The sequence below is a fragment of the Falco biarmicus genome, chromosome 1 (genome assembly GCF_023638135.1).
Source record: "Falco biarmicus isolate bFalBia1 chromosome 1, bFalBia1.pri, whole genome shotgun sequence".
Classification (NCBI taxonomy): domain Eukaryota; kingdom Metazoa; phylum Chordata; class Aves; order Falconiformes; family Falconidae; genus Falco; species Falco biarmicus.
Genome location: NC_079288.1, coordinates 4,726,457 through 4,798,545, shown reverse-complemented (window position 1 = coordinate 4,798,545; position 72,089 = coordinate 4,726,457). Strand labels below are relative to the sequence as shown.

The 72,089-nt window shown below is 41.4% G+C and overlaps 1 protein-coding gene across 2 annotated transcripts; it reads right to left on the bottom strand.

Moving 5' to 3' along the window:
* Positions 1–66,144: 66,144 nt before the first annotated feature.
* COPRS (coordinator of PRMT5 and differentiation stimulator) lies at positions 66,145–71,497 on the bottom strand. 2 transcript variants are annotated; one of them, XM_056334319.1, is made up of 4 exons: positions 71,176–71,497; positions 70,287–70,374; positions 69,453–69,707; positions 66,145–67,446 (listed from the first exon to the last, which is right to left on the bottom strand). In XM_056334319.1, exons 1-4 carry the CDS (start codon positions 71,206–71,208, stop codon positions 67,277–67,279), a joined length of 546 nt encoding a protein of 181 aa, XP_056190294.1. In that variant the 5' UTR covers positions 71,209–71,497; the 3' UTR covers positions 66,145–67,276. The 2 variants fall into 2 exon arrangements, with proteins under 2 accessions (XP_056190294.1, XP_056190303.1); XM_056334328.1 differs by lacking the exon at positions 71,176–71,497 and adding an exon at positions 70,775–71,103.
* Positions 71,498–72,089: the final 592 nt, after the last annotated feature.

The following is a 72,089-nucleotide window of genomic DNA, read 5'->3' as shown; positions in this document are numbered from 1 at the left end:
TCCTTGGCAGGAGCGAATGCTTGCCTTGCCTTGCGTCTGGCCACGTGGGGAGTCTTGGTCAACACTGGGAGGCAGAAAGGAGCTGGGGTAGGAAATAGGTGGAATTCCTGAGCCTGTTGGAAAGGCTGGTGGCAACAATCCCACAGACTGCGTGGAAACAGGCATGTTGCTTTGTTTACCTCAAGCTTTATTTTTTAAAGCACCATGACAGCTCTGAGACTCGTTCTGTCTCAGACTAATCTATTTTCCCCTCAACACCTTGCAACAAGCCGTCTGCCAGCTTCCTGTCCAGACCAGGGGTCAGAATCTCCCGCAGGGATGTACCCGGCTGCTGAGCACTGGATGAGCCATACGGGAGCAGCAGGAGCAGCACAATCTGACCCTCTGGTGTCACCTCTCAGTATTCAGCAGCTCCCCAGATCTCAGGCTCAGTACTCGGCAGATTCCAAAACTCAACGTACAGAAGTCCCACCTCCTCTGCAAGCAAGGTTTTGAGGAAACGAAAGCAGCTGAAATTAAATTCTGCCTCGTTTGCTGGCACTTCACTTTTGTGCAGGTTTGAAACAGGAATCTCCTATTTCTGCATTACACTGAACAAAATAAACTGTGAGGCAGAACAACGAAAATCCTATTAGGCAACAAGGATTCATAAGCCTCGTGTTACGCTGGATTTATCTCATGAGCATTTTACCAACATTTCTAACACTAGACAGTAAAAAAGTCGTGAGTCAGGCTTCTTAAAATCACGAATCGGGAGTTTTTCAACATCTCAGTCATGTTTTCAAGCTCCTTCAAAAACCACAAAGACAAGAAACTTGCTTTTTTTTTTATGTGAAAGCTGAGTCTCAAGCAACATCTTAACTCTAGGTGCTGGGACTTTCCAAATAATACTAATTAACACAGCACTCATGATAAGATCCTGAGAACTGATCCTATAACTTCTGTAGGATAAACAATAATAATATTAATCATTACTATAATTATAACTAGATGTGGGGCTTCAGATATTAAAAAAAAAATAAATCACTCATAAATGGGAATCCTTTTCCCAAGTTTTGCTTAATCCCAGTTTGTTTTCTGTTTATATGGTAAACTTGCTTGGGCTGAATCTTTCCCTGCTGTTTATACAGCATCTGGCATACAGGGATAGCGAACCTGTTGGGAACTTCTGAACATTGACATAAACCAAAAAAATATCAGCGTGCAGGGAATTTTATTCTGGATCTCAAAATATGGGTGGAAGTTCCCTGTTGAGAACTATCAAGGAGTTATTGTGCACATTCAGGTTTTTTTATTAAAGCAACTTTTTTTTTCTGGAGGTTTTGGATTTATCAGAACACAGCCAAGAAAAGATTCTTTCACTGCAAACAAACAGATCAAACAAAACAAATCTCTGCCACTTGGGATTTTACAGCCAACAAGCCAGAAAAATGTGCTTGAAGCAAAATAATTTTCTAGGTGTTTACAGCTCTTCTTGCACAGCTGCCCCCCATTTCATGCAAAAAAGTTTAAAAAATACAATCTAACTTGTGACAGGGACCTGTAAATATTAGCACACCACCAATTAATACCCATAATGTGATAACTGAGCTTTGCTGGCATAGTGCTGGCATAGGTGGAACGCTAATTATGTCATTAGAGGAGGAATGGGTAAGTAGATTTGAGCTGCAGGACGCTGGCAAAGGCTGGGAGGAGGCGCAGCGCCTGACATGGCCATGGCAAGCAGGCGCCGGAGGTCGAGTCTGTGCTCAGAAGAGTGCCAGAGCTGCCCTGCTTTTGCCAAGGCACGTGTTGGCCCTCCTAGACGCACCTCCCTGCCAGACAGAAACGACACGACAAACACAGCTTCTTTCCCCTTCCCGTTTGGCTGGGCAGAACTGATCCTTTACCGTTTCTATGATGTGGCACCATGAACTGTCCATGGAGCACACACAGTTAACCGCTCAAGTTAATAGTTTAACCTGAAAAATCCTAACATTTCTCAGCAATGGATGCAATGCAGACACAGCAGGGTTTGCTAATTAGGTCATTCTTTACTGGACTTAAATTTGAGTGGTGTTTTGGGTTCTCTTAAAACTGCAGCTTAATGAAGCAATTAATAATTAGTATACTTTCATCACTTAGAAAGATCATTATTTCATTTACAGGATTAACAAAATCTAAATTTATGTCCAATATTTTTCTTTAACAGCCACATAATCTCAAAGCAGTGAAGCTCACAGACCAGCTTCCTGCTCAAATTCAAATTTATATACCAGTATAAAAGGTAAAAAAATCGAGCTGGCAGCTCACGCCATCAACATCCTCTCTGCTACCACAGCCCAAAAGGAATCAAGCCCAAGAGAGATCAGAGTAGGAAGGAAAAGAATTCAGTACCATTTAGGGGACAGAAAAGCCTATAAATGAAGTAAGGAGCATGCCAGGTCCTCAGCAGGACTGGTACCAGGGCCGCTACCGATGACATCCAGCGAGAGTCCCTGCTCTGGCTCCTCTCAAAGCCTGGATTTCATCTGGGAGAATTCAGAGCATTTCCATCCCTCTCCAATATACATCTGTGTTTATTATTTTTTTGCCTGCATGACTGACAATGAGCAACCCTGTTCACATATTTTCTAAAAGGGAGCACAGTTTGTTTATCTGTCAGCTATAGGTGCCAGTACTTAATATGTCTGGGACGACAAGAAAATAAATGGACTTACTATGCCATATTTAGATCCCCTTCCCATCCCTCACCAGTCCCCCAATGTGTTTGTCTCCTTTTTGCTCTCACGGGGGACTTGCAGCACACACTGTGCCCTCTCCTGTATTCACTTTGATGGTCAGAGGGCATTTTTTAAAGTATGGGATATTTTTTCAAGGACTTGACTATTTATCATCCCAAAGGAAAAAGTTCTCTGTGATTTCTTGAGGATTGGCCCTTCGTCAACGACTGAAACAGCTTTCACAGACAGACCAGATTCTGCCACTTCAACCACTTCCTCACACAGAAGCAACGGAAGAATTTCATCAGATTTAAGGCCTGAAGCGATTTTTCTTCCTGGCATAGGAACCAGCCTGAAGGGAGGTGAAGGTCCCTGAGGTGTACTTACGGAACAGCTCAGACTTTTTTCTGAGCATTCAATTCTTAGACCTGTAGCCTAAAGCCTGACAGGAGTGCATTTTTCCTCAAATGATTTTTTTTTTACACATAAAATACGAAGAACTCTAAAAATTAAAATTCCAAGTCAGAAAGCGTCATGTCAAAAAACTGGCCCTGGCTGCAGGTTTGCACTGCATGCTCCCCACGCATTGGGGCTCCTCTGCTTTGGTGTTTTATAGGGACTGGCCTGAGCCGAGGAGTGCAGGACCTGCCCCAGTCCTCCCAACAGCCTGTGGCAGCGAGGGATGCCTGGAGCACAGTCAGAAATGCCTGCTGCATAGATATTCAGCTAAAGGAGAATTAAATGTGTCAAATACTCTATTTTCCCATCCTTAAGGAAGTGTTCTAAAGGTCTGTCAGTCACATCCCTCTAGATTAAACTCATGTTTAGATGTCCACTCTTCCTTTGTACTAACATAAGCAGTAAGTCTAGTGTCAACCTACAGGCTAACACCAATGTGAACATGATAAAGGAAAAATGCTCTGAATCAGTTTTTGAAAGTTACTTACAAGACCCAGGGTCCAGGGGGGAAGGAAATTCAGCAAGCAAAGTTAATGAAAACATTCCCAAACTACCAGCTTAATTAGCTTCAGCACAATATTTAATGTGGTTGAACAGCATGGGACAGTTTGGGAAACTCAGCATCAGCTGCAGCAGGCATGCAGTGCCTCAGTGAGAAATGGATGAAATCTCTTTCTGGTACACAGCAAACTTGCTGGGAAATGTTTTGTTTGCTGGGAAACAGTATCTGGCTGCAGGATGAATCTGCTGCCCAGTTTTGGGCAGTGGAGAGGACGGAGGACAGCATACATCCTTAGCTGGCCATCACACAGGGCTGCAGAGTCCTTTCTTTTAATGTCCCAGCATGACAAGCAAAGTGGGGCACTGGAGAGAGCCTAAGCAAGTCCCCCACCTTGAAAGGGCTTGCAGCCTAGTAGGAGGAGATTAGGACATCTTTTAAACAGAAGGCGATCAAACCTGGGACTCCCAAATTAGATCTGAGCCTCTTACCCAGTTAGTCAGAGCACAGAGCAAGAGCCAGCATTTCATCTGCCTCAGGCACCTTTGCAAATCTTGCTTCCCTTGCCCTAAGTGCAGCAGCCCAAAAGTGAAACATCTTGTTTGGTGTGGAGCAGTAAATGGAATGTCTTGCTGGACACAAAAGGAATTACGGGTGGGGTTTTTTTCCTTTCACTTTTTGGTTGTCGAGGCAGAAAGTCATGCATGTATACAGAGCATTAGTGAAATATGCAAATTATTAAAAAAACCTGTAGCATTGAGACCAATAAACTGGCACTATTTTCTACAAACCCCCCCCCCCCCCTTGCAAACAGTATCAAGAGATCTTTAAATGATAAAAACCCTGGCTTTGTAAAGGTAAGAATGTAATGCCAACCAAGAGTCCAGCCCCAAATTGCCCCCATCTATGCAGTTTCCTAAGGAGACTTAAGAGGATCAGATTAAAAAGATCTCTGCAAGACCAAAACTTTTATCTTATAAACTGGCGCCATTTCCTGAAGACATCCAGAAATGCTAAGCTCAAGCAATTTGTCTTCTCTACAGTCATTTGAAAAATATGTAAAAAGAGCCATTATATTAAAATCAAGATTAAAATGGCTGAAAACTTATGCAGCAAGCATCTTCTGGTGGGGGGAGGGAAGCTATTGAGCAGAAACAGTAAATCCCTGCTAAAGTAAATCCACAGCGACATTTATGCTTTTGCACCATCTGAGGATTCTGGCCACATAGTTGTTTCAAAGGAGGTCAAGGAACAAGTCTGAGAAGCTATGTACCAGTTTCCTAATAAGACTGCCTTGTCTCACATTTCTGCTGATTTCTTTCATACCTTCAAAGTTGTTACAGCAGCTCATAAAGAGAAAATAAAGATTAGACACAAGCCTTTGCCCTTGAGACCATCCCTGACCTCTGGTTTGCCATTTACATTTATTACAAAAGAGCCTGAAATGTTTTCAAGTCACAGAAAAGCATCTGATGGTTACAGAGGGTTTTGCACCAATAATGCTCTGTTCACCGGGTTTCCTCAGACAGAACTTTGCAAGGATATTGAAACTCCCTCAGTCACAGGCAATAAACACAACTATGCCAAAGTTGGGAGGAGGGGAAGGAGGGGGATGATTCCTTGCACACCACTGTTTTCTTATCCATCTGGAATTAGGAAAGCATGCCTGGAAAGAAAGAGCCAACAGCTTTGGATAAGTCAGCCCAATTCCTCGGCTATGACATACTCATTGTATGCACGCGGAAGAGAGAATGCAAGTAACTAATTCGTCTGTATTCAACCATTATTTAAAATAGAATAAATTAAAAGAGTCACCATGGCAGTAGCAAAAGCCTTCTTTAAAGGATCTGCTAGCCCGCCTGATCTGGGCTGCGTTCCCCTCCTGCAAGAAGTGAAGCAGTCCTGAGTTCAAAATCAGATTTAGGAGAACTTCAGAGTGTTCACATCTGGTAAAATCTGACCCCAGATCAACACTTCCCTGCAGGCTTGTGCCGTTGAAATCAATAGGAATTACGCTGGAGACATGAGTGTGGTTAGCTGGGAGTCACAGCAATGACAGGGCAAGAGTGAGCTGCCATGACGGGTGGGCTCCTGAAAAGGAGCATCCTTCCCTGCTTCCCGCCTTTCTAGCTTCAGTTTTCTTCATTAAACTAGCTATATTTTGTCCTTGCAGAGAGCTATAGCTTTCTTTCTGTCTGCCACTCACAAACTGCCCATTGCTACCACATGCTGCACTACAGCCTAGAGGAGAAAGCCAAACTGTTTCTCAAGAGCGTTCATATATTCGTTTCAATTCAATTTAAATGTGAGCTTCATTATGACCTTGTTAGCACCCCCTCTCCTGTTTACTTTCCATTAACATTCAGTCTGTCAAACTTTATTAGCACAAATGACCATAGAAATTGTGAGCTGCTTGAATTCTCGCAGTTTGAAACATATTTAGTGGGTGAAATTCAATCTGTCCAGTAGGCCAGGGGAGCTCTCTGCCATGCCCCAGCCTTCTGCTGACTTGCAAATTTTAGAAGTGTTCACAAGCAAAATGTGATGACAAGAATAAGTCTCTCTGAGTTAGGGAAAACAGAAATGACACACGTGACTCCCAGGCAGCCAGCCACAGGTACGCTCATTCGGGATTGTCACAGGCTGGAGAAAACGTAAAAGGGAAGGAGCTGAATTTTTCTCCCCACAGATTAAAAAAAAATAATAAAAAACTTAAAAATTAGGACAAAAAAAGACCTCAAACATAAAGATATTCTACAAAGAGATAAGGGGGGGGGAGTCAAAAAAACTATATGATTCGTAGAGCTCTGCAAACCACACAAGTATTTTGTATGCAGCCCACACTGTCACCGCTGTCTCAAGAGAAGATGACTTCTTTACTGAACTCACCCTTCCCTTTAGTCTCAGCTAGATTTCTTGTCCCCAGAAGAATATTATAACATATGGTTGGCTTTTTCACATAATACCTAGTTCACAATCTCACACAAAAACTTCCACAATATATGTCATTTTGACATGGATTTAAACATGATAAACAGTGTAATACAATCTCCAGCTGTTTGAACAATTCTGGTCATAAACTGCCTCACTGCACTGTCATCATGCTCGTTTCTGCATCGAGCCTTTGTTCTCTTTTATTCCCTACATTGTTTCCCTTCCACTCTGAGATGTTTTGAAATAAAAACGTATAAATGCAACACTAAAACCAACATTCCCTTGGGTCTTTTTATCTCTATGCAAATAAGAACCTTGATTTTAATTTTTATTAAAGTCAGAGATAGAAAAAAGTGGCTTTTTTTTTTTTTTAATCTGGTCAGGACATTCTGCAACGTTATGCGTAACTTTTCAACAAATGCTCGTACAAAGCATTTTGAGAGTGAGAGAAAGTATATGAAAAAAAATGCAGGAAAGTAAACCACTCCAAATTTTTAGTTCAAAATATCCAGGTCAATATTTAGTTAACTTTTATTAAAAAAAAAATATGTATCAAAAAGCTTGCAAACAAAACATTTTGTCTGTTTATTATTTGTATTGTCACAGAAAAAATACTTAGCTTTCAATCAATTGCAGTGATTTATTTTTTCATTTTTTGTAGCGTAGCCTATAAGATCAGAGAAAAACCTTCAATTTTTCTGTGTCGTTCTAGTAAAATAAATTTAACATCTAACAGTGAAGCAGATGTCGATTAGAAGAGGTTAATACGCACTGGCATGTTATTTTCTAAGCCCCATTTCTGGAGGTTCCCTGCGCTTGTCAGTTATGAAATACTATCTGCCTCTGCTCTAACGACAGACAGTCCTGGCAGAAAATGCCTCTGCTCTGAATGCTCTTGTGATACTTGAAAATTCTGGACAATATGTGTTTTCTTACTATTCTTCTATGATAGCCCAGGATACGCTGAAACACTGAAAGATGAAAGGAAACAAAACAGCAGATGATTCCCATAAAGGCAAGCCCGTATCTCAGTCTACAACCGCCTGCAGTTGCAGGGGGTTTATTACAAACCCTTTCCCATAGAGTTACCAGTTTCTTCAGTGCTCCAGCCTGGCTGCAGAATTAATTTAAATCCCTCCCTGCCAATCCAGGTGTGGAAGAATATATTTTAATATCATAAGAAACACAGAGAAAAGGGAAAGGAGTATTTCACTTCATTAGTGTGCTTGAAAAAGGAAAGATCTAAGATAAAAGATGAAGGGAAATTTAGGGGTAGGCTAAGGAAAGAGTTCCCGAGGGAAACCATAGAAGCCCCATCAACTGCGATGTTTAATTTTAAACTCAATAAAGCACGAGAAAATACATGGCACAAAACAACCCTGCATCAGCAGAAGTATCAGCCACACAAAGTGTCTTTTTTCACTCCTGGTTCCTGTTGTCTCCTCTCACTCATGCCCGAGTGTCCTGGGAGCATCTGCTCCCACCCAGCACCCCTGTCACTCCTCAAGAAGCTGGGGCGCAGCTCCAGTTAATTTAATTGGTTTTGCTTCATGTTAAATTCCTATCTATAAATGCATATGGACACATTATTACGGGCTTATTTGAGCTGAGTAACAACTTAACTCTGGCTTAGCTTGTAACTTTACACTTTGCTCTGAATAAGGACTTCTCAGGGAAGAAGGAACTGAGGCGTCCTGCTAGTTCTTGCCCTTTTCATCTCCCTCTGGCCATAAGACATCATCTCGGGGACCGCCAGCAGGTGCCAGGGACGAGGCTTTCAGACTTCACGCTGCTGTAAGTCACCAGAGACTCAGTGGCAGCCCCTGACAGCAGGCCAGCAGTGAAGAAACAACGGACAGGTGCCCGTGCAGAGAACTCCCTTTCACTGTGCAAACCTGGGATAGTTCTGGTTTGCAAATACAATGGGGTTATTCCTAGTGTAAGAGAAAGAATTACCAAAATCAAATAGATTAAAAACCATGTTGGCTCATGCCAGGAAAGCCATTTATAACTAAATACTGTTGACAGGGAAAAAGATAAAAATCACATGTCAAAGCTGGGGAGAGGAGGATTTGATTAAAGATGGCCTAACTGATTCAGCAGCAATTAAGGTTGCTCTTCAAGTGGTGCATTTCATTCCTGCCAGGAAGGAGGCAGCGGGTCTGACTCTCTCCTCACTTGCACCGGCCTTATGCTGGTGAAAGCCACCACCTCTGCTCAGGCAGCTGCTGCCTAAACTCAGCGCAGAGCAGAGCAGAATCCAGCCCCCAAAGGCCTGTGGCAATTGTACAGGATCAGATAAGATACCTCAGGAATGCGGCACTGAGTGGAGCACTTCGGTAATGCTTTAATTTCCATCCTTGGCTTACTCAGTCCCAGCTTTCATTAAGAGACTACACAGTGGTTAGAGAAAAAGTTTTTACATGAATTAGTTTAAAGGGCAGGAATTACGTTCGCATTTTAATGGTGTGGAAATGAATAATCCGAACAGGGAGCAACAAATGTGGGAAGGGCTGCTCCATGCTTTCTGTTTACCTAATTAAATTAACACTCGATTTGCTTTCTCAACTACCTCTTCAGTTAGCTGGCAGCAATCAGGTAGACACTGAGACTCCAGGCCTGCAGAGCGCAGAGATGCCCTCTGATGCAGTCCTGGGGTAGCAGCTGGGAGCCCCAGTTGAACTCAGACCTGGCTGTGCTGGATTTTGCCCCACCACACAATGTCATAAGTGACTGAAGGGTCTGGTCCAACACAGTGGGTGATGCAGCTGCAGGAGAAGCAGGTAGCACCCTCTCATGTGGGAGGCAAAGCAGAGTCATCTGCCCACCTTCACACTGTAGCTCCATCGACAGCCCCCTCCCTAGTACAGCATCCAGACCAGATTTTAGTGAAATGCATCAGAGGACCAGAACGAATCACACCACTTTCCAGGATAACCTGTATCATACTGATTAGTCTAGAAGTGCTTTACAACTAGTTATCAATTCCAAATGCACCCGTTAGGGAGTTAATATTTTTATTTCCCTTTTATCAAAATACAAGTTGAGGTCCAATGCATTAAGATGTTGCAGTGATCAATGGCAGTCTCAGAAACAGAAGCTGGGGTCCTGCTCCAGCAGGTGTTTGTTCATCAGATAAGTATGTGTTTGCATGTTTGGTTTATACATGCATAAACTAAGGGAGACAACACACTTGCCTGAAGTTTCACAAGTCACTGCAAAAGCCTGGAAAGGACCCCAAGAATTCTCTTTAAAAACAAGAAAGCTTTGCTTCATTGTACACATAAGTCATGTGCAGCACCCATCCAAAAGCTGCGTCCAAGACGGAGGCTCATTATGGTTCAGTCAAGAAGAATCCCACAAAGAGGCCATGATTACATGTCGCTCTGGCAAAACAACATGCTGCTGCTAACAGAGACCAGGCACATACGGATGACGGGTTTCCTGAAGTAGCTGGCAAGAATGAGCAACCAAAGGGAGGGAAAGATCTCGGACATGGGGCAGTGGAAGCTCCATCCTTGTGCTAACAGAGGCAGCCACATTCTCCTTGTAGTTTGCCCTCCATGGCCAGCAGTGCATCAAGCCCTCCAGTAGCCCCAGGAAGCCAACTGGGCTCCAGGGTCAGTGGCAGGGCTCTTCCAGTCACTGCACAGAGTTAGATTGCAGTTGCTATCTTCTCATCTACTTCTGACATGCAGCAATGAGCCCGTTTGAAACATCCAACCCTTGTGTTTCTATAGTGGAAGGTCCTGGGTGGAGCTGGTCTATTACTTCCTTCTTTTTGTTGCTGTTAAAGCTCTCTGGACTTCTGAAATCACACCACATACACTCAGGACACAAGGCCATAGACAGCTGTTGTATCTTATTTGTGCCTTATTTCCAGTCAGGCTCCTGACTGAAACCTCAAAACCACAATATCTGCCACTTGGAAATACACAACAGTGACCAACACGGCAGAGTTCCTTGTTTAAGACCAATAAAATATGAAATTGGATGTATGCCTCCCCCCCAGAGTTGATTTTCTCCAACATTTCCTAGACAAAAGCCTACCTACTGACTTCAGCTGGAATTGTATACATGTATGGTTGCAAAGTCTGAATTATAGTTCCTGGAAATGAGAAATAAAAACGTGTCTCCAGCATCAGAAATACAATTTTGTGGTTGTGCAGGTAACCAACCTGCATGTGCACATGCCTGGTCTATATGAGAAAGTGGACAAACCAGCCTCCCCTCACACCCACATAGCAGTTTCTCTTTAGAAAGGAAAATGGTGCCATCACATCTGGAGAAGGGGGTTGGTTGGTTGTTTTTTTAGTATAACTTGATTTTGGTTGCACTACAACTCTTAGCCTTTGAGGAGAAACGATCACAAAGAGCCTGCAAAAAAACTCAAGCATGACTGCCTGTTCCCCAGGGAGCTCTCTATCACATGAACTGAATCTACTCAGACAAATTAAGGGAACAGCAACTCTTGCGCTTGGCTAGCTCTCCCAAAAGAGCATCCCACCCTACAGCAACACCACAAAGGATGGAAGTGTGGGTGCACATGTAACAGTGCCATCTGGTGATGGCTGCCCAAGCCAGGCATGTGGTTTGCATATGTGTACTTACATGACATATTCAGCACACATGTACTGTAATAGCTTGTATTCAACCAGCATTTCAACTTTTTCCTAGCTGTGCAATGGTCTTAAGGTTGGCCACTGGCAAAGACATCATGTAATTCTACCACCAATTTTTTGTTGTTGACAGATGCTTCACACTAAAATAAAAGTGCCAGATTGACTTGTCTCAGGGGTGCTGATTCCCTTTATACATCAGTATTCCTTTGGGGATGAGGCCTCACTGGCTGAACGTCAGCCTCATGATTAGAAGAAGCAATTTTCAACCAGCACAGAGACACACCCACTACCTGAGAAAGACCCAGGGACACAAGAGGAAAGAAGCAGGTACAGCTTCACTTACTTACTAAAGTTGCTCTCTGTAAAGTGATGAACATGAGCTCTAAAACTACAGGCTATAACGGAAACAAAGAGACTTGAGAACAGCAGAGTGATCTGGAATAGATAAAGGGAATTTTGTGTTTACAAAGGGCAAGGACAGGAACAGCAACTACGTGAGCTGGGAAGATGTTCTAGGATGGCACAGAATATGTAACTGATGGTCATTAATCTCTGCAAGAGAAGGAGCTCTTTTTTTGTACCATCCGTTTCTAATTACTGCCCCACTCAGCTCTAGGCCTACATTGTGCAATTCAAACTCAGCTCCAAACCACCCAAAGTGCTAAAGGTTTTGGAAGGCACAGGAATGGGAGTACCGGGCATAAATTGCAGGGTTTATGGTATTTACACAAGAGCACCCAATTAGTTCATGCATGACTGCCAAAACAATACACACAAGCACCCCATCAGGTCACGCATGAGTGCCAAATTACTTCACCCATGCGCACCAAATTAGCTTATGCAGGAATACTCTACTAGTTCACGTATGAGCACCCAGTAAATTAATGCATGAGTGCCCAGTTAGTATACACGAGTACCTAATCAGTCTGTGCACGAGCAGCCAATTAATTTATTCAGAAGTGCACAATTAATTCATGCATGAGCATACAATTAGTTTATGCATGGGTGCCCAGACTGGTACATGCATGAGCACCCAATTAATTTGTACGTGAGTGCCTAATTGGTATATGCTTGAATGCCCTATTAGGTCATGCTTGAGCACTCCAATGCTTCATGCATGAGCACCCAAATAACTTACACTTGAGGGATGTATTTTATGCATGAGGACCCAATCAGTACACGCATGAATGCCCAAGGAATTTATGCTCAAGGACCCAAATAGTCCACGCATGAGCCCCAGTTAGTTTGTACATAAGCACCCTGTTAATTTACCCCCGAGGGCTGTGTTGGCCATGCATACAGGTTTTCAGTAGCTGAAGCTGCACTGCTGCCTCTGCCAGGTGCTGGTCACAGCCAGTGCACAGCCAGCTGTGAAATGGGTGGAAACAACCAAAATGCTCCAAAGCATCAGCCCATCAGAAGAGGCCCCAGTACCCCAGCTCAAACATATTTGAGAAAGAACAGCAGCTGCAAGCAGTGGAGACACTCAGAGGGAGAGATGGCTGAAGAGATGTGGGGCTGGAGATGCGCTCTTGGAAGGAGATACTCCATGTGCAAGGTGCTTCTTACTCCAAGGGACTGGCTTCAGAAAATTCATCAGTATTTTTAACTACTGTACTTCTGCATGTCTCTTGCAGAAGTCTCAGAAACATCACATCTGGAACCAGGAATAGAGCTGTCTAGAAGCACCGATAGAGCTCAGCTGCTTGTGATTCTGCAGCATGCCCACAAGAACTCAAAACCAGAGAGTAATGGGTCGTAGTCTTCTCGAGAGAAAAGTCTCACTAACAAAATGTATTGGCTTAAGGAGGATAAAGGATGAAGCTTTACAGCCTGTGCTACACAGGAGCTCAGATAAGATGATATAATGACACAGTGGCCATAAAGTCTATGATCTTATCATTCTGACTTATCATTCATACTTCGGTCTTTTAATCACTGGTAAGTCCAACTTGCACAACTTGCCTTGTTCAGGCACAGAGAAAACAAGGTGGTATGTATTATGCCTCACTCATGCCAATAAAAATGTACTACAGGAATGAACATATTTATTAACTCTCAGCAGCGATGCCAATGGTTTTGGCTCAAATACAGTTTCCTGGCTTTGGACACAGGGTCACAAATTTCTAAGACTGTTGAATCTTGCCCTGGAGTAAGGAAAGTTCTAAAATCTGAGCTGGAGCTGGCTGCCACAGGGGACAGAAAGCAAAGTCTAGGTGCCCTTGAAAGAGTATGATCATTTTTTCAGCATTCAAACAGAAGAATTTAAACATTTGCAAGAACAGGGGAAAGGCTGGCTTCAAGATGTTTTGGATCATCTCTTTATGCTTACATGCAGTTAGATGCAAAGAAAGGGCCCAGCGAGAGCACTCTGCCTGGGAGACCCTGCTGCTCCTGAAAGGGGAGGCTATTCCTGAAAGCACGCAGCAGTGTGTCAGGACAAGGCAAGTGCAGGACTGGCTGTAAAGCAAGAGGAAATGTGTGTCTACTTGGCTGGGAACCAAACTCACAAATGCAAAATTATTTATTATTTATCAGAAACAAATTATCTCTTGATGTAACTGACAAAACCTACAAATTCAGTCCTTTTAGCATTTTATTAAATATTCAGAAAATTACCACAGAAGAATGGCAAGAAGACATCCTTACTACCTAGAAAACAGCAGATGTGGGCATAAACAAGTATCACTATTATGTATCACTTGGCCATGATCATCTCGTAACTGTAAGAGTGTTGTCATTAGCTTCAAACACCACCCCACCCCTTTGTTGCACACCCGAGCTCTCCTGTCCTTTGGACCAGGACAGGACATTATTTGTTCATTTGATTGCATATTCAGTATCAAGTGCAATGACAGGCAGATAACTCTGAGACTACTCATGCTCTAAACTAACAACAATACATTTAGCATTTGTCCATGGCCAATCAACCAGGGTCACTGTCAACCTCAGCATTTTGAATGTGTTCCAACAGGCGTACCATACACAATCGTAATGCTGCCGCATCACTGAAAATAACTCACTTTGGAGTCCTATTTCTAAAGGTGACCAAGTTATAGAAGCACACATCTCTGTGAAAGACAATCAAAATTATCTTCCTAAGGCTCAGACAATCAAAATTTTACATTAAAAAACCCGATGCCCAGTGATTCCTCTCTGTAAGGCATCTCTTTAGGTCACACCCAAACAACAACAAATAGCAGGCACAGGGAGTACATACTGGCTGAATCTGGTCTGAGGAATCTCTTCTGAAAATGGGTCTTGGCCTCTTAAATCCCTAAGCTGTTACTGAGAAAGTAAATACAATATTAGATTCAGAGGTAAAAAGACTATATATGGCTGCAGAAGGGAATTAGTCAATGGGTTTATGCAGGAGCATTTGGAAAGATTCAGCACATGCTCCAAGCAGAATTTGCCAAACAAGGTTTACTGAGGCTCCTGCTCCGCTCTGAAACCAATCCTCTTTCCTAACTGAAACCTAGGAGAACTAGAGATAAGTTTCTTCTAATCCAAGCAGGAGCTGCACTTGGGAAGCCATTAACCTCACCAGATGGACTATTCAATGCATTTTACTGGAAATTTTTTCAATTGAGGTTTCATTTACACCTCTGTCAGCTCAACATAAGGGAGCCTTTGCCCAGTCTGTACAAACTCTGGCCACAGAAGCAACAAGTTTTACCTTTCTCCAAGAAGCATAGAAGCTTTTTTCATGTCTAAAGCAAAATCCATAGATATTGAACATTTCTTCACGTGTCGGAATCCCTGCTGTTAGTGCTGAAATTTAACCTATCAGAATTTGCATTTAAGACGACCATCAACAGTCTGTATTTAAATCCTCAGGGGGAGATAAGGTACCTGAACACCTGTGAATGCCTGGATTTATAGACTTTCAGCAGAATCTCTTTCTGCCCATATTGAATGTAAACATGAGCTGTATGGAGTGCCACTGAACACCTCACCTTTTTCAAAAAACAGCTTTCTTCTCTTGGCCTCCTTACCTGCATGGGAAGCTTTCAGGGGAACCTTGCCAATCATACTGTAAGCTAATAACATATTTTGGACAAAGAGCAACGCTAGCTAGGGGAAAGTAAAATGCAAAATAAAAAAAATACACATAATTAGTCTAGGATGTGATGTCATCAGTGATATGAAGCATTATTAAATATATTTGGCCCAGCTAATGAATTGCAGGCTAGTTTTGCAGACATAGATAATCTTTATATAACTAAATGGTTCACAAATCACTGGCATTAAATCTTAGATTTGACTGTCAATGAGTTTCCAGATGAAACAGATGGAAAGGATGTTGCAAGAAAATCAGCAGGATGACGTAACAGCCTGCTGTCTTGATTGTTTTTTAAGCAGAGTTTTGCAATTAGGCAAGAGGATGCCCTGTTACATGTAAACTTAGCGGGCAGAGTCAGTGGTTGAGAAATAGTATGTCCTATAAATGGAGGTTCAACCTACTGCATACAGATGGGCGAGAGCCCACACTCCCGCTCCCTCTCAAGATGAAATAGCAAAATTCAGACCACGCACATGGGGAGCTTCTCTGTGTGCCTGCAGTCTTAAGTACTTGCTTGACCCCGACTACCACATCTAATCACTGCTTCGCTGTGCAATACATTCTAGATGCATTGGTCCTCACAATAATGCCGTAAGGTGGAAAACGCTTTCATAGCAATTTCACAGATATTAAAGGGAGGCATCAAGAGATTAATCTACTTGCTGAAAGTCACAGACAAAACCTGTGGAATAGCAGGGAACTGAACACAGGTTTTTCACACTTCGGATCAAAGTCATAAGTTTGTACTTCTCTTCAGAGCTATGCGAAAGACATCTTGGCTGTAGCTGTTAAATTCTCTCCTTATCATAACAACTGATTTGTTTGTAGAAAGATGATGCATGTGTGCAAATGTGCCCATAAACTATGATGAGGTTATTTCATTTTCAATCAAAAATTCCAAACATTCCAGAGTTAAAAATAAAAGTTGCATTTAGCTCTACAGCGCATGTTTTTTGTTCCAGAAAAGGTTAGTACTGCTCTTGTTTCAAGAAACTAATAATTTTGGTTTTATCATTTGTATACAAGGTGTTTCTGAGGGTGTGTTTGGCCCCCGAACAGCCCTGGATCCAGCAGCAGTGCAACACATCCTTGCTGGCAAATGAATCTCTGCACATTTGGGAGCTACAGGCTTGAACGAAACATAAATCTCTTTCTGTGTGAGTGCCTGGACTCTTCTCCAGGTCTGTTACCATGCAGATAACAAGAGTGGTCACTGAATAGTACAGAAGAAAAGTTCGCATGGGGCTGGAATATGTCAAGCTTTACAATAAGACATAAGCTTTAAGAGATTTGTACTTCCAGTGCACTTGGACTCTTCTAGAAGCATCAGCCAAGGGACAAAGACAGCAAGGAAAAGATTCAGCAACTGCCTCCATGCTGCAGAAAGCCGCAAGGCTGGGTCGGCAGAAGTACACACATTATTCTGTATTAGAGCTACACAGGCTAACGATTTCCCAGAGCTTCAGCAGTTGGACACTACCAGTCCCGTGGCTGGAATGGCTGCTGTGTACCCGCTTCCTCCTCACTATGTCTTTTGTTCTTCTCAAGGAAGGATCCACACAAGCATGAAAGAGTGCAAATAACAGCTCGAAAGGAAACGCAGGAGTGAACCTCTGGTGATTCGCAGCTCTACCTTCCCGCTGTTACAGAGCATTCCTGAACAAGGATCCCAAGAAGAAAATACAACCATCTCTAACACAGGCAGTATTTTAAAACCTCACCACAATCCATGCACATTTCCAAAAAACCACAAATCTGCTTCACACTGACATACTTTTTTATTAAACCTAGCTGAAGCAAACTGGATGTGTTTCCTAGTATATACTATCTGACCAATGTCCCAGTACTACTTATTGCTTTTCAAGGCGCATTGTGGCTATTACGTCAAATGACTGCATTAGGCATTCTGAAGAGCTCTTTTCTTTCCACATCTGAAATTCCCTGTACAGGGCAGATCTTTGGAAAAGAGAACACCAGCAAGAAGTGAAATACTTGTCAGAGGGAAAAGAATCACACACTCACACTTTACTAAACCTGCTCTTATCAAGCAAACCTTCTTCTACAAAGAAATATTCACCGCTCTGTAAAAGGAAACACACTTATCAGACCAGTTCTGTTTGCAAAGGAAATGAAAAATGGTGAATGTTTATAACTTAGAGTGTTTCTAATGAGCTTAACTGCTGTGTTTTAGTCTTGGAGGAAGAGTAAAAATACTTAGAAAAGTAAGCAGTACAACAGAGATTATGAGATCTGCTAATACCCCTTGAACCACTTTGTACAAGTATGTATTCTTTCACCATCTTTGCCAGTCCTGTTTTATGGCATGTGGGATAACTGCAGTCTGGCACGGAAGGAACATGCCTTTTGCCAAATGCAAAAGTGAGCTACTAGTACCTGTCACCTCCCTGTGGGATTCAGTAAAACTCATGACTGAATCACCAGCCACTTGCTGCCAGCCTGCTCGCTACATTTAACTTTCCAGTGGGATTCTTGCATGACAATCTCTTGAAGGCAGCAAAGCATGTTCCTATTTTCTTGCTTCTGTGGCTAAAACACATGGGCTGTGTTGCAGGTAACAGCGCAGATGAATCAAAGTTTGAAACCAGTTAGAGACAGCAAGTTAGAACAAGAATCTGGGAGTGTAGCAATTTCATTAATCATCTTCATTATCTTGGCATACATCAGGAACTTATTAGCAAAAGTTAGGAGCTAAGCAAAGGGGTATGAAGACTAAAAAAACTGCAATTAAAAGAGGACAACACACACCCAAGGGAAGATCAAATAAACACTAATCTGTTAAAAAGGAAAGGAGAATACAGAATATTGGAAAATAGGTCCTTATCACTAGTATATACCACAGCCGGATCCTTCTGCCTCCACTGCACCCAAACAACTTTCACTGCTCCCCCATAAATGCAGAACTGGACTTGAGTACTTAGAGAATCGTGTACACCACAAATAGGCAGAGACTGACCATAAAGTAGGGTTGACCCTAAGCAAATAGTAAAAGACAAAGAGAGCAGCTGGGTCAACCTATAGAGGGCTCAGCATGAAGCCTGGGACCTCAGCACGTTTCCAGGTTGCCAACACATCCTTAAACACTTACTGGCCTCTACAATAAATGCACTTACAGACTGAAGGGAAAGTCCAGCCCATGCTGTCGGTCAGTATGAATGACAGCCGGAGATAGAGAGAAATCTCCAACAGGATTTTCTGGAAGAGAGGTTCCCTGACAAGCATTAGGAAAAAAAACCCAACTCTCATACAGTATGTAGAATTGTGCAAATTTGGACACACACAGAAAGCCAACTGGTTGGGGATTTTTGTTTTGTTTTTGTTTTTTTTTTTCAAGATGTAGCTTAAAACACTATTCTTGCTTAAATTTTACTAACTGAGAGAAAGTCACAGTACCAACCTGGTTTTAACACAGTGAAACCAAGGCCTGTCTGTTTACATGAAAACACAGAGACATGAAGGAACACCAAGCCATCGGGAGTCCCAAGGTACTACGATGGCAGACGCTGAACTCTGGGCAGGCCAGTTTGTTGTAGAAACACCAGATGCCAATTTTAGCTGAGCTACATTGGCACATGCTACAGTCTGACATCCCTAAATATTGCAAAAATTTCCTTTGAATGCCAAGTGACTGGTGTTGCAAGGACTTTTGAAAGCCCATAGCAAAAGAACCCTTATTTCCTTCAACATAACAGTACAACTGGAAAAGAGAGAGATGCCTCCCCTTGTGACATACTGAAGTAAAGATGGAAGGGGGATATTCCCAGCAACACAAGCTGAGACACAAGGCAATCTCATGTACTGGGATTTCAAGTGTAGGACATCTTGTCTTTCAGGAAATAACAGGCAGGGTTCCCGTTAACTTCAAAATGAGGAGAGCAGGCATCCCTCAGAACATGTTCCTTAACCATGACTAATGAAAATTTCACTTTCTAGAAAAAGCTTGAGAGAAGCAGTTGGGCTGTTTCTGATTAAGATGAAGTCAGACGTCCAAAGAGAAAATAAAATAGCAGAGGACATCTAAATTGGCTTATACATAAAGACAATTAAAAGGAAAGACAACTCCCATTCTGCTTCCTCCTCCAAGTACCCAACAAGTGAGTGAAATGCTTAAACATTTCAGATCTAACCTCATATTTAAACTCATACCAGTTTACACCACCTTGGGGGTACATAAAATGGCCTAAATATAAGTATAAATAATTATGTGTAATCAAGAATTCAGGCTCCCTTTGCCTGAGGTGGAAAAAAACCCATCTTCATTCCAAATCCAAATTCATTTTGGAAATGAATTTTCATGACTGATCAGCATATCTGCTAATCAACATATCTACAGTCTAGCCCCACAGCATGAATGCCAAGAACAGACAGTACCGATGACAAAAGATGATACAATCTGCATGTTCATTGAATTTATCAGAGTTTGACAGATACCCTGTGCCCTGGGCAGATAATTAAATGTGATTGATTGGGGTTGAATGGACCAAGTGGAAATCCATTTCAAAAATCTGTTTTTTTTTCTCAAAAGCAATAGCTGACAGCAGCGACCAAGTCCCCAGCACATAATCCTTTCATCCACGGCAGAATTTCAAGGTCGTTCTGCTCAGTCGGAGAGCCACAGGAAGACCTGCTGTGCCTGTGTAACAGCAGGTCGTGACTGCAGACGTGAACGCTAAAGATGCAGTCTCAGAGCATCTTGCAGTGATGACAACAGTGCTCTCACCACCAACTTTGACCTCTGACAGATGTTGCCAAGACAAGGCCACCTGAGATACTCAGGACTTGGCTCCTGGAATCTCTTTACCTTACGTGTTGGAATAAAACCGAGGTAAGCTTCAGAACACAATAGGTAAGCAGTACAGACCTTCCCTGCTATCCAGCCCTGATCTCCTGCAAACACTGGTCTCAACTCTGTGCCAATAAGGTTCAGTTACTGCATTTTAAACTCCTGCCACACATCCTCCAGAGACTTTTAGCCTAAATCGTTGGCAGAGAAGCATTTATAATGAGATGATGGCTGTGAAGCAGGGCCTGGACATGCCTTAGTTTCCCCAACGTCATTAGGAGAGTGATACCCTGCAGCGGGTAGGCAGCCCTCATCTGTCAGAGCCCTGCACAAGCGATTCCTCCATCCATTAACTCACCTGAATTGAGAGCCCCCAAAATCACACAAGTGCTTTGTACAATTAGAAAGACAGCAAGGAAGCAGGCAGACAGATATTCGTAACATATTTCTGAATATAGTTAGAGCTTACAACCAAGGAACCATAAGAGAAGGTATCTCTAGCATAAACCTTAGCAATTTTGCATAAGCTTTTTGAAGCGTTAGCAGCTGAAACCTAGAAACTCTTAACTACAAAACGCAAGCCAAAAGCATCTGACTAGTTCTCACATGGACACCATCGATGATTAATTAGGATTTAGAATCTGGCCTTTCTCACTCCTTCCCAGTTTAACTACCTGCTCATTACAAAGGACTAGTTCACAACTAGAAGGTTCTTGTTAGCTTGTCCTTGACAAATCTCCCTTTGGGGTCTACCATTTTCTACACATTACTAAGGATGAAGAAAAGCTGGAGAGAGAATATATAGATGAACTTTTGTTTTGCTGCCTCTTGCTCCCCTTACTTTCTACAGCCTCATCAAAGGGGGTTTGGAAGGCAAAAGCCCAAACACGTGACAACATTTCAAGAGTAATCTAGTTAGTTACTGTAGGTCTGGATCCTTTGCATTCTTGGCATCCAGCATGTGCAACTGCATATACATGAAAACCAGCACAGAGAAACAGGGATTATTTTTCCCATGGCACTTCAAAAGAAGGTAAAGGTTGAATACTGCCTGGAAATTCACACTGGATGAACCCATCTGTCTGCAGTGTTCAGGCTGTAAACATCAGTGCTGCTGAGAAACAGGAAAATTATTATTTAAAGGAAGAAATAGCCCAAGTGTGGTGATTTGCTGCACTGTGCCTGGGTTTTCTTCCAGTACTAGCAGACTGCAGCAGTAAATGAACACTTACTAATTATTTAAATCTAGAAATGGGAAGGCAACATCTACTGGCCTAATTCCCATGTCTATCTACTCTGTGGAAATATTTTACTCTGAACTTCGACACCAGTAACTCTCACAACAAACTGAGTGCTAAGGTGCATGATCTTATGGGTGCTCAAATTTGGCTCTTACTACTTTACTTGTTATAGCAAGCATAGAGATGTGACAAACCTCCTTTCTGGCTCTTCATTCCCATCCACTGACCTCGGATCTTGTAACGCACTTGCTATGTAAAGTCATCCATTATTCAGTAACAAGGATTAGCTGCTACAGCTAAAACCTGTGGGCCCTGACATCAGACCCAAGTGCGAAGCCATTGAACTGGGAAACTAAAACTTTGTACTATAGTTTACAGTAGAGATAATTTAAGCAATCACTCTGTATTTGAAAAATCCTAAATAAACAGGAGGAACGGGTTCAGCATACCCACCTCGCTCCATATTGCTGGCCACTGTCACAGCTCTATCGGCACATCAAGGCAGCTGCACACACAGCCTTTAAACAGGTACTTCTGAGAAAGAAAAGCTCTCCCTCAGACAATCCTGGCCCTGGCACAGAATCTGCCGTTAGCTCTGCTAGCTGAGCACACTGCTGCTTATCCACTTGGCACAGCCAAAGGAAAGTGCACTTTATCCTGCATCCGTCAGCATCAGTGACAAGCAGATTCCACATAAGGGCATGAAACAGCACATATCAGAGACTAGGTATTCATAAGAAATGTGCAAGATTTAAACAAGAATTTCCATCTTTGCACTTCTGCCCTGGGAGAATGGACTTGAGATGCAGCTCAGGAAAAGGAGAGATTTTTCCAGAACTGCCAAAGAAGCTTCTACAGAGTGACAGCAAAGTTTCCTCTCTCTGCACAGTTCCTAACATACTTACAAGTGCTGTGAACAGTGCTGAGCCTTCTGCAGCTCACCTGTGCTCTCTTATTCATATCAGAAATCTCTGCGAAAAAAATGCAAGCTCCCGTCTTCCCAAAGGAAGAAGCCCAAATAGACTAGCAACACCTCAAGCTGAAGTGGAAGTTTTCAGAGACCAAGGTCACAGACAGACCGACCAGACTGCACAGCAAGTGCCTGGGCTCTGAAATGGTGCTTGGGTTCTGCTCCTGAGCTCTGCCACCAAACAAATGCCATGTCTGGAGCAACCCATTCAGCTGGGCTGTGCCTCAACCTGTCTTAACAGGTCTGACAGCACTGCTCTGAGAAGCAAATCCATGTTTGCTCTGAAGCCCTTAATACTGTCATACAGAAACCTGTTCTTTTTTAAACAGCAGATAATTACTAAGATACTACAAAAGCCAACAGTTACTTTTTTGGTGGCTCACGTCACCCTTTATACACACGCTAGGAAAAAAATAAAATACTGATTAAATTAATGTATTTGCAAAGGCATGCATGTTTGTAAATGCACACATATATATATGGACACTGCTGCCTGCCTTTCCTCTCAATTCCCAGGCAATTCCACAAGTTCTTAAACCCCTTTTGCTGAATCAGTTCAGACTATATATGGGCAGCCCATTTCTGGAGTAACAGATGCTCCTCATTTATCTCAACATCACGCCTAGAAATTGTCACAATTGGAGGCCAGAGTCCCTAATTTGGAGCATTGCCTGTCGGAATAGGGATGGCCATGGAAGAAGCTTCAGAGCCACTCTGCCATTCAAAACAATGTAAACTATTAAAAAGGAAAAACAAAAAGAATCAAGCCAGAAATCACTGCTCACTAACACACACTGCAGGGAGAGGGCAAAGCTGCAATGACTTAGCAAGAGCTGAAATTCATGCAGAGGAAAAGAAGAACCAAAAATAATTTATTAGTGAATCAGAGACAAAGAAGGAAAGACAGTGAGCAATGGAAAGCACGTGGAGGAGCCCTATTGGAAAATAAATGCACACATTATCATGTATAGAAAATAGAAAAAGTGAGACTGAAATAGAGCCACTCCAAATATTTCTGTGAATAGAACCATTTTAGAATAATTTTCGTCATACTGAATCCACATGGTTCTTTTGGTATTTACTCTGTGTGACTCTTCTAGCACATAAGGTTATAAGTAGGAATGTTGTAAACAAGTGCATTTTAATCCTGTGTTAGCATATACTCAAATAATTCACATGCAAAAGCATTTTCATTGAAATCCTAAGAGTTTAATTCATTCAATCCAAGAAGAGAAACAAAATCACACGTGTAAAGCAAAACAGCATATTATCAGAGTTCAAAATACAGTATTGCCAACTCCAGCCATTCAAATGCCAGCAATGAAAACCTCTGCTTTCCATTTTTCTCATGGAAGCTGATATTAATGAATTAAAAGGACAAACTCATCAAACAGTGAGGCACAGCCAAATTTGGCAGTGGCCAAAAAATTGCTTATCTTTTTCCAGCAATTGTAACAGCTGGTCTAATAAAAGGTATTACTTCTCCCAGCAAAATCGTCTATCACCCCACCTAGGTAGGTGGAGAAAGGAAGAACGAATTAGCCTGAAAGACGTGCTAGGAAGATCATCATTTGAAAAGGCAGACAAGTTTAGCAAAAGCTGGAACCCAGTTACTGAAAAACAAATGAAGATCTTAGATGAAACACTCCTTGAGACTGTCTGAGTCACTTCCCAGTAGCTGACCCCAGTGGTCTTCAGAGTATGTGGCAATATGAGGAACTGATGGCACATCATCTTTAAAATATGTCAATGGCACCTAGGCAGTAGAAACTGGAGACATTTTTGCAGCCATATGTCACATGTAATGAATGTAAAGAAAACCTTTTTTAAAAAAAGTTGCAGGTTCTCTTATGTGGGAATTGAAATGAAAACATTGATTTGCTTTGCAAGGAATCACTGAATTATGCACTACTCTCAAGATATCAAGGTGCAGCAATTAAAGGTTTCTAGACCTGCAGCAATTCCATCTTGGAAAGGTTTACATTAACTGAGAGCAGGTGCATTTCTCAGCCTATTCTAAAACGAAGAGCTGATACAAAGGTATGTAAAACACAGGCCCTTTTTGTGGGATAAAGTCTGATTAACAAAGACATGGAAAACAGCAAAGTTCAGTCTAAGATGCCTGCCAGGTCTGGCTCCTTTTGGAGTGCCTCCATCAGTCATGGCCAGCCCACACCCCAGCTGAGTCTCTCTGGGGAGTCGCTCTCACCTCTTTGGGGCACATAAACCAACAGGAGCTGAATACAGCCAAAGCCCTCCTGTGCTCGTTGCCTGTGGAATCCCTTGAAAAAAAGCTGAATTTGTTTTAATTTTCTCAGATGATTTGGTTCCACATTTAACAGAAGTAGTGGAGACTTTAAAAAATGAAGTGAGTCATATACTGCGGGTTTTGTTTACTTCTGCATTTTTATATATAAATAGTAAAAAAAGCAATTTTTAGTATTTATTTCTCAACACCGATAAGGGAGTTACCATGGCTACCAGTCTCCAGTACCATGGTTTAAAAGGACAAAAAAAAGGAAACCTGGCTGAAGCTTGTAATAAACAGGTTGCTCTGCCCAATACTCACACCATGCATGTTATGATAGAAACAAGGGACTGAAATCAGTCAGGCTGGAAAAATACGACACCGAAAACAAAAACAAGGAAAAGGAGTTAAAAAGCTATGAGTGCCATGCACACAACTTCAGATTCAATATATTTTCAAGTACACAGAACATCTCAGTGGAACCTAGGCAGACCTACACTTAAAGCAAACCCTGTAGTAAAGTCCCTGAAACAAATTCAGACAGCTGCTTCACAAGGAGATTAATTCAGCTCCATGGGCAGTGCATGCAGGGTAGCCCAGTCCATGGGATGAATGTCCATTTTAAGGCTCAAGTACAAAGATTAAACACTGGCCCAGCTCCAGAGCATACCACAGACCAGCTGTGAATGACCCAGAAAATTGCTCATCATGTCCATCCCCTACTTTGTCCCCAAGTAAAAACACAGTTAAAAAAAATTTCCCAGCACTACAGGCATATGCTGGAAGTTCCTGCTTTTGATGTGCTCACATGCCCTGGCAATGAAGACAACAAGGGAGTGCACAGTAACACTGCTCATCCAGGCTGTGCCAGTTAGGATGCTGAATCGCAATGCAGCGCATTAATTAAAGGGCAGAGAATAATGTTACGTTTGTATTATGGGAACAAACTCCAACGAGAGAATGCTACTACTTTACTACTGGGTGAAGAAAAAAAAAAAAAAAAAAATCAGTTTAACACTTTCATGCCAACACATGCACACATCACAGATGGTTTAGAAGAAGTATACAGCCATCTTCCCCCTCCAAACGCCTGAGGAGCCGAACTCAGGCCTTTCCACTTCAAAATCACAGCAGCTCCTCCAGTCTGCAGACCTATCCCATACACATCTCCACCTTGCCATGAGGTCCTGACAGCTCCTCCCACTGTGAGGCATCACACCAAGGCCAAGGGGCACCCAACACTTTCCAGTCCCCAAAGCCTTTGGTGGCAGCTCCAGTTGGTCCCTCTGGGTGCACATCAGCTGCTGTATTCATACATTAATATTTGTTAACAGGTCATTCACCTGCACAATGGGAGCAATGGCACTTTGGTGTACCTCCACTCAGAAGCTGAGCCAGCATCACTTGTGTCTACCAGAGTTTTTTCATCCTTCTGTTTTTATTACAGAAGGAAGTTCAATTGTCTCGGAGTCAAAAAAAATCTGATGCTTGATACACTTGATTTTCTGATATACCGAAGGCCTTTAAACAGATGTTTGAACTATTTTATTGATATGATACAAAGGACTCTTTGTATACCACACTTCCCATTAAGAATAGGCAAAGATGTATTCTTGTATTTCAAAAGCTGAGCAAAGGAGGTGTTAAGTAAAGGCCTGAGAAGAATGTGTGAGCGTGATTCATTTTCTATCAATACACACACTGTTCACAAAAATATAGTCTCATTTAAACAGTGTAATATATTTGCAGGAGGAAAAAATTACCTGGCTGCACAGGATGATGCACTTTCCAATTTGTTGTCATATGAGTGAGCTGAGTGTAGTGATAATTTATTAAGAAAAAGATAATTTGTGTTTATATGATTGGGACTTTAATATTTAAATCATAAATAACTGTAAGCCTCAGTTTTTTTCAAAAGTATCTTTTTTCTTCCCCCTCCCTCAGGTCCTTTAATATCATCCTTACCACTACTGGTATCAACTATTTAGAATGCATTCGCCCATCCGGCGACAGGCCCCATTGTGTACATGTCTGAATGCTGCTCAGCAGCAGTGAGGAAGGCTCAGTCCTTTCATAGGATTTGCCTCCTAATTTGTCCAATTCTGAATTTTCTTGTTACTTTAAATCATATGAGCAAAGAACAAAAAGATGCTCCCTTGGCAATGCCAGCAGCATCAGCAAATTTTAACAATAGTTCGTTTGTGTGCTTTTCAACCTCATGATGGCCTCTGCGTGTTTGACTCAAGAGCTTGATATTTGTTGGAAATTCTGCACTGCCAGAAGTGTAATCTTTTTCAGAAAGAGTTAGGAGTATGAATTGTTTCCAAAAGCATCACAAATACATCTCTCTGAAAGACAAGGGGACAGGGTTTTTTATATGTTTAACATTTAAACAGTCCTAATCATACAAGCAAAAATTATCTTTCTGTCCCTCACTAATTTATTCCCACATGCCACTCAGCCACAGACCAATGAACTGCAGAAGTATTGCGTCCTATGCAATGAAGCAATTTTCCCTCCAGCTACTAAAGTAGCACCTTGCACAGGGACGTGACAGTTCAACGTGTGCATGTTATTTTAATGAAATATCATGATAGCTCGTTAAAGAAAGATGGCAATGAAACTGGATTCTCTCCTGTTCCCATGTATACAAATGAACGCTCACTTTCTTCCAGAAGGTACAAGCAGAGTTCAGCCGAGACAGATGTCTGCTGCATCAATTGTCCTAACAACCACCTCTGACAGCCAGCCTCCAGTATGAGGCTCTGATTACCACAGCTAGACCCAGCCTATGGGTCACCTGGGAATTATGATTAGACCATATACATTTTTCTTAGAAGGCAGAAAAACAGGATAGGATGAGTAAGTTTTGGCTCACTAGAAGCTTTTTTTTTTTTTCTTTCTTTCCTCAGGATGGAGATGCTCAAGTTTCTAATGAATAACACTTTGTAAATGGCTGAACATGGATGGAATAAGGCAAAGAGGGACAAAACCCAGCAAACAAGAAAAGTAATGCATGCTTGTAGACTACAATCTGCAATGCTTTCTGGAAAACGACATGGGGACTGACTTTAGCAGAATGGAACACACAGGAGAAGCACCTGAACAGCCCATAATTCAAGCAGAAAGGATGCAGAGGAGATGCGCAAACAGTCCACCTACAAGTTTTGAGAATACCAGTTCTGGTAGTCAGCAACCTTGTTCTTCCAGTTACCTGTGCTGCTGTGGAGAGCTTCTTCAGGAAGGGCGCTAGCAGGAACAAGATCTTGCATTGTCAAGGCTGAAGACTGTGAGCTTACAGGGAACCACCCTCCTACGCTGCTCTCCCCCTGCAGATTTGCAGTCAGGCCAATGAGAAATCCGTGGTGAGGATACACTGCTCCTTTGTACCATGCCAGTGAGTCCCTCGGTTCTGCTTTTGGCCTTACCATTCAGCAGCCACCTCAGCTTAGGAATAAAATCGGAAGCGAGAAAGGACAGATCAAGCCCTTCACTTCTTGAGCCTGCATAAAACAGGGAAACCAATCTCTGCTGAAGCCCTGTGAGGCAAATCTCTGTAGGTCTTTGAGATTTTCCTTAGCTGAAGAAACTGCAGAGTTCAATTATCATCCTGTAAGCATCACAGGAGCTGAAGAGGACAAACATATATATCAGGTTTATTCCTTGCTATACTACCAACTTCATGTGTGACCTTAGCAACTCATCAGCCTCTCCTGAGCCTCATTTCCCAATTCACTTTTAAAAAGCCTGTGGTTTCTACACAGACAGGTAAGATCAAATGATCCAGATCTTTGCCATTATAAAGTTCCCCAACTCTGTTTTATATCAGCAAGGAATTTGGCTCAGCATTTCTGCTGGAATAGTTCATTGCTGTTGCAAACGAAATAGTGGAAAATAGAGAGGCTGAGAGATTAAGATGACCCTTAATTTAAAACCTACATGTTTAAATGCTAAAGGCCTGGAATGAGTGACACAATTAAACACTCTGGCCAAGGAGATGCCTAGGAAAAGTCTCCAGAACAGTAAGAAAATGGTTTGACAGGAAAAAATACCAGCAAAAGTGCCTGAGGCAAGTTGTGCCTTTTAGCAGTCCCTTGGTCATCTGTTTCCATACTGAACAGAACAAAGGAAAAGGTTAAAGGCAAAATAAGATCATAGTTATTCACAAGATTTACTGTAAAATATATAACTGAACAGAAGATAAATCATCATTATCATTATCACACAGATCAAGAAAAGCATTGAACAGCCTGCAGCAGGTTCACTCTGGAATACCTCACTCTGCCATGCCAAGGAGAATCACAAACCTCCTCCAGGTTCCTACCAAGGTGCAGCACATGCAGCTTCACAAAGAGAGGTTGGAGCAATTGGGTGAGGTGATCTTAAGCCAGATTGGCACTGCCCCATGGCTCCCCAAGGAAGCTGAGCAGAGAAAAACTCAACTGGCACCATGCATCTCTGCACTGCTATACTGGGAGAGATGGGTTTTGTCAGAGATTAAGTCCTCTTCAACAGGGTCAATTTTAAGTGTTGCCTCTTGCCTCCTGCCAGCCTTCTGGGTTTCTAGGGTCCTGTGAGCACCTGCCAGGTGAGGAGCAAATGTTCCTGTAGGCTCGTTTGTTCCTTAGGAATGGATGCTTCTAGCCCTTTCCCATATATTATTCTGGTCTAGCTCATCCAGAAATTGTAGGTTTGTATGAACCATTGCACTGATACTGTAGGACTTTACACACTGATTTAATGCAGCATCATCATTTAAAAAAAAAAAATAGTAGACTAGTATTTCATATCCATCCAGTTTTTCCCAAAATCAACCTAATGGTTCAATTACATTAATAATAAAAAAGAAAGAAGAGCTTGATATGTCACAGTACTCTGAAGGTTACATTTAGCTGCAAACAAAAAAGAAACCACTGTAGAAAATAATGCAGAGACCATGCAGGAAGGGGGAGAGCAAAGAAGACAACAAGAGGAGTAAATTTGCAGGGGTTTGGGTTTTTGTAACCTGTCATTTTCCAGTTAGACCAGACTGGGATGTAGAGCACACCAACCACCCACTTCAGGTGCAATCCAAACATTTGTGAAAGGATCTCTTTCTGGCTTTGTTTTGGACTGAACTTTCCCAATGTGTATACTCAATATGCCCTCCACTTTCCTGCTAAGAGGAGTCTGTTCCCTCCACTGAGGCAGATGTGACAGCTGGCTCCTAGAGTCTAGATCAGAAAGTAGAAAAAACCCAAATGATTGCACAATCTTGATGAACACACACACAAAAAAAGAGTTGCTTCACTGAATTCTTAAAAGTTGTCAACATTTTGCTTAGAAATTACATGCTTAAAAATGTAGCTAATTATTTTTCTATGAATAAATTAAAAAAAAAAACAACCAAAAAACCACTACTTTGGTAAAATGAAGCACTTCAGGGATTTGTTCGTTTCAGTATAAAAAATATGGAGGGGAGTTGAATCCCAGCACATTTCTTTGCTTGCTTGTTTGAGCATTGAATTGACAAAAAACACCCAAACCAAAACAAACAAAAAAACCTCCACCAAACCAAAAAAGGGTCAAACCCCCAAACCTCTCCACATGGCTTAGGATGCAGAGTCAGGATATATATTAACCTCCACCAGCACATAACTGCACTGATTGAATAAAAGTGGCCTTCAGGATGAGTCTCAAGAAAAACTCTAGCTCACCACTCTGCCAAAATATTTTAAATTACTCATCATGGCACCTATGGCTCTCCGGTTTTCTTAGCTTTTTCTCACCACACAGCTATAAAAATGAAATGTCTACCCCATGGTTACAGATGTGAGGCACAGAAAGATTAAGCAACTTGCCTACAGTCACACAAGAGTTGTGCCACAGGATAAGAAATGTTCCCCAGGCCAAAGGGGTACTTGGCATAAGGCTCATATTTAGGAAGGAGCTGAGTTCCAGTTTCACACAGGCACTTAATAAAATAGAGAAAGTGTTCTTGAGAGGAGTGCCTTGGAAATAAAAAGTACTGTTGTTACTACCCAAGTCTTACATACATTTTTATTTATACTCAAGTGATCAAATTAACTGTGCTGTCTAATTGTATGGCATGTCTAATACATCTCACCTTATGAGTTCAATTCAAGATTGAAAATAAATGGATTTTTTAGAATATCCTGAATAAAGTTTTGGCAGTTGCTTCTGCAATAGGATCTTTCTAAATTAAATATGAATATCAATATGAATACCCAATTCAAAAAAGAAAGAAAACACTAAAAAAGTTATTATTAGGATTTGACTCTCTCAGTTTCTATCCTAATTACTGTGGAATCTCTAATTCATATTCTTTATTACAAAATGTTATCAAATTAAAAATGTATCTTCACTGTTAAAATCTGTACTTTGATGCAGCCCCACAAAAAGCAACCAGCATAATAAGAAGGGACATTGTGAATATTAACAGCCGCCTCCTCCTCCAAGTCATTAATTTTCACTGCCTTGAGGAAGAATTCCTGAGAGCATCATTCTGGGTTAAGGCATATAGTTCATTGATTTATGTATAAACTCATTTAAAAGAAACTGAATCTACCTACATAAATAAAGGTTATAAAAAGTCAGTTCCAAAAGACTTTTTATTCTGTTAATCCAATAATGCATTTCCATTTTTTTTTGCCTTACTTGATACTTTTTACATCCATATTTTAAGGCTATTTTGTGACAAGTAAATCCAGGCAATAAATATTTTTGTTGAGTCTGATCTGTGAATTATCAAATCTAATGACACACTGACACAGCGTGTTCTTCCTGCCATGCAAAATTTATCATATGCAACTCTAGCACCTCTGAGCAGGACGAGTCCACCAATTTTGATTTACATGGCTTGAAAGGAAATGGACACATATTAAAGTTGCAAAGCTGCAATTCCGTTTTGTCTTCTGCTGGGCGTGTTTGATCAAATCAGAGCTTGCAAACCAAGCTCTCTACTGCGGTCCACGTTTCAGAGGGGAGAGAGTTGTTTTTGTGGGAATGATCTAGCTCGGGAAAAATGCCGAGGTTAGCACACCCTTGTGTAAAACACATTGTCGGCATTACTTGGCACTGCTGCCTGCAGGTCAAGCTTCTGCTCATGTCAGCAATCTTGGCAGGATGACGGAAAAAAAATGTACATCCCTCCCCTATGAAACCTCTCCTCCTCTCCTCGCCCTCTAGATATCAGCAGCAACACCACTATAGCTGGAGGTGCTGCTCACCTGGGCTAGAACATCATCTAACACTATTTTTAAGCATGGTTTTCCCACTAGGGAAATAGAAAGATTTATTCAGAGTTTCCTTGGCACCTTTCAAAAAGTGTAAGGGATGGAAGAGGAGAAGTAAAGAAATAAAGAGAAAGTACTACGAATCACAGGAAAAGCAAGGGCAGATGGAGACACGTTAAAATTGCGTGGTTAAGTGGATGATTAGAATTGAAAATAAATCATATTAGTATGCTGTGACCACAAGCAAATATGCTTTGATACACTAGCAGACATCACTTCAAATTCAGTGCATCTAAACGGTGACACACATTCACATGTTGCAACATCACCTCTTTCAAAGAGCATTAAGTATCCCCAGTGAGTGTGGCACCAGCTCCGAGAGAAACTGCTTTACAGAAGGTGAGGCTGACTTGGTGAGAGCAGGCACAGTGTCCCTGCCTCAGAGGGGATGGGAAAGACCAAAAAAAACCCTAAAAATAAAGGAAACTAAATAGGACTATGATTCAAGAAAGAAAACTGCTCTAGCAAACCACAAGGCTGTCTTGATGCTTTATGCTACAGTGAAGAAGTGTTAACACCAGAGAAAAACAGGATTCAGGTTCTCCTGCCCTGTAAACCCGACTCTCAAGCGAAAACAACATCTCTGATCATCAGCGGCACTGGGACCAGGCACACAGCTGAGTTCTCCTTCTATCCACGGGAGGGCAGAGCCGCTCACATGTTAGACATATGACACAACCACATTTTTACATAATTTTAAGCAAGTCTGTAACTCAGTACCAAATATCCTTTACACAGCTTCAAACAGCTTTGGTTAGAGAAAGCAAAACTCCTCTCTTTTTAAATAGATGTCAGACAGCTGGAGGAGCAAACACACAACTCTGTTCTTAGGAGAGATCTGCAAGAGAGAATTTAATTGAACTCTATAGCAGCTGCAGTCCCATAGCCAAGATTAGGAAATTCCAAGAACAGATGAGTGAGGTGGCAATGAGATGGCAGAAAGAGTATTTACCCAGGAGAAGAAAAGACTATTTACACAATGGTATTAGGGTTCTTCTTAAGCATAATCATAAAGGCTTTAGTAAAAAGAAAGGGCAAGTAAAGAACTTCCTAATCAAGATGACACACGATGACTAGGATTGCAGAAAATGTAACTTTGTTGTATTAGGAATTAAGTTACTGAGACTTCTTTGCATAGAGGTTGAACAATCAGTCCTCGCATACACAAATCTCCAAAATAATGATCTAATATAGCTAAAGCATTTTTATTTTAATTCTTCACTAAGTGCGCGTGTTGCTGTTTGAAAGAAATCATAGGCTAAACACAGATCTCAGCAAGCATCATGATTTCAGTTCATGTTATTCCTTACACTGATGGAATGGAGAGGACTGACTAAAAACCATGTGTACACTTCTGCTTCTCATACTTAAAAATAACACCTTGTACCTATTTTGACTTACAAGGATTTTGTGCTTTTTATTCCATATGGAGTAAAAAGGTTAAATTATTCATTCAAATTATCAGGTCCATCAGTTCCAACTCGGACAAGAAAATAAAGCAAAAGACACCATGCAGACCAGTGCACAAACACAGAGCATGAATCTTCCTCTAGGAAGAAAAAAAAAAAAGAGAGGGGGAAAAAAAAAAAAGAGAAGAATGTCCTTTTTATAGGGCAGTTACATTTGTTTATATTATTTTCATAAAGCAGATCCAAGTTCTGCATTTGGCACACATTATTCAGCAGGCAACAGAAGAATTAAATCAATATAGTTGGCAGCGTGGAGGCCCAAACAGCTGGCCAAAGTAGTTATGTGTGCAAACATGCAGCTGCGTGCATTGCTAATCCGTGCAAGCATGCAAATATGCATATATAGCAGAAAGGTTTAAAATAAGTCACGTCAGTTTATAATACCTCAGGTATCTGAACTGAACCGAATGCTCCACTGTGGAGTGTTTCAAGGAAGCCAAAGATTTACTTGGCAGCTCCATTTTCTCTTTGGGGCTCCCCACCTGCCAGGCCGCAAGGTTCTTTGTGCATTTTATCTGAACACAGATTTCTCTTTTACTCAAAAGTCAAAGGAAGCCGCCCAGGAGTTAGCACCTCCTGGAGCCAGGGCTGTTAAATGAGGTAACACCTCCCAGGTTTTGCTACATAGCAAGCAGAAGTAAAATAGAGCACAGGAAAGAATCTCCAGACTTCCTGACGGTCTCTCTCCTATGTTATGCAAGGACAGGTGGAGGAAGGAACCTCCTTGCTCAGATGTTCGCCTTGAAGGGCCAATCCCCACAATATATCTGAAGGCTCTTTGCCTTTCCTTCAACACATCTACTGAAATGGTTATTTCACTGGTCCCTTCCCTGTTGTGCCTTCAACCTTTAGTTTTGGGAACAATTGAGAAGGCAGTGTGCCGAATGTCTACATCTGTGACCCTGCATGCTCCAGTGAAGACAGCACAGAAAGGCTGTTTCCAGGCTGAGCCCACTCTTGCTCAGCAGCTTCAAGAATGGAGCACTGAGGAGAGGGCAAAAGAGTGCACAAAATTCAACTGACCCCAGGCAGGCTTTGCTCCACCACCTCCTGAAATAAGAAACTCTATAACAGGAAAGCACCTGTAGCACTGAACACCACAGAGAAACCACCTAAATTATGCTCAGTGGGAATGAATGGGAAGTTGCTCACATCACGTTTCTGCCACTGTATTGGAAAAGCAGATCAGAGCTACGGACTACTATGCTGGGAGTTAAATAGAAATAGGAAAGGGTGGAGGGAATCAAGAGCCAGTTTGCACTGACACTGAGATGCCGTGCTCTGGGACCTGTTTGGTAAGCCTAGCCCTGAAATGCACACCAGCCAGGTTCTCCTCAGGTCCCTGACACTGCTCAGATGGTCATTGCCAACTTCAGGCAAAAAGGGAGGGATGGCATCTTGTCTCTCCCGTACCAACTATTTGATATAACTCTCTGCCCTGTCAGCATAATAGTTCAGGACATCATTAAAAAAAAAAAAATTACTAACGTTTAAGCAAGCCCCTCTCCCCTCCAAGCCTCAAGCCAACGGACAAGACAATGCATGGAGCCAGATGAAGTTAGCAATAGGCAATGCTAAACCACTCCTGAAGAAATCTGAGCTTGAGCCAATATCCACAGAAGTCACTGTGAAACGTTGTTCTTCAGTAGGTGTTGGATGGGAGCTATACAGTTCATCACTCATTACTACATTATATAGAGGGGGATAATAATTCCAAAACTAGGACCCTTGGGGATATGATGCTTTACATGGAGACAGAAGATTTAATGTTACAGGCATGATTTAACACTACTTTTACAGACAGGTGTTAACCAGGAGCAAACCTATTGAAGTCAGTGGACTTATGCCAGTGTAAAACCTGCACAACCAAGAGAAGAGACAGGATCAACATTAAATGGAGATAGCAGACGCAGGGATTTTGAGAACCGCCTGTGGAAAAATGTTCACACATACTTTGCACACATCATTGCTATGATTAATTTCTTGTGCATGCATGAAGTACTCAAAACGTGGGCTTGAACTTGCTAACTCCAGCAGTATGAGAATAGACTCACACAGCAGATCCTCAGCTGGAGTAAATCAACATAACTCTATTGAAACCAAAGGAGCTACATCAATTTATAGCACCAAAAGATCTGGTCTGGAGGCATTCAAAAACCGCATGAGGAAAACAAACCCACCAAAAAACAAAAACAAGAGGAAACACATTGTTGGGAATGTGCTTTTCTATCCTAAAAGGCAACTTTGGTTTTCTTTCCCTAAAGATGTACTTATTCATCCTACTCCTCCGGGAGCTGCTCACAAAGCTTTCTTACATTGCTGTCCATTTAGCATCAGGTTTCACTCCCACCAGCCATCCAGTTCAGGGGCTCCCTTGCTGATTAAGAGACTTACAGTAATTCAGTAACAGTCCAGATGCTAGACACTGCCTCTCTAGGTAGCTATTTGAGGCCTGGTAATTTGAAACCTTTTATTTAAACTCCCATCATCTTCCAAAATACAACTTTTGAGATCTAACTCACTATGCCTTCAAATTACTGAAAGCAGCAGGTGGGCTATAAGGAAGCAATTTGTTATAAACATGATGCTGCCTACATAATGGTAGCTGTTTAATCCCTGCAGTGGTTAATGGCCAGCATGCTGGAGAAGAGCACAGAACAATTTATGAATTCCAAATAAGTTTTTTGTAACAGAATTCTGGCATCCAAGAAGAGTAATGTGATATATGGAGCCGACTACTCTGATTATGCCTCAACCCTTCTTGTAGGGCCTGAAGGAAAGATTTTAGGCTGTTCATAACCTACAGTTGTTTAGCAGCCTAATCTGCAGATTGGAAACACCTTGAATCCCTGGGGTCAATTTAGCTTTTCATCCTTTCAGTGTACAATAGGGGTATTGAGATTGGGAGGCATTTCTGAGCATAAAAGCTCTGCAGACAGTACAGGAAGCACGTCTTGGATTAGATGATACAAATCAAGAGACTATGTTGCTTACAGATAGATACCCACAGCTTGGTGGCACACATGGGTGCTGCCCAAAACCCTGACACACACCCCCTGCTCTCCAAACAACTCTGAAAACTGTTTTCTCTTAATGTATTTGAATCTTCAGCATCTTTCCTGCAGTCTCTATATGTGGTGCTGGGCAGTGAAACGTGCTCCTCTCCTCTTTGAGGAAAGGACATTTTTCAGATTTCACTAGTGATTCCAGGAGTCCCTCTGAATGCTCTCATCCCAGCAAACACACTGGTGACTGACCATGGCTCACTAAAAGGAAGAATTGTGAGGCAATTGAGACATGTCAGACCACAATGAACATTTCTAACTGCTGCCTTAAATTATTATAACAATGATAAATGCGTGCCGTGGCCAAAAACTCACAAATGCTTCCATTCCTAATACTTCAGACAGGTGTGAAAAGCAAACTGATTGCATCTTTGAGTCTGTGTGCTGCAACTGAAGATGGAAACAAAACAAACAGCCATCGATGTTATTTCATACAGCAAATCCAGTAGAAAAATAGCATTAATAGCCGACACCAGAAGTTTTGTTCTGTTTTGGGGGGTTTCAAGTAAACATCCCGAGCAATGAGTCTGAACTATACTGATAATGCATCACTGAAGATCGACACTGCGCAGAGGACAGCAGAGGCTCTATTTATGAATCCTGGATTCAGGACTGAACCAGTAATTTCCAGTGTGTACAGCAAAAAATCCAAATGCACAGAAGAGGAAACAACCCCACAAAGAGAACAAGGGAAAGCTTGAAAGTGATGTCCCTTCTAAACGAACTGGAAAGAAAATGCACTTACCGCTTTGACAGCAAATCACAAGGTAATTGTTTCTTCCTACAGACATTATTGTAACCTAGACGAAAATTGGTCATCATTAAACAAAGTTTACTCAGTGGCATTTTTACTGTTCTGCTGATGGGCCAGTTAAGAAAACACTGAATAAATTATGAAACAATAGAAGGAAGATGTCTCTTTATAAGCAGCGTTCGATATAACAATTTTAAAAGGCTATAACACAAGATTATTGAATTTGGCAGGGCTTATAAATCCTAACTCCCATTACTGTGCTGCAACTTAAAAAGTATTCTTCAATTTGTCACTGGAAATTTCAAGTTTAAGTGGTCCCAGTGCAAAACAATAACTTATTCCATGTTCAAATGTTTCCATGTACAGACCACAGGTCAAACATCTGGCTAAATGCAGGACTCCATACTGCAGCCTATCCTCTGCATGCAAGCACATGTGAGACATTGGTCTTTACATATCCAGCTGACCAAATACTCATCTCACTTGAGATCCCACTGGCAGTGGTGTTTTGTTGTTGGTTGATTGGTTTTGGTTTGGTTTGTGGTTTTGGTTTTTTTGTTAAGAATTCTGACCCTCTTGAACAGCTTTTAGCATGATTTGGTGTTGCACAAAACTCAAAAGGAGTGCCAGAGCATTTCAGTTCAGATGCCCCTGAGTACACCCAGCTGGTTTCATGGCAATTGAGTAACCAAAGGGCATTTTGGGAACCTTTAACTCTGGTGCAGAAACTGAAGCGCTTGCCTGCAGACTGTTTCTGGCATGCAACGATCTCATTTTGTGGAGTAATGCTCCCCAGTAGTTAACCTGGGCTCACAAGACCTTCCTCCTCCTCCAAAGATCTTGAGATCTTTAAAGCCCTGATTTGCAGCAGGGAACAGGTGAGACACAAAACGCATCTGGCCACAGGCAGAACTGTAGAACCAAGTCTGAAGGATTTCAAAGGCAGCTAGGTTCTTTCCCCCTTTCGCTACATAACAAGCATGCCAATATGAAGGTGCTCTAACCAGACAACTCTTTTCTAGACTACTGTCTTACAGGCATGTCCAGTTTATTAACAGCAGAACAGGACTGGATAATTTAACATTTATTTGGAAAGTAGTAAAAATTAAAAAAAAAAAGTCTTAACTAGTGGGAGCTGCTAGAAATGTAGCTGCTCCAAGCCTGAAATACCAAACTGTGACTAAGTAAATTATTCCAAAAAAGTAAATTATGCCAAAAAAGCCTGAAGCTTTCTACTTTGCTTTCATTCTATGGAGGATATATGGCTGTGCACAGACTTCAAATGAAAAAATACAAATATTTTGTAGTAACAAATTCATGTCACCCTTTTGTAGTTTTTTATTAATTTCTGCTTTGAATTTGCAGCTGAAAAGCTGAAATAATCTATGTTGCAATGAACACGCATAAGATCTTCCTATAGGACAAGATCACCTTGAAAAATACTTAACCAGGGAACGGCTTGAACAAAAGGCCAACAGGAGCTGATGAAAAAAGTCTGTACGCCTTCAACAGTTTCTGAATCAAGTCAATGAAAGTTGCAATTGTTTCCAGGTTTTCATATATATATATATATACACACACACCCCCACACACACACCCCCCTCTGCAGGAAAGACAAACTGCATTTTCACTGTGACAGCATGACTGATAAATAGCGACTTTTACAGGGACTAGGCTGCAACATCTATTTTTTAAATCTAAAAAATGCTTTCCAGATTTATACACTCTAGACCTACCTCGAATGAAATGCAGCACCATTTAAAAAGAGGGATGAGAATATCCATAGCACAGAGACAAATCTCTTCCTCCAGAGACACAAATAGTTAAATTAGAAGCCTGATGTTCATCACGTGTTTGTGTGAAAGCACACCAAGTGAAGTGACAAGCTCCAGGTTTCTAGCAGAAATCAGTGATGTTGTGATAGTTCTTTGGCTGTACTGGCTTCTGAACACTAGCCTGCATTTAAGAGCTTTCTTTCAATATAAGCAATAATATTTGGACAGCTCCAATAGAGCAGGATTTACCACTCTACTTCTACAGTCCCCCTCTCTAGAATGAGTGCTTTCAAACTACTAATGATTTTTTAAGCCTCCTTTTCTTGGTGAGGCACAGAGAGTAACAGCGTTGCCCAAAGTGAAGTGAAGGGAGAGGAAGGTGATACTCCTCCAGGTCACGCTGAAAACCCAAGACATACTAAGAGCTCCTTTCAGATCATGATTCTGAGCTCCAGAAGCCAGGAGCTGCTGAAGCCAATGCAATTCTCTCTTCTGACTTTTAAGGGGCAATAGACCAGGACCTTTGGCCTTAACCCATGGGTTAATCCTTGGAACAAACCTGAAGATAAGTAACTGCAGAGCAACTATGCTTCTTACAAACCAGCATATCACGACAACAGCCAAATTTGCTTCATGTGGACTGGGAACATGCAGTCTACTAAAAAGCACAATTCTCATTGTTATCACATCATTGAAACCCTTAGATATTTGAAAGTGTGGTCTGCTGCTTTGAAAAACCATCTCCCCATGCACATTTCATGTCACGTTCCTTTGTTATTATAGGGCCATGTGCTGCCCGGGATCCATAGGCTCTGTTGCTGTTTCAGTTTGCTAGACAAGACCTAAAAAAAAAAGGACACTGCGTCTCTGCTGTTTTCTCACCTAAAAGTGCCAATACTTTTTCTAATTCACGTAGACTGACAAGGATTGCAAGTTTTTGTATGAAAACAGATGAAATTATGGTACAGATTATAAAGAGGGAGATTTTGCTCTGAATTTTTATTTTGTTTATTTCAGAACAAATATTCTCTATAAAAAGCATTGAACTCCTACACATCTGAGAGTCCAGCTGTATTTTGGATTAAAGGTAATCACATTAGCACAGACACTGGCTGTATGCTAACAAAATCTTTTTATGAAATGTGCTCTAAATAACACATTCTGAGATGTCATTAGACTAAATGCAAACAGAACATGAGCCTTGACGTGCTCTACACATAAAAAAAAAGGATTCCTAGAAGTTGCACTTTATGGGACATATCACACACTGCTGACGCCGTTGGATGCTTTGCCACAGCCAAGATTAATAGCCCATTTTAAAGCCTGAAAATGTTTAAGAACTGCTAGTGCTGATGGCTGAGCTCCCTCATGCTCCACTGAGATCAATGAAATTGAAAGCATCTGGCATCTTACATGATGGGTGAGCTTTGCTCTAGCTACCAAATCTTGATTAGTCCAAAATAGAAGAACTTTGAACACAGTCTTGGAAGAACACAGAGGAAAATGTGAGCTGTCATGGAAGAGGAGTAAATCTTGTCCCTGCCAGCCACAGTAAATCCTTCTCTCATCAGCTTCCCATTCCCTCCATGACCCCAAATGAAAAAAAAGAAGGTGATCTTAATAGACAAGAGTGGACCACCTGATAGGGTATTTCTGACCAGCTACCTACAGTCTCCTGGGAATTTCAACAAACATCATAAACAAAACCAGGTGGGAAACTGGTTTCATTTACTTTCATTTTACAGAGAAGTTCAGGCTGAAACTGAGTTGTTTACAAAACTACAGGACCTTGAGGGGCCAGGAGAGAAACTTATGTCAATCTGAAATCCACAGTCCACAGCTCACTAAAAGCAACAGTATATTTATGTTATGTGCCCAGAATTAGAAATAAATAAAGAAACTCTGTTAAGATGCAGAGGCAAAAATCCTAGTTTACACAGCTGCACCAATTCAAAGCATTTTATAAAACTATGCAGTGCCTGAAAAAGGTTGAATTGCAGCCTCCTATGAAAGGAAGTTTCACAGCAGTTTATAACAGGATGTGAGGGTCATCAATAGAGTTATAACTGCAAAATAATTTAAAAGTAGGTAGAAGTAAGAAGCTGGAGTTTAGCCTGAATAGAGGGATGCAACATGAGGTCTTTCAAGCTGACATGTCATTTAAAATTAATGTTTCATCTCAGTGAGAAGATGGAGAGTACCCATTTGCACTATGTGAAAAAGGGCTCAGATTGCAAACAGGAACATCAGCTACTAGTCATCCCAAGTACTCCTCCGAAATTTCTCACCAAGGCATCTCCTGAGGTACTGACACTGTGGGTAGGAAATACAAAAGGAAAGCTTTCATCTCCAGGGTTGTGCTTAAGATCCATCTGTGGCCATACTTACATTTGAGAACACCATCATCCCAGCTGGCCGTAGCTAAGATTACCAGCTACATGGTATTACAGGCCTCGTGGTACCCAAGGACAAGTTAAGGCTGTGACATGAACTCTTTCAACTGACTTACCCCTTTGCTTAAAGGTCAGTAGCTCTACAGCAAATACGCACCAACAGCTGAGTCAGGTGCATACTCATGCACAAGCAAAATTTCAGAAAGGAACATGTGAGGCTCTGTGGCTTCCCCGTGTTTCTTGCTTATGAATGGGTGAATCTTAACTGCAGAGCATGACAATGAGCCTTAACTGCAGGGCAGAGACATCAGCATTTTCCCATTCTTCTGGGCATGACAGTAAGTGTGTGTCAAAGAGAAAATGGCAACACTTCCTTAATCAAAGCAAGGAGCAAGTTTTCACCAGCTGAAAACGCAGGTTAACACTTAACTCTGATGAAGCTGCTGTCAGACCAGTATGATTGAAAAAAGATTCACACCCTTGCAGAAGTAGACTAGAGAATGTCACTTAAGAGAAAAAATAGTTTGCCAGCACAAGCTGACCTGTGTGCAGCTCCTCTGACATTTTTCATGCAGATTTAGAAAATGCAATTTCATGAGAAAAATAAAAATTGCAATTTTGTAAGAGCTGAAAATTCAAAAGACCAGATCCCTTTTTATATAAAACAGCCCCTTTTCATCATTTAACTGAGCAAAGCAGCTTACAAATACATTAAACATAAATTTACTTTAATACCCTGTTAAGACTACTGGGGTGGTACAGCGCTCCACATAAAATTAGGCATTTGGGACTCTGCAACTTGCAGCGTGATTTGGTTCTGAATTACTAGCACAGAAAAGCAACACTCAATACCAAATAGCCTTCCACTGAGCTCTTCGCAAAGAGGCATAGTAATGCAGATCTCACCTATGCAGCTGCATATATTCGCCAATGTCTTTTGTGATATTTCAAGGAGAGGAGAAAACAGCCCAAGTGGGCAGGAAATGATCAGATTTCCACAGTCAAGAAGCGAGCCACTGTGTCCAAAACTACTGCTGTTAATGGACTAAGGTAATGTTGGGCTCAGTGTTGCCCCGTATCAGGCAACACAGGGATGAATGTGGCAGTGTTTGCCCAAACAGCACTGCCACCCCCCCCCCCCCCATTGCACTACTCTTTACACAACTCCATTGCTATTTCTCCTTTCATGGCAACGAATAAATCTCCAAGTTTCAGTCACAGGAAAGGTTCTCCCAAAAGATCGTATGAGTGTATCAATTCCAAATGTTTGCAGGTCACATAACAGAAAAGAATAGAAAAAAATAGAAAGATTAACATAAGAGTCAAGAAAAAAGTACAGAGAACTGATCAATATGTAACCGGCATGCCCCAGTGCTTGAGGCCTTCCCCCAGCACCACTAAGTTCCAGCTAGTTACTTCAGTGTCAACTTGATAGTCATGCAGCTGTCTAGTATGGAGGAATTTACTGTGACCTTGGCCACCCTCCACAGCCCCAGCTTTGCCAAAAGCTACCTTCCTCAATCACGTAGCACCTCCCAGACAGATTACCTACAGATGTCTATGATGTCTCTCACTTCCCTAAAGCTGAAAACAGATGTAAGTCACAGGAAGCTGACAGAAAATAATAATATAAAAAACCTAACCAATTTGCACCAATATTCAAGAGGAACACATGGAGCTGAAAGCACCAGGTAAATTCTTGCACTTTGTAGATTTTTCAAGATTAGGACAGGGCCAAGAGCAATAGATTGAGGGCTGTGTTGGAAGAAATGCAGATGGACTCTCTTGTACTAATATGCTGATGTTGATCTCTGCTTTGGTGTGAGTGTTCTGAAATGAGATATAAAATAAACTTCAGGAAGATTGTGTGGCTTCCCTGTGCCTCAGTTCTCTGTCTACAGTTCCCTAACCAGCAGGGTATGATGAACATGCTAAAAGTCACAAAGCATTTCTATCCTACAGCAGGATCCATGCAGGGGTTCCACAACTCTTGTACAAACTACACTTAGCAGCTCCCTTCTCAGATATTTTTAATAGATATGCAAAAGGCTCATGCAGTTCCCAGGGAGTACTGTGATAATTTTCAGCTATGAAGAATAACCAATTATTTCCTGAAAAGTACTCAGGGTGCGTGCTTAGATCTTAACTTGAAAAATAACAGATTTTTCAGCTAAAATATGACAGTACCACAATAATTTTGACAATTTATGCCAGCTGAAGTTGTAACCTTGGACAGTGTCTTTTTATTTGTCCTGGTATTTGGATTATGCATCTACTGCTATTAAAAAAAAGGACACTTTGGAAATCTTACTTAAAAAAAGGCAATTATCTCAGAACAAGTTTAGTTTAGAGAAGAAAAATTAATTTACTAACAGCTGAAACCAAAGCCAGATTTGTGAAGTAATATTAGCATCAGACACAGCACTTAAATGACCTACACTGATTGACACAGCAGAACTAATACCAGTGGGCATTACAAGAGGAGCAATCATAAATTTGCAGAGGCATCTTCAACTCAGGCAGATGAGTTGTCCCTGTTACATTCTGAACATTAACCATTTTACCTTCATAATGAAGGGCAGTAGTTCAGCACTCAAGGTAAGAAGAAAACACCCACACATTCACTAACAGCATAGTTTGTATCTTCTTAGCACATCTCACATCTATTTGTCAACTCATTCCTTTTTGCTTGGAGACCTCCAAAGATCTTAATGCAGGCATTCGAAGGAAATTTTGATCTGTTCCCCTGTGTCTCTCCCTTTCTTTGTGTTCACAAAGAGGACAGATCAACTATTTGTATAGGGAGATATTTGTGGCCCATGATTCAAGCCACACCTCAAGTAAGGCTTCAATCCATTAGATCTGGAAATAACCACAGTTCTCATGCTCTGGCTAGAAAGTAATTTTTCAGCAGAGTCCAACGTGCATTTTTGAGAACAAAGCATTTCATTTGCAACATGCCTGCTTTTTTCATGTTTCATTTGCAATATGCACACAGAGAAAAACTAGTAAACCAAGACTGAACATAACAAACCTATAAAATTTACAAGTTTATAAGGTATACGAGGCAGGTTTAACCTTTCTGCAGTCAGTATCTATACATGCATGCAACGGACACTTTGCAGTCCACATTCTCATGATGGTCCAGTTATTAGGTTAATTTACTGATACAGTTTTGCATCATTATAAAAATACATCACATTATTCACAAGATGTAAAAATAAAAAGAACAAAAGCCAATCGCACCCCCTCTGTCATGGGTAACATGCTTTTGTTGGAATCCACTGAGTACTAACCACAAAACAAAACTGCAACAAGGATGACACTTGTGGGAAACTGAAAAAGGCCAGTACACAGAATAACACACAGAGGTATGGGTCTCACTGCTGCGAACTCATTGCCATTATCAGGTGACAATAAGGTGCTTAGTTATGTGTTTTCTAGTTTGTCATTCCTAGTTTTCCAGAAGTTTCTTGCCTTGGGACTCCAAGCACCGGTTTTTCTAATATGCATTCTCAGTTTTGTTCATTCAATGAAAAACCGTTGTGTTTGTGGTAGGCCACAGTCACACAAGGACAGTTATGTTTCACAGAATCTCCTGACCATCGGAAACAAATTCAGTACAATCCCCCCTGAAGTGGTAATGGATAGAAACACTGCAGGTCTGAAACACAGTGGCTTGCCCCAAACTTGGAATTTTTATTCCAAACAGGATCTCCAACAACTCAATTAAAACACTCCAAATATATTGAAAATTTTAGTTACAGGATAAGACATCTTCTTGTTAAAGTCAGAAGAAAGTGAAAGCTCTTTCAGACAGTTTTTCCTAAGGGTTTCTCCCTCCCTCCAAGTGACCCTTCTGTATTTCCTGGAGAATCAATTTTTACTGTTATAACATCTACAGTCCTCCAGTTCCCACTTCCACTTGAGTCAGCTGCTGATACATTCCCAAAGATTTGCAAGTGCAGGCATTTTTGTCCGATTAAAAAAAAAAATCAGGGAGTTTTGTTGTCTGGAGGCAATCCTGTAGGCTGCAGCACACAAAGAACAGACTAAGATCACTATCTAAAAAAGGCAAGTAGCCAAGTAACATACATTGGTCCCACAAATCAGCCCAAAAGGCTGCAAACTTTGGTTGTTTTTTTTTTTTAACTATTCACTAGGCCTGCACATATGGTAATTTGGTGAAGTTGTCAGAGGGATCTCAAACCAGACATTTATTCACAACGTGGAGCCACATAGATCAGAGGTAGAGTATGCAGTGAAGACTCACACTTACTACAATGATAAACATCTCTGAAAAATCTTCATGAGTCACTCAGACACTCCTTATTCTTAATCCAGAAGTTGCATTCTTAAAAGTCAATATAACCTTAAAAACCCTGACATGATCATTCTTCACAGTGTCTCTGAAAGGATTTATCTATCTTTCTGCACATACTGTCCTGAAACTTCAGTCTGATGCTGAATGTACATGAACTTGAAAAAGTTATGAGATACGTAATTTTATATGAAAAGCAACCCTTCCTAGTCAGTCTCATAAGATGTTACTTGTAATGCTTTGCATCTAATGAAAAATTAACAATACAGAGGAAAAAAAAACCAGCTAGCTCCAAGCCAGGTTCTCTGCTGAGTTTAGCTTGCATTGATCCCCCAGAGAGAGTTCTTTACATTACAGGTTCCTCAAAATGCATGATCTGTAGCTAGGGTCTACTATGCTGTATTCTGACAACCTCTGACACAAACGAATCTTACAGCTGAAACACAGAACAGATTGAGAAGGGAAAGCATCATAGAGAGAGATTTTTGCAGTGCTCAGAGCAACCCAGTAGCACTGCGGGAACAAGATAAAGAGATCAGAGTGCAGCTCCATTCATTACTCAGGGAAGCCCAGACAGAAAGTTGTGCTGCTTGGACCTTCCCTCCATCCCAGGACAGAAGACGACCTCAACAGTACTGCCAGCTTCCCCCTGAAACTCAAATTGGTTAGAAAAAAAACCCGTAATGTTTAAATTTTGCCAAAAATGCCATATAAATGGCCTTTGACAAAGAGCTAAGTGGGTCGATTTTGGTATTATAAGAACAGCATTTAGTTCTCTGCCCGTTGTGGATTGGCCACAGTAGATTATCCTCCTGACACTTGTTCCCTTTGACTGCCTTTTTGTCTTGCCCACAGTGCTGGAGCTGCACTCATCCTTCCCTCCTCTGCTCCACTTTGCTGCTCTCTACCCAAGATAACACACGGTTATAAAACAAAATAGTGCCACTAAATCACATTTCCAACACTTGCATCATTCACTGTACTTGCATGTAACATCTTTTTCTCCCAGACTAAATCAGTTGTGTCTGTTTTGGAGAGGTCTGCTCCTTAATATTTACACTTCTACAGCACTGACAAGAGCTTTATCCTTGTCAGTTCCTAGGCTCTAGCATAACAGAGGTAACAAATCTATTGAGGAGACCAACTCACCATGGTCAAAATTTCAAAAAGTTCGCATCACATGATGACCCAAAGGGCTATTAAGGCACCACATGGCAATACCCATGTGCTCAGCACCTTTCTAGACCAGACTCAAATCCATTCAGCTTAGCAAAACTCTTTTCATTCAACTGGAAATAAAGACGACTCACTGTCACCAAAGTAGTAGCAGAGAACAACCAAGAAGATTTAGTGCTTTGACTGGTGTATCTCCTAGAGATGGTGCAAGGCTAACCAGACAATCCAAAACTCACATGCAACACCCCAGCTACGTGTTTAAGGCCTCTGTGAGTCTTCAATAAATCTGTCCTGAAGTTCTGGCAGGAAGTTATCTCACACCAGAGGTGTTAGGAGGGAACAAGCATAGCTTCAGAAAATAAATCATTACTGAGCTGGTGTGTATTGTTATGCAACTCAAGAGCATGTAGTGTACCTGGCATCCAGTGACACCTTGGAACGAGATGAAAGACATTTGCTAGCACACCAAACAACCACCACTCATTAAAGTGAGCTTCCTTCCTTCTACTATCCCCTTCCCTTACGGGATGAACAATTTCTACTTTTCTTGACATGACACAAAGTACTAAAAGTGAAAAGTTCTCTCCCATTCTCTTTGCTGCCGATGCACAGCAATGGTTTATGTCAACAGCCATTAGCTGACAAGTTGCCTAAAGGTTTAAACCCACAGATACAGTATGCAAACTGAAAAGACATATCCTTGCATCTTCAGTCATGCACACATCAGAAGGGGCAGTGGCACACTGTTAAGATCAGCCCGATCCTGGGATTTTCCACAAGGATTGGTTTACTCACTCAGACTCTGCTTTCATAAAGCCCCCTGCGGACGTGATACAGTAACTGCTCAAACACATAAAAATACTTAATTCCTCCAGCCAAGTTTCTCTATGAGATGATCTGATGCAGAACAGAACAGCTCAGGAGTTCATCCCTACAGAGTAAACTGTAGCCAATACAAATTCTAACACACTTCTCTCTCCCCACTTAACCCTCTGGGGGGGGGGGGGGGGGGGGGGGGGGCGGGGCAGGGAAGGTTTAAAGGTAAGGTTTGTTTTAGTCAAGGTTAGAGAGGAAAGACACTACTGTGCTGGGACGAACGACTGAAAACTGAACTCAGTTATCCCCACTCCATGTATCACTGAGAAAGTTATTCCTGGTCTCTGTGCCTTAGCTGCCAATCTGTAAAACAGAGTAAGACTTACTGTTTTTCCCACCTCTTGTCCACCTTGTCTTTTAGACTGTAGTTCTGCAGAGTGAACTTTCATTTATGTGAGCTAAGAAACAAAACAAAAATAACAAAAAACCCCAAACAACTCTCCCTCACCCACTTTTTCCATTTCTGGCCTTTTTTATTTTTAAAGTATGTTTTGAATGTGGCATTTCCATGGAGATACTGTCCAGATGTCACCCACACAGAGCACTGGCAAGATCCCAGGAAGATGCAGCGCTGATTAACAGCTGAGCAATACATTTCTTAAGAAGGAATAATGCTGCACTGCTGCTTTACTGCAGCTACTGCCTGTTCCCCCCAGCCTGTCCTGCTCCTTTGACTTCTGTTGGGGCAAAGAAAGGAAAAGATCACTTCTCCATGATGAACATCAGTCACAGAGACTGCAGCAGGCAGGCTGAAGGTGACAGTTTTCTACGATCGCTACTTCACAGAACACTAGCAATTCAGAACCAGAAGCTATGGCAAATGCCATGCTACTGTGTTTCCAGCACACCAATGCTCTTCTTTGATCTCAGTATTTATTTTCATTGTATATGCAGAGCACTCATCTTTAGAAAACAAGAAGTTAATTCATAAGCAGTTTCAAAGCTACAAACATCTCCAATATGCTGCTTTCCCTTTGTCTGCAACTTTGCCAGCGATCTGAAGGCCAAGCTGGATAATACCATTAACAGGAATAATCAGTGGTTTAAAAGCCAAGGATCTCAAGGTACTTTCACAGAAAATAAATTAATAACATCTATAGGAGATAAGTGTAATTATTAGAGCATATTTTACAGTGGGGTAAAAATTAGTATAGGTTAAACTGAATTACCAAGAACATTACTAGGGCAAGCCAGAAATATAATGAAAATATGATTCTCAGTTCCCAGCACTGTCTGGGCTGTGCTGCTTCCCCTTTTGTACAATTACTACAGAATTTTGCTCATCTTCACTGCTGCAGAAACTGAGGAGAGCTGCTCAGAAGCAGAGTTCATCACAGATAAACAGAAAGGCATTTCTAGTGAAAATACAAACAAAAAAATGCCCTTTGGCAGAAGAGATATTTTCATTTGGAGACGATGCCAGTGTATCTTACGGCAGTTGTAGCCAGGGCCCATGAGAGCTGACAATCTGCTACTGAATGGCTGCGTTCTTACCCTGACACAGTTTTAACTTCTTAGGCAGGCAGGACCAGAGCCTTCAGAAATGGGAGACAGTATGCAAACAGGCATACTAGGGAGCCCAGTCCCAGAGAATATAACATGAAGTGCCTTGGAAGCAACTTGACATTTCCTAAAGGAAGCACACTCCATTTCTGAAAGAAATTTCAGATCTCAGAAATGAGGATTTTTTTTAAAAAAAACAGATAAAACTTTTGGCAGAAAGACATTATTTTCACTCCCCCAAAAAGACAATGATTGTAACAACATATAACTTTATTTCCCTGAGAGTTTTGTTTTGACCAACAGTACTTCTGAGCATTTAAACTGATGCTTGGGAACACAAATGGAAGCTCTACACCTTAAAAAAAGCCATCATTTTTATGCAACGCATGAGGATAACACAGCCACTATGATGAACTATTTTTCTCCTTCAGCCCTTCCAGTACTCTAGATCTTTTTGCCTGTTGTGTCCACGTCCTGCATTCTGTTTCACATCTAAACTAAACCCTAGGCACAACAACAGCACAATGAAGCCTTGATCGTGTGCTCTACTGTAAATATATCAGATAGGATGAGATCTTCCCATTTGCCCTCTATAAGCTCTGGATCAAGTCCAGGATGGAGAGAAGTTTATTAATGCACACACATTCTTAGTGGCCTTTGAGCTCTTTGGCAAAAATTGTTTTACATAGGCCCCTGCAGAGACTGAATGAGCAGTATTCAAATATTTACATCGAACAGAGTTAATTACACTTCAAGACATTAGTAAGATTTACTTTGCTGCAACCTCAGCAACATACTACGGCAAACCAGCAACATAAACTATTTTCCGCAATCGAGGCGGGCAGCTTTCCATCTGGGTTTCAGCTAAGGCAGGAATGTTTCTGTCGACAATAGAACCTCACTAATCAGCACTTCACTAATCCACACATTTTATTAACTTCGCCAAAAAACTCACAGCCTCTCCCTGCCCCTCAGCAAAGATTTAATAGCAGAGACCTCAAGCAAGGTCTTTCATTACCAAAACACATTTTTTAGTCAAATGGTACGTGCATTTGAGTCAGTCATTACAAAGCAGTTTGATAAATAATTTGAGCAAAACTAGCATTGTCAAAGACAGAGCCAATTCTCTTGCATATCTGGAGAAGAAAACCCAAGGCAACTTGAAGTTGAATCTACAAAAGAACATTTTATCAAAAAACACTTAATCCTTAGTATCTCTCAAGATTTGGACTTTTATGAACAAAATAACATTCACAAATGAAATTTACTTCTTTCAAAGTTAACACTACATTTGTCCACTTACTTGCTGGCTTACAAATTCAGTAACTTCCAAAGAAGTCTCCCTCCAGCCACTTTTGACACTTCATTCTTCCTTTCATATAGTCGTCTGCATCTTTTAAATGTAAGCCAATGAAAAAGCAAAGCCAACAACAACATTTAACTATACACTGGAATGAAAAGCTCTGTCGATCCCAGTGTCTTAGCTCTGTGTTTAGCAACTCTTCATATCTCTCTGCCCCAACAATTAGCACTTACAAGTTTGTGGCTATGGCAGCTTTATTTTTCAAGCCCATCAGGTATGCACGTGCCATTCTTAAAAATGAAACTAAATGACAGGACACCATTCATTAGTCTTCCACTTCCACGGGCATCTTTTTAAAAGTGAGAAGACTTGCTGGGGTTTTTTCTTCCCCATCAATTATGCTTGCTATTGATATAGAATACGAATACTACAATGTACAAATTACATACATGCACTTATAGAGAAACATAAGGGAAATTCCCATACAGAAAACCAGTAAATTGGATGGCATTTATATTGATCCATTTCTACATTTTTGTATGAAATATTTAAGACCACACAGAAAAGAATGCCATTTAAATTCTAGAAATGTTATTATAACTACTGTTGACTATTTAGTTGCAATTTTTGTTAAGACTCAAGCAATTCATTTTAGAAGCACGGATAAGTGCATGCAAAGATCATAGTTTCCATTGTTTTCTTCATTCCAGAAAACTTATTATAAAAACTACCTTCAGCTGTAAGGAAACAGACAGGAAAAAAAACCCCAACAACAAATCAACCTACAAAACACACAACCAGCAATACAGAACTTCTTATTTAGTATTACTGTGTTCGGTAGTGGAGGGAGAAATTAATTTGTTTTAATGTATATATTTTAAAACAGTGTAGTGCTAAATATTTCTTCACTGGGTTTAGTTAAGAACCTTATGAACAGTGATGTACTAGGGCTCCTCCATGTGCAATGACCAGCACAAAATAAAGTGAATGGATCCAGCTATCAATGATTTCCGAGACCGTCTTTTCAGATCATCAGCTTCAATTGGAAAGCTATACATACCGAAATCTGTACATTCAGCCCAATAACTCGTGAATGTCTGTTTTTCAGCGCAAAGGCATTCAAAGCCCCACAATTTATACCTTTGCATGGGGTCTCAACAAACTGGCCAAGCACTGAATTTGCACAAAGATGACAGGCAGAACGAAGGAATACACGAAAAGCAGCTTATTCTCTCACATGAATTAAACCAATGGATCACAGGCCAGGTTTGTCCAAAATACAGTTGGGCACCTCTTTAAAAATTCACCTGCTCAAGAGATTTTGTTCCCCATGCAATGCTCCAACTGCCCTGCCAGTCACTCAGAGGGACTGTGAATGCCTGAACCCACAGGAATTCTGCCAAGTCCACTTAGGCTATGATCAGATTTGCATCTTACCAAAGCCACCTCTCCCCCAGCTCCCCTGGTGTATAAGTGTAAGCATTCACAGATTCTCCTTAGAGTGCCAGATCCCAGTTCTAGGCAAAGATACAATATAGAGCCCATATACTCTCCTTGTGAGCCAAGGAAAAACAGAAGGGAAATCCCAGGAAGGGGAGGAGGGGAGGAAGCTGTGGTCTCACATGTTCAGTCCAAAAGCTACAAACATCCCTGCTTCACATAACATCCCCTGCATTGCCAAAGCCCAGAAGAGCACAGAATGAGGGCGCTTTAACACAAGCTCATTTAGAGAGCACATCTTTCAATTAGCATCCAGTGGTCAGAGTAGATGTGCATAGATACTGCCAGAGAACGAGACATCAGTTTGACCATCCCCATTCAGGTCTGAGCTCTTCACAATCTTACTTCCTCAATCTAGCAAAGTTCAGATAGATACATCAAAAGCATGGTTACTCCAGAGCTCTGAGCCCTGACAGCATTCCTAGTTGCAGATGCGTTGTGCTGGATTTACAGCAAGTAGAGCCACAAGCCTCAGGAATAAAATGGTTTATGTCTGTTAATGATCTAATTCAGTTTATTACACAGATCTTGACACTTAAAATTAAATTCAGCTCTTAAAGTAAAGAAGCATACAAGAAACCCTGATGAACCATAACTTTAAGTGAGACCAATAAAAGTAATCCTTGTACCAAGCAGTAACACTGTTGTTTGACTGCATGTTCACCCACTATCATCATTTATTCTCCAAGTCAGGATTTCGGTTCAATCCTTGCAATTAGCTCAGTAGGTCAAAATTGGAAAATACCATGTTGCATTTGAAGAGCCAAACACTGCTTCTGTCCTTGAGAGTTAAAGCAACGTTGAGATGTTCAGGCTTTCTAATCCAATAGTCCCCTTCGCTTCTACTTGAAAACATTGGAAAGACAGGTTCTGTGCATCACTAGTGGAAAGATCCAGACACCCACTTACTTATATGTCATTCTCAGCTTCCCACTAATGTTTATTGGAGGATATTTTGATTTATTCAAATAAATGCCCTGCAAAACACCCACCTCACCAGAACAGACCAAGATACTGCGGCAGGCTTTGACTTTGCACATCACCAGTTACCCCCAAAGCCTGTGTTGTCTTAATTTTGGAAAACTACACTGCTCATTGCCTCTTTATTTGAGCTGTATTTAATAATAACATACATTTTGAGCTTCCATAGCACATACTGCTGACGGGTAAAAAATTAGCTCACACACAACTCTACTGCATGAGATGGAGATTTTGTCAGGATCCCAGTGAAAGGAGTCCAGAGAAATTAAAAGATGTGTCCCATATGCACAAAGCTACATGGCATAATTAGGAACTGAACAAGAGAATAACTCATCCTCCTGCTTTAAACTTAAGCCTACCTATCTCTTTTAAAAAGGCAGATGTACTCCCCTCACAGGCCCATGAGGAGCAGAGCACACTTGGTAGCAATCCTTCTCAAGCTTTGAACCTGCAAGAAATCCCTTCTTGAAGAGTTGGTTAAATGGCTTCTGAGTTCAGGTCATCTGATCTACCCTGACATGTGGGCTTCTCTCCACTTCCTCCCTGCTGGGTTAAACTCCACTTTGCATTCTTGCATCTACCTTGTCACAAACACCCACCGCCAACTAAACTCTGTCTTTTAAGCAGCATAGAAACTTTCAACAGACCACTCTGACGTCAATGAATGAGGGAAGCCTTCCATGATCTGTGAAATCACAGGGGTTAATATCAAATTGGAACCTTAGCTGAGCATAAGGGACAGATGCGACAAAGCCTCCTCTCCTAAGGCAACCTGCTTTGCATCCAATAGAACAGGAGAAATATACCCTGCACTGTTTTATATCTGGAAATGCATCTCTGGCAAGACTATTTCAATCAACCTCGGTACACATGACATGATGCATATGGCAGAGACCTCCTCTACCAAAGAAGCATATAGCAGCCCAGTGTAAATGATATTACGGAGAAGATTAAAACAAAAATATATCTACAGATTATTTCTTACTTGAAACAGCCAACCAGTGGATCTGAGAAACTTGCAAGCTCCATTTTCCTTCTGAAAAAGCTCATAAAACCATCTTTCCCACTTTATGGATTATACCCCATTTGTTTTCACTACTCCAAATTACACTGTAAGATTTCAGTTAAATTTAGGCAGAGGCAGGATGCCAATGCCATATTCTGTGTTCCGGCAAGCATGCTGTAAGCATGCAAACACCCACCTGTAAACATGCACAGGATTTACATAAACATACATACATATACAAATTCACTTCATAAACAGAGGCAGACCACACCTCAATCTTCCAGTCTGCGCAGAGATCCAACTCCTACACCACTGGCAATTTCTAGATATGTTCAAACTTGAAGTCAATCCTGGGCGTGCTTTGACCTCTAAATTTCTGGGCCTAAGACAGATCTGAACTTGCACAGAAAGGTTTCACAGATACCTCCTCAATATCCAAATCAGACCTTATATTTGAAGGAACAGATTTGTCGATAATAGCCAGCAAAAGAATTACAGCATTTAACGTAAACATAAATTAACAGCCTTTGGAACAAAATTGTTTGATATTTGTTATTTTTCTAAAGGAATTTAATAATACCAGAAGTCAGGAAGGACCTAGCATAGCTAATAAAGTCAGTTTGAGGAGACATTATAAAACTCATTATATTTTCATTAGGTCTTTGTCTCCACCTACTGTATGGAGGAATAATATTCATAACTCCTTGAAGGATAAAAAGATATTGAATACCTTTCTCATTATAAAAACCCAACATCTATTCCACATAGAACACAGTACTTCAACCTTTACTAATCGTTACAACAGCTGCTGTTAAAAACTTAATATTGAGAGACAATCACAATGGCTTCTTTTACTTGGAACAGAAGAGATCATTAGCCCATAATTATTGCAAAGTAGCAACTGTTACCATTTTACAATACACTGTTCCTTTCTAATAATAAGGTTTTGAAATACAAGAAACAGTTGAAAATAACTTATGTAAGTGGCAGAGGTGATCTGGAAACTTCCTGAACAGGAATGAAAATTAAAAGTCTTCATAGTATTTACTTCAATTTTTTTTAATGACCAACAATTATATTAAAAAAAAAAACTGCAGGATTGCAGTGTAAACCTCCATAGGCCTGTGAACGCTCTCGGGTGTAAAGGCAAAAGGAATTAAACAAAACACTCTTAATCAAAACTGTCAATCTGTCAAAATCTGGAAAAGATTACTGGTAAGTCTGATCTATGGTTGCTCTATACTTTGCACTTCCTAATTTGACAAAACAAAATGCAGGTTATGAACTTTTTCTAAAGATAGTGCTTTCCTGCTATTTTAGCACTCAACCAACCAGTTTATTTCTTTCCTACCTGTCACTAAATTTCTGTACAATCAGAAGCTAAAATAAAGCTTTTCATTGCTATGGACTTGGAAAGACTGGTGCCAGGCTCTGCTTGAAGAGAAACTGGGGAAGCCCCAGGAGTCCATTAAATACTTGATTGAAATTGTCAGGCTGATGGCAGAGAAACAGGCAAACTGCACAGCAAGGGGGCACAGATGCACCCCAGGCAATTTGGTGTTTTTATTTATTCAAGCCACATGATGTTTCCAATCCTCACAATGTGTTCAGGCAGCGGATTCAAAAGTGCCAGGAAATTGAACTTTGAGACACACTGGTATTGGCGAACAGGTCTTTCCGAAATACGTCTTAGATGTACCCAATTACACACTTGTAAAGGTGCATATAGAAATCACTTTGCTTTCATAAATAACTATCTTGACTGCATGCTGCCAATCTGCGAGGGCTTTCAGCTATTTTCAAAACTGTTTGTAGGATTTAAATAACCAGTACCCTGTTTATTTAATATGAAAAAAAGGATAGATATGGCAATTTCAAATTTTAATCCCTTTCTTCTCTGTGTACAAAATTATACAGATTTTACTTACTTCAACTAAAGAGCATGCAAAGCGGATAAAGGCTCTTACAGAAAGATGGACCTAAGGCTATCAAATGCTTAAAGAAACATCTTTCATTCAACTCCTTATAAACCTCAGGAAGATTGGTATAGCAACCACCCATATATTTCACCTGAAATAAACAAGTAGTTTTGCATAAGGGGTAGGAGATTTTATAAACATTTCCAAGCTACAACAAAACTCATAGCCAATATTAATCTTCATCACTTGCTTCTCATCTTCACTCAAGGAAGCCTTCAAGGCACTTCCAGAACCCAGACCGATCCACTATGAATCTGGCCGTGAGTGGTACATTAGAGACCCACACCCTCCTCTTCTGTGGATGCAGCAGGCTGAAAGACACCATTGCACGCCCCTCCACCTGAACCAGCCCAGCCCACATCAGACAGGACAGCATGGAAGGGAATAGGGAATTGTGTCACCAGGAATGCCATGGCTTGGCCAAATGTGCACACTCACAACTAACAACTGAATGCTTTCATGTGCCTTGTCAATTGTTTTACTGAAGGACACAAAGCTTTGCAGCTCTAAAGCAGATTAATTCAGCAAACACTTTCCCTCCATTAGTTATTTACACAGGCAGGTATGTACATGTCAAAAATAGTTTCAAACCATAAGCAAAAGCTCCACATCGGAGAAAAAACGTTTGATAACTTGCAGAAAATATATGGCCACAACAAGAGTCATCTTTGCATAACGACCCTAGAGGACACAATGGGAAATGCCTAAACAGACACTCTTTTGTGCTCAGTACAAAGGGAACAATCCCTGACAAAAGTAAGCAGTGTCAGAAGCACTTGATCTTTGACCTTTGCTGGGCAGATGTGCTGTCATTGCAGGCCAGATCCCAAGATGACAGAGCAAAACCCTCTGGTTTTATTTCCTCTGCTTCATTCTGTATTGGTTTTATAACCTTGCTAGTATTATAATTTATTGAGCTCAGTGAGGAAAGCTGCATAGGAAGCGTCTAACAGGATCTCACCATGGAGCTTATGTCCATCCCTTCACATTAAAGTAACAGGTTTTACTTTCCAACAGACCCACAAACAGTCTGCAGCAATCAGCCATGATGACAATGGGGGCAGCACCTGCAGCTTCAGGGGAAATGAGCCCTAATGAAACAATAATGGCATATCTTGACCACAGAATTCATTTGTCCTTAACCTTGTCATTTACTAGTCAAGGCATAATTTACAGTAGAAATATTCAGTGGTGCAAGACCTGCTTTAAGAACAAGTGGGCATAAACCTAAGCCACTCAAACGCAAACGTGCGACTAAGCATTCTCTTAATAACGCACACAGAAGACCCACAGCAGTATCTGCTAGAGCTCTACCCATATTCAATGGGTCACTGTGAGTCATACTTGTCCTCCCAGACACAGGATGGTTACCTTTGTCCTACAGTACAAACTGAAGAATATGACTTAATGAGATTCAATTCAAGATGTTGTGAAATAAAAGCATACATTTTGTATTTCCATTTTTTTGATTCCTCATGGCACCAAGTTTCATCAACTAATGCATGCAAATTAGAAGCACTTTTGCAAGTTCTATTTGATTATACTGAAAGAATGGGGGAAAAGGGATTCTCCTTTGAAGTGAAATGCACTGCAGTCCTGGAACTAAGGAAGCTTTTGTAGCCATAGCAGCAATGTAATTTTCATTATAAATTTTAATAGATATTTAATTTGGCAAATCACATTCAAATGGCATTCAAGCCATTTTTTTTCCATCAGACCCATGATTTTCAATATATGAAGCTATTCATGTTTACTAGCAGTGGCCTCTGAAGCACTTTACAACATAGCTACTTTCTAAATATAATTTTCATATCAGTCTTGACATGGAAAATTTTCTAAGTGCTTTCTACTTCTGCTGTTACTGTCCTTGAAAACACTTTTTTTTTTAAGCCAAATGAAGTGTTTGCAAATGTTCATTTTTTTGGAAGACAGAACAAGCAGTGTGCTGTGGTGACTAACTCATAAGTTGTTAAGAGTAGCTGAAATACTTTGTCTTCCAAATCCTGTTCAATATCAAATTTATTTTAAAATAAGTACGTAGCTGAATGGATAGAAGAATGAATAAAGCTGACACTGAGCTATGTTGGAATGTTCTGTCAGAATGAAATCCACCTGCAAAAGGCTTTCTGAAATTCACTGCTGAAGACTGCTAAGCAAGAAAAAACATGCTATTTATTACTAGTGAATTTGATTAAGCACTTCAGTAGCAGAATAAGTTTCCATGCCCAAGAATACACTGCATTCTTCTGTTGTATACTGCAGACTGTAAAAAGCGTGAAAACAAGCAACTATTTCAGAAATCCAGAATTTTCTCTAGATAATTATGACAACTCTTAAACATGACGAACTCTCCACTGAAACACACATCTCTACCAGATCTTAGGTGTGTAATGGTTTAAAAATCCACAATAAAAAACACCAGCAATGAAAATATGAAGTCAGAAGGAATTTGGGATCTGTCACATTATCACAGTTCTGGTCTATCAAGGTATGCCAACGCTGTTATGATCAATAGGACTTTGCCCTAGAGTACTAGTTTTCTGGTAGAGTACTAGTTCATACTACCCTGCTTCTGGGTGTGACCACGGCAATGAGAGGTATGGTACACACGTCTGTCATGTCCTGTCATTCAGCATGGGACTCCTATGGACCACCTGAAGGACCAGTTAAATCACATGCAGTCTCGTCCAACAGAAAAAAAAAAAAGGATACCATTTAACAGTGGTGCAGACACCATATTTTGCCAGATAATTATCAGAGACACCTCCTGTAAAATTAGACAAATCACTACAGTATCAGTTTCGCGATAGTAAACAGGCAACAAAAAGGATAAATGGAAATACACAGGGGAAGAAAGGAATCACAAAACAAGAATCTGTGAAGAGTAGCATAGTCAATGGAAGCGTTAACAAAAACAGAAATTACTCTAAATCATCCCTACAGCATCTGATGGCAAAACACACTGGTATACTCATTTTACCAAAGCAAGAAGATAGTTAAAACTACCGAGCTGTCAAAAAAAACAGCTCTAAATGTCAATCTAGATATAATGATAGAATCAAGATAAAACTAATGCTAAATCCTCAATCATACTTAAATTTTTAAAGCAAAGAATCTATCTGTCTATTTAGCCACAAGTATCTATTCCTAGATTGCAGTCCTTGTAAAGAGGTGCAATGAGATCCCTCGCGTAGAAATTCGGAATAGCCAAGAATACAGAAACTTCTTTGTTATTATTAGAACATGGAGGATATTTGATAAGACATGGAGAAAACAGCTGTTGCCTACATCATTAAAATAGCATTGAACAGTCAAACAGAACCTGCAAGGGAAGAAGTGCTAAAAATAAATATCCCTTTCACATCAGTGTCATGTCTGAGGTAACAGCAAATACAGCAAAAAAGGATACAAGGCGCTCTACAGAAGGGAAAGCTCTCCACTCAGTTAGGCGAGGTTTCAGATAGAGGAAATAATCAAGTCAAACTTGAAGCATGCTCCAGCTGTAAAAATGAGCACAGTCACTGCACACTCTTTCTCTCTCTGTTCTCCCATGTTTACCTCATTTCAGCTTCCTCCCACACTCACTGTTGATACAATTCTCAGGTTATTACACAAGGTGGGCATTGCTATAATAAAGAATGCATTTCTTCTTAGTACTACAGGTAGAAACAAAACCTAAATTTAACCACAGGCAGAAGCAGCCACTAGCTACAAAGAAAAAAAAAAAAAAAAAAAAGGACAGAAAAGGAAAAGAATTCTTCCAAAATGGAAAATCCAAGCAGAAAGTGAAACACAAACCATAGGGATAAGCCCCCAAACCAGGAAAGTCCTACTGCCAAGCCTAGAGGACTGAACTGTGGTGGAATCTAGCATTAAAGCCTTAGCAATGTCCTGAACAGGAAACTGAACAGGACTAAGCCAAACTTGAAAGGATATGTAGTGAAAAAGGTTGTTTCCCAAGTACCCGGAGTCTCAATTAGGAAACAGTTAAGTCCATTAGCAGTACACTGAACTTAGCCCTTTTGTGTACAGGCCACCAAGATCACAGAGGCTGAGTGTTACTAGTTTCCCCAGTCCTATAACACTGAACAGCCACGCTGCCATGTGCTGGCAAAAAATCCACATCTACCCCATTTTCAGATGGAATCAAATTAAATGACAGTAATGTAACCTCTAAGTGACAAAGATGCGGCTGATTTAAGAAGTCAGTAAATACATCCTTTAATGAGTTACAGATTGTGGAGCGATGGCAGGTGCCTTGTGCAGCCAGTGTACCTGAGAGGAGCTTCCCCTCACTGTTAATATTAAGAGCAGGTTCTAGGCAGTCGCCCCTTTGAACAACAGAAACCCTGCTGCAGTTAATGGGACAGATGATGAAACTCCCTGTTCTTTCATCTGAGAATTTCCCTCTGTACATAATTAGAAGCACAATCATTAAAGTTAGCGTTCAAAATGGCAGGCAGGAACCAGACACACAGAGCATTCCTATAGGGCTACAATGCACTCTACAGACCACATAAGAAAGCCTGTCCTTAAACCAAATCCCAGATCTGTCTGAAGAACAGTTCACCTGCTTCCCTCCAAAAGACCAAATTAAATCTAATCCACCTACTAACACAAGTGCAGATAACAGAACTAAATGTAGTTCTGAACTAGTAGACAGGCAGTCTCTGTCTGAGAAACATTTATCTAAGTGGCTTTATCTATAATATCTGCTCAATCCCAACCAGACTTCTGGCAAACTACAAGCTGCAGAGCTACAGGCCCAATCAAATCAAGAATGAATGATGCAGAAAAGCTAGAACAAAACAGAAGGTAAAAGGTGTTTCAAACCAGGAAAATAATAGCCTGTTCGAAAAGTATGGAACTGAAGGTACCGATAAACATAACACTGAGAACAAGGCGGGGTCTAGTATTCTAACAAATCCAGTAGCACCAGAAGACAAGAAAATGACGACGACTTCTGAATTAGCACTGTGGCTATTTACAGGCTCCACCTTTGTGCATTCATTTCAGATTACCACTTGTCCCGCTTCAGTTTGTGATACGAGCTAACCACAGCTGAAATAAAATTTGCAAACTCCCCTTATAGATTCTTCTGCTGCACAAGGAGAACACAGCCACAGCTTGCTGTACCAGACCTGTTCCCCCGACATGGTGTTCCTCAGGCATACACACAGGGACAAGGGCTTGTTCCAGCAGATCAACACTCCAGGTACTATTGTGTGCATCATCTCACGTGTTTATACTAAATCATTAAATCTGTATTTATAGCTTTACTTTTTTCTGTGAAGTAAAAGCTTACAATATGGAAGAAGCATTTCTTCTGCCACAAGAATTCCTTGGCTGTACCCTGGAGGATGGAGGGCTAGGCTACATGACCGAAGTGATGCCTATCTATGTCAAGTTTAAAATAGCAGCTGTATTAATTTCCCCGCTACACCCTTCCCCTTTTCCCTAGGGGAGTTTTAAGAACGGTTCTGAATTGCAATGCAATATCAGCTGTTTTTTCATATGACATCCAGTATATTTTGGCAAAATGCAGTAAATACAGCCACTAGGGCCCCAGAAATCTCTCTGGCTTCAAGCAGAAGAATCTAGCAGCCCTGCAGAACTTAAAATCTAGATGTTCCTAGTTATCCTCCTCTACAGATATTTCATTTTCACAAGGGATGCTATTTTGGTTGCGGTTCCTAAGTTTTCTAATACTGTCCACTTCACGGTATATCAAATCCAGACCAAACAGGTTAACATGCTTCTCTCCTGACAGAAAGGGTATTTTTGGAGCTACTTACAGTCCCCATCCACCTAAGACACTACCATCTCAGTATTCATTGGTGCCAAATAACTCAATATGAATTGGCTTCAAATAGCATCGCTTTCAGTGGCTCCTACCTGGGCTAGAAATTCAGATCTAGTGCTGAACAAGGTTCCAGTTTATCACCACTTTCCCTAAAAGTTACTAAGATGACCACTAATATAACCACTAATATATTATTTTGATTTGTTGCTCATGCTTATGTTGCAATATCAGCCACTCCTCTGACTTTGCTATTCCAATTCTACAACAGTACTGTCACCAAGAGTGACAAGACCTGCCCAGCTAAAATACTTTTCATTACTATCTGGAACTCCAGTTACATAAAAGGAGGTTGTATTCCCTGTTGAGGAGTGTAGGTCCTGTTTATCAGTCACACCTATTTACTTCCCCAGAAGCCTTGGAGCATGTAACACCGGAGATGGAGTTACACAATTTCCAGCCAACTGTAGCCAGCCAGTACTATATTTAATGTTGCACATTTATTCATAAACCCATAAGGTGTCTGGACAAAGATTACAGATGAAATTATATTAGTCTATCGGTGATCAAATCATCAAAACCCATCAAAATATTTTCTAGTATGCATTAAGTAACTGAAAGAACTTCTTAGTGAAAAAGTTCTGGAGTAGTTCCCAAGCTAGAGGTAGAAATACTAAATGACTTGTTTAATGTCAGAACAAACATCTGCAATACTATACCAATTAAAACTGCAAAGCAAAGCAGCATGATATGAACTTGGCATTCTCTGGCACTCTAGATCTCACAGAAAATGTGTTGACCAATGTAAATTTTACTAAGGACTGCTCAAAAAGGGCTGAGCAGAATTAACTTGCATTTTACTTTGAGGGAAATAAACTGAGACCTCAGGCTCATAAACAAATACATACAACTTACACAACTCAGTCTTACGTTCCTGCATCATACAATGAAAAGATGTTCCAGGTCTAAATTCAGAAGTTGCAGGCAGATCAGAAAAGGTTTGATTAAAACAATTCAGGCCACAGAATCAAGACTTACTAAGAAGTTAATTTTCCTAGGCTGATTTCATCTACGTGTCCTGAAATTTGTTATCATTGAGGGGCAGGACAAACCACACAGACTCCACAACAAGCTGAAAAGAAGCAAATACAGACATTGAGCTACAATCACGGTTCTTGCTCTGAGAAGGTCAAGTTACAAGGAATTATATCAAAAACTAAAATCCACAGCAATAATGAAACACTGAACGTGAACTTTAGCTCAGAGGTGACACAGGCATTGCATAGGGGGCTATACAGGGTCAGAGCTTCTACCCGCATAATGAGCTGCAACAGTTCATACCAACTGAGGACCTATAACAAATGGTTAAATGAAGCTGTTTCTACCACTAAAACCAATTATTAGGGTTGTGTACTTTGCAGCATTTTTTTAGTAGGTTACGGTTTCTTCTGCCCATCTAGGAAGCTAGGCTATGAGCAGCTGGTACTCCCAGAACTAACAACCCCACCACAACTTTATCTACTCAAGCCTCCCATGTCTACGTTTGTGATACAGAACCACAGAGGGTAAGTATCACAAGTTCCTTCCCTGTGCCCACAGAGACTTACTCACTAGATTCACAAAACAACCCCTGTTACAATGGGATTTACACTGGTGTCCTTGGAAGCAGCAGACGGTGAGGATGAGCTGCTGTGATCAGCACTTTTCCTTTAGCCTGTGAAATTATTCACATAGTCCCCTCAACAGTGGAAGCATTTTCTCAGCTTAAGAGTGAAAGCACACTAGTTAAAAGATGGGACAAAACAACAAATCAAGCAGTAATGTCTTTAAAAGACACTAAAATGGCCTGGATTTTGTGGTTATATAAGAGCAAGAAACCACTATCTCAATCTGATGTATGAATTAAATGCTGTACCTTATCAACAGGAAATATGAACACATTTCCTTCAATTATTTCCTCCTGCAAATCATTCCCTTTAGGTCTCAAAGGAAATAACAGATGCACCCAAAGCAAGTTTTCATTTCTTTGCTGGCCTGTTCAAAGAAAATGCAAAGTTCTGTTTTGTTTTTCCAAACACCTCACTAGTTAGAAAAAATTTCTTGCTCGGAGTATCTGAAGTACTTTACAAACAGGCTGGTATCATTATCTCTACCTGTAAAACGGGAAGAAAAGCAATGGCACTTCAGTGCTGTACCCAAGTCTCCTTCTGAGTCACCATTATTATGTCACACTACCAAGCCTCCCTCACAATATAAACCCAGTAATCATACTAACCTGTAGTAAAGCCTTCCATCCTTTGAATGGCATCTTACACCATAGGTATAGAAGGGGGAAATCTTGTTAGATATATATGCACATTTATTTTATACATATATTAACTGAGAAATCTTTGACACTTCTGATAAATTAGTTGGAAAATTTATGTACTGCCAATGCGTTTCTTGTGTGCATAAAATATTTATGATCTTGATTCTGTAACGGGACTCTTTTCCCTCCAATAATTTGAGCAGGCTGAAGGGTTGACACTCTTGGCTTGAATTGTTGGCTTATGTGTTAGCTTATGTTTTTAATTGCAACATATTCTTGCCTAGAATGACATGCTTGTGTCAACACAAAACAGGTTCAGTGCAAGATTCACTATGGAATTTGAAACACTCTGTAGTGCAGAAACATTGGAATCTGTGAGCTTGGTTTCAAATCCGTCCAGGGAGATGCTTTCTGAGAAGTCTGCATCTGGTTTTCTAATCCCACTGAAGTTTGTGAGTATTCAGATCAAGCTTCACATTAAGCCCCTTCCCTAACAAGCAGGGCCAAGACAAATGAAGTTACATTTGCCAACATATCCCTAGAGAGGGCAATCCATCTCTGCTCTAAAATCTTCAGGTTTTTTCCAAAGCTGTTGGGGGTGCTGTCAGTTTTAACCTTAAAAGGTACTGAAAACAGATCTTTTATGTTTACAATCATTAAAAACACAAACAGATTGGCAAGGGAGCCATTCAAGACAATTTCTCCTCAAATAACAACAGTCAAGCTAGACAATGCTGATAGCAATTAAAGGTACAAGCTAAAAAATATTTATAGAGTGCATAGAAAATGGCTTGAAGACTGTGGTACTGATGGAATTTAGGAACCACGCAGAAGATCATCCTGTTCAATGTTATAAAGGCCTTTTGGTTATCCTTTTAAAACAATTCTAAAAACGGCAGGTTTGCCTCCACAGAATTCTGTTAGTTTTATCTTTATTAAATACAGTGCGACATCTCCCACAAGCACACTAAAAAAATATATTAAGCCTGAAGTCAAGTGATGTTCTTTTCTCAGCCATGGGAGAAATTTTTCAGTCCGGTAAGTATAACTTCAGAATGAAATAAAAAAATAAAAAAAAAAAAAAAAAAAAAAAAGAGAGAAACTAATCAGGGCCATGAATCAGTCTCACTGGGGAACAACAGGACTATGCAGAACACAGATCTGAACTCCTATCAATGCTAGAAATCAGCTCGGGGATCTGACACTGGCTGATGAAACTTGGCGCCAGTCGAAAATCCGCTGAGCAGGGTAGACAATTTTTTGCTGCCCTCTGCAGTGTGGTGTTGAGCATTGACATCTACAGCTGAAGACTGGGAAATGATAAATAGGCTCACAAAATCATCTGTGCTTTTTCAGAGGAACTTCCACAATATCCTAGTGTATTGTTACTGCAGCAGTACTCTACTCAATTTTTATTTATTAATAATGCAGTTATAAACACAAATCAACGATTTTTCTCTAGCTGATGAGTCAGTTACAGTCATGCTCATAGTTCCATTCCAGTCTTCTCAGTCAGAGAAAGAAGCTACTATGTATCCAAACCTGATAAGCTGAGCATAATCAATTCTCATTTCTGTTCCACAGGGTGGAGTGCGTGTTCTAACTAATGCAGGACTCAAAAGAGCTGCACTCCTCTCTGACACACAGCAGGCCACAAAATAAAAAAGCATGTCCAGTGCCTTAGAGAGCACAGCTAGGGCTTTCTAGCTGTGCAGCGAAAGAACAGTCTGTTAGACTGTGCTTTCTGCTGTATGTCCTGGAGGCATGCCAAGGTACGTTTGGATGGAGATACTAATCCCTATATCGCTCCAATATATAAGAATAAAAGAACAGGCCCTCTTTCTTGCAACCTCAACACCAGGCTTCCACTCTGCTTTGATTGCTGGGTACTTAGACATAACCAGGAATTGCAAGGTACCAGAAGAAAAGACTCATCCAATCTCTTGTCCTCTGCTCTTTAGGAAAAGATTACGCAAATATCACTGTCATTCACTTCCTCCTTCCAAACTAATGCATGAATTACTTCAGTCTCAAGCAACAGATTATTTAAAAAAAAAGTCTTCCAGTGATAAAGATTCTCAGGCAAGAAGTTAACAAACAAGCATGAGTACTGTGCTCCAGTGTGTCAGTGTCAAAACAAAGCCTTCAAAAAACTCTTGGGAGAGAAGTGATTAACGAAACGTGAGCATTAGTTGAAGATTACTGCTATTCAAGTGACCAGCCATTCACTCCACTTAGGTACTTCATTTGAGAATGTTTCCTTTAACTCCAAGGCAAAGGCAAGAAGGATATGGTTCTAGTTCCAGCTATTCTCTTAAGAGACTTTATGGAGGTGTTTTGCATTCTCATCTCCTCATTTGCTACAACACAGCACCACCAGAAACATACCAGCAGTACCAGGAACCTTAATCCACTACTGTCTGCAGGACACAGAGATTATATAGTGCAAGACATTATACAAGCATAGATACTTTCTTCATCACTACATGTCCGATGTTGCATGAGACTGTTATAAAGACAACTGTGAGACCTAAGGATAATATGCCCATATACAAGGTCTGATGTAGAGAAATATTTGTCAGGAGGCAGTCTTAAGCACTCAGCATTCCTACTGGAAGCAGCAGGCCCAACTTACTACGTGCCCATGTGTATTTGCAAGATGCGTACCATGGATTTGTAATTCCTTTATACTGAAATACATAAAAATAAAACCAAAACAACTCATTCTGTATTTGTCATGGCTAATTTTGTTAAACACCAGTATTAGACAGGAATCACAAATGGCAACACAGAAATACAACAGAGATGCTGGAAGGAGTTTTCAAAGCTACCTGAACCAATTTGACAGCATCAAATGAAGAGGAAAGAAAACTTCAAGTTACATGAACACACAGGGATCAACATGTCAAATCTGGCAAAGCTGAAGTTTAGAAATTAAATACTTCCTCTCAAGCAATTAATTAGCAACAACATAAATCTATGTAATACAAACAAAAAGTCCAGAAATGCAATGACTCCTTACAGCTAGCACCTGCACTCTTGTTTCCAGAGGTCAAGCACAGTCAACTTATAACCAGCTCAGAAGCAATCTAAGCAAAACTTCAGAGAAGGTGTAGCATTTCTGGCCTTACGCAGAACTCTGCAAGCAAGCCAAAGGACTCGACATGACTCAAACGGTGAAGAACATAATCCAACTCAGAAGCCAAACTTGTTTCTGACCAGGGTCAACCTCATTCATCAGCATCATCAAACTGGCCAGTCTCAGTCATTCTAACTGGTGGCGTAAAAACAAGGCAAGCTGCATGGTGACAGCCTGGGTTGTAAAACGAATCCTCTCGCCATGAGTATGAGGCCAAAAGATTACTTTCCTGAAAGCTTCCACAGTGGAGATCACCAGCATCTAAAGAAGATCAAAGAAAAGATTTAAACCATGGGAGATACTTGGAAAAGTTGGTATAGTGTAGCAGGTAATTTTGCAGGTTTACAGCATCTTCCAATTAACTATTTCAATTTGATCCACCAGCACTCATGAATTAGGCCTACAAAGCAAAAAAGAAAGCTGAATTTGGCAACATCTTCATTTTAAGGAAGTTTTTTGCCAAGGAAGAAAAAGCAGTTTTCTACAAAGCTCAACAATAAACCTGGATTCAGAACACCAATCACCAGCTCTTACGATGCGTGCAGTTCTTCTACGTTTTCTCCAGGCATAAAAGGCTCATGAAACCATTACTTTTATTTCCCCCTACACCTTCCTGCTGCCTCCGTAGGCACATCCCAACCCTTTAAGAACAACATAGGCAATCCCAATCCAATTAGGAACCCTCCAACCCTTTAAGAACTGGGTCACTGGACAGAATGGAAGGGTGGGGTCCTGCAAAAACTAGTTCTGAACATTTCCACTAGGCTAAAATTAAGCCAAATAAGCCTGTTATTTAACCAACTTAGCACAAAAACAGGGCAGAGTCCTTTAATATAAGCAGATTTCTAGCCAGCAGACACTGGAAGGACTGAGCAAATGAAAAGCCTAGAGTATGGGGCAGCAGAAGATCGACCACAGTATATCCATGTCTCAGCCTTCCAATAGCACTGCCAAACACACCATCAAAGCAAGCATTTTTAAAAAGCTTTTTAAAAGCCATAAAATGGCTGATCAAGTACATCTTTTATTTGTGCTAGTTCACCACTCAGACACTTATACTCTGTATCCTTCACAAGCACCTGAATCCTATAATCACAACTTCCTCACCTGTAGCTTATGCTCTCCAAATCCTCACAAAGGAAGGATGTGTTAGTTAAATAAAGGAAAAGAGAACCTGTGGCAGTTCAAGTGAAAAAAAAATAATCAAGATGTTCCATAAATTTGAGCAGATGGGAGATTAAAAGGAAAGCCCAGAATGGAGGAGAAGGAAATATCCAAAAAGGATTCACTCAGATTACCCAGTGTGAAAAACCACTACTGTATCTCCATTTTAAAATCAGAATGATTTTATAGGAAAGGCTACAAAAACTTTCCCACTTCCTTCCATTATCAAATGATGGAACTTGAATACAAACAGCCATTTACGGAATTAAAATAAACAAAGACTTGACAATTCCTAAGCAAAGAAAAAAGCGTTTGTATTAGTTACAAAAGATACGTATTAATGAGAAGAAAATGGAAATGGTACTACTCTGCATCAACAAAGTCACAGCAGGTTATCAGCTACTGCTGGCTAAACTCCATCCACTTGTTTGATGCCGACATACAGCCTAGCAAACGAAGACTGAGATTCAGTTCAACACACAAGTCACTGTAAAACAGTTTACAAACTGGAGGATTAATACAACCCTAAAGACATGGATAAAACTGCTTCTATCCATTGCCATCTTTGTCCATGGGACTGACCCCAAAACAGCTACCACAAAAAAAACCAAACCCACAAACCAAACAAAAAACCACCAACCAGCCTACAGCAACAAACCATACACTGAGACCGAGCACTTGCACTGCTCCCCTCCAAAGGACTTCAAGCTCTAAGAGGGCCGTTACAGCGTACAAACTGAATGAGTCTTCATGGAGGAAAAGAAAAATTCCTTTTACACAAAAAAAGTTACATTCCTGCACTCCATATAGGTTTCTCTTCTGCTTCAGAATAACAGATACACCTCTGAGACCTAGCTTCCCCAGAGAAACTCAATCAGCACATACAATTCTTCTCCTTACTATTCCACTCCTTAAGAATTCAATTCCTCAAGCAAGTTTCGTGTGAATTTTACAACACTGCCTTGAAATCCTGTATTTGACAACAAAATTACGCATTGAAAATCCATGCAGCCAACAGCAACACTCGCTCTCCTGCAAAGCACCTACCTCCAAATCACATACTAAGCAAAACTCAAATGAAGCACAAGTAAATCTGTACTCACCATAAGGATTACTTTCAGACTCCTCCAATTCTTTATCCCAGTCCTCCACCTCATACACAGTAGCAGTTTGCAGCTCTGGAAAAGTTACCGCCTCAGGCATACCAGAGACTTCACCATCCAAATCTTCCAGGTCAGGATGTATATGAGCACAGTCAACAGGAGAACCACTGACATTTTCATTGTGAGAGGTATCAGAAAATTCACTTTCTTCAGATTCACTATCAAGAACACTTGGAATATTCTTCAGTGGACATTCTAAAATGAGTAAAAAAAGAGTCAACAGATACTTAGAAATTAAACTGGAACAATTAAATGCTTCACATGCGTTAATTCAGACAGCTATACAAATGCACTTTGGGACTACAAATCTAATTATAATATATGTAGTTTCTTACATATGTAATGTCACTACAGTGCTCCTTCGGGTTTCAGATGCTTGGGAACACTGGACATAGGCTTGTATCACAACACTAGCCCAAGTCAGGATTTTGATGGAAAATGATGAAGGACTGTTGATGGAAAATAACTTTTTAAACTAAGGCAAAGGACCCAGCAGTCTTGTTTCACCTCATTCACCTGTTGGTATTTCAAAAAAAGTATGTTGAAAGACCACAGCTCTGTTTAAAAAATATATAAATTTAAAAAATAAATTTTGTAGTATTAGTAACTCTTGCACCAAGGCATACACAAATTATATACGTGAAAATAACTTAGTGCAGTAACTGAGGAGACATTTCCTATGCATCACCAAAAGTTTTAAGCGTATTTCCTCAAGAGAGCACAAGTTTCATTACTCACCATCTGCTTTGCTTTGTCCTGGTATTTTAGGCTTACCTTTTCTGGGCTTCCAGGTCATAGTTTCTCTCTTATTAGACAGCTGTTCCTCATCAAAGCTTGCAGACTCAATGACAGCAGCCATCACCTATGAGACAGTTTTAAAGAATCCAGTAGCACCCTTCGTTGATTCCTCCAGCAAAGCTCATGCAACTTGTACTGCATTTGAGTATTTCTGAGCCCTTGAGCCTGACCCATTTGTTTGTTCCTTTGATGAATCTGAGGTTCTAAACCTGACAGGCTTTCACTTCAGAAAACAAACCTGCCGAGGGGTGGCTCATCCTGCTGCCACCCCAGGCGGCAGCCAGCACAGAGCTGCCAGTCTCCTCACTCACAGACCTAATCCTGCTGCCGCCATTTTGGGAACACATCCCAAACCTGACCCAAAACGTGCCCGTTAGGGACAGCGGCAGGATGTGAAAGCTGCAGAGGTAATGAAGACACACAGATGGAACGAGTACAAGCACTAAAGCCTGTGAATCAACTACCTTGTGGGAGCCAACGTGCCAAGGAGGCAGGAGAGGGCCAGAACCTCCTGCAGACCTGAGGAGCTGGGCCAAGATGGCGGCCACGCCCCTGGAGAGCAGAGGGGAGCAGCCCAGCAGGTTTGATAGCCCCCAGAGGGAGAGGGCAGGAGAGGCGACTTATGCCTGCCACTGCCACTACAACACAGGTGAATTCGCCGCCGGACAGCCCCCGCCCAGGGCGGCGGGTGCGGGCTCCAGGTGCCTGCCGCCGGGAGGGGCCTGACTGGGGTCGCGGCCGGCGAACGAGGGCAGAACGCCGCGGGCAAGCCCGCACCGGGGCCCCGCCGCCTCGCCCTGCCGGGCCGTGCGAGGATGCGAGCCCGCCCGACCCCCGCTCCCCGCCCCGCAGGAGCCCACCACACCTGCCGCGGCGGCGGTGCCAGCAGCCGCGCCATGCCGGCCAGCCTTGAGGGAGGCTGCGGGCGCGCAGCCGCGGGGCCGGGCGAGGCGCCGCCGTGAGGAGACGTCCGGCGTCCGCGCCCGCCTTCCCGCGCTGGCGGAGCCGCTCGTCCACTCGCGGCGGCAGCAGCGCCTGCGCCCGCGGGCACCGTCAGGCGGGCGGGCTCGGGGGGGGGCGCTGCTGCCGGGCCCGGGGGGCGTAATGGCCGTGCCTCGGCACCCGCGGTGGGGGAAGCTGGGCCGGGGCAAGCGGCGGCTTCTCCCGCTCCGGCCTCGGTGCCCGCCCGCACCCCTCAGCCCCCGCGGCCCCCGCCTCATAACCTCTCCCCCGCCGGTGGAAATGGCGCCCATCGAGGGGAAGCAGGCCGGCCGCAGGGCAGGAACAGGCCATTAAAACAAGTGGAGAAAAAAGGAGAAGTATAGACAGAACAGCTATAAGAAAACACTTTTACGCTTATACAGTTGCAAATAAAATATCAGTGCCTCTCTAGGCTGTGTGGCTTTTTAATCTTGCCAGATGCAAAGCACCTGCATTGGGCCTCCTGCCTGAAGGGTGCGGAGTGCTGGTGCTGAACACAGCTGCAGGTGCTCCAGGAGCAAACCTGCTTGTAGGAAGTGCTTATGGCTCAAAGGTGCTGCAGGTAGGCAGGTGAGTGGCAGCGTTCTGCAAGGAACACACAGCAGGTAAAGAAAAAGGGCAGACTTTCAGAAACAGCAGTTAGCAGTTACCGGTTTTGCTGGACATCGCCTTCCCCCCCCCCAGTCCCCAAACTGCACTTCAAAGCTTTCGGTTGTGCAACTGAAGAAGCAAGGCAAGGGGTTCAGGTGAAGGGAGCAATGTAATAAAGGGCAGACAGAGTAGGAGAGGAGTGATTGC

Bases quoted from the DNA above. Each gene is read 5' to 3' on its own strand.
- COPRS (XM_056334319.1), bottom strand. From the start codon at position 71,208: ATGGCGCGGCTGCTGGCACCGCCGCCGCGGCAG. The intron at 70,375-71,175 runs GTGTGGTGGGCT...ACTGTCTCATAG, and splicing joins TGGCACCGCCGCCGCGGCAG to GTGATGGCTGCTGTCATTGA. The intron at 67,447-69,452 runs GTGAGTACAGAT...GATCTTCTTTAG, and splicing joins GTCTGAAAGTAATCCTTATG to ATGCTGGTGATCTCCACTGT.